This window comes from Saccostrea cucullata, unplaced genomic scaffold (assembly GCF_032062105.1).
Source record: "Saccostrea cucullata isolate Sc308-1 unplaced genomic scaffold, CSIRO_AGI_Scuc_v1 ctg787, whole genome shotgun sequence".
Taxonomy (NCBI): domain Eukaryota; kingdom Metazoa; phylum Mollusca; class Bivalvia; order Ostreida; family Ostreidae; genus Saccostrea; species Saccostrea cuccullata.
In genome coordinates this window covers 194,934-263,477 of record NW_026933448.1, presented here as the reverse complement: position 1 = coordinate 263,477, position 68,544 = coordinate 194,934, and the positions used below count along the sequence as shown (strand labels likewise).

The 68,544-nt window shown below is 33.0% G+C and overlaps 2 protein-coding genes across 2 annotated transcripts; both read left to right on the top strand.

The window, feature by feature from the left end:
• Positions 1-8,023: 8,023 nt before the first annotated feature.
• Positions 8,024-39,810, top strand: LOC134238351 (neuronal acetylcholine receptor subunit alpha-7-like). The gene is made up of 12 exons (XM_062720478.1): positions 8,024-8,152; positions 13,025-13,271; positions 14,068-14,117; positions 27,125-27,212; positions 29,969-30,114; positions 34,212-34,256; positions 34,659-34,768; positions 34,982-35,238; positions 36,489-36,683; positions 38,007-38,093; positions 38,492-38,601; positions 39,268-39,810. The coding sequence occupies exons 3-12, from the start codon at positions 14,085-14,087 to the stop codon at positions 39,697-39,699; spliced, it is 1,503 nt and encodes a 500-aa protein (XP_062576462.1). The 5' UTR covers positions 8,024-8,152; positions 13,025-13,271; positions 14,068-14,084; the 3' UTR covers positions 39,700-39,810.
• Positions 39,811-51,502: 11,692 nt separating this feature from the next.
• LOC134238376 (acetylcholine receptor subunit beta-like 1) lies at positions 51,503-62,295 on the top strand. The gene is made up of 5 exons (XM_062720510.1): positions 51,503-52,045; positions 58,162-58,304; positions 59,677-59,786; positions 60,142-61,120; positions 61,576-62,295. Exons 1-5 carry the CDS (start codon positions 51,967-51,969, stop codon positions 61,744-61,746), a joined length of 1,482 nt encoding a protein of 493 aa, XP_062576494.1. The 5' UTR covers positions 51,503-51,966; the 3' UTR covers positions 61,747-62,295.
• Positions 62,296-68,544: the final 6,249 nt, after the last annotated feature.

The window sequence follows — 68,544 nt, the reverse complement described above, 5'->3', positions numbered from 1 at the left end:
TCTTGTTTCAATCTATATTTTTGCAGCCAACATATACCAAAGATATTGATAAATTTTATTAGGAGCTCTTAAATACTGAAACTGATGAACAATTCGGTTCATGTGAACCTGAAGCACATTTGCAGCTCTGTTCTGCAGCATGTTAAATAATAAAGAGGGCGTGTGTGTATAGAGCATTTATTACAAATGCCAAATGAGATTACAGATTTTACAATATCAGAATGCAGCAGAAGGTGGGGCCCAAAAACATCCCACACCTTATACAAAAGAAAACTAGTACATATATTTTCTACAAAATTAACAATAAGTACCTTAAACAAAAGAAACTAGTACATCTGTTTTCTACAATAACAAAAGTCATGCAATAACAATAGGCACCTTATATAAAAGAAACTAGTACATGTATTTTCTACAATAATTATGGAGGATTGAAGGGGTGGTGGTGGGTAAAATTTGTAAACCACATTTTGGAGCCGAAATGATATTCTGATAAGGATAAGGCTAATAGCCGTTACTAGAGGACGCTTAAGTATAAAACCCGGAAAACCCTTCGGGACCCATGAATTCAAACAAATTGGTAATTAATAAAAATATGCAATTTATTACGTATTTAGATCACATAAATTCCTTTATATACATTAATACACTTATGAGCTCTTAAATACTGAAACTGATGAACAATTCGGTTCATGTGAACCTGAAGCACATTTGCAGCTCTGTTCTGCAGCATGTTAAATAATAAAGAGGGCGTGTGTGTATAGAGCATTTATTACAAATGCCAAATGAGATTACAGATTTTACAATATCAGAATGCAGCAGAAGGTGGGGCCCAAAAACATCCCACAAGAGGGACAATGAACGTACAGAGAAGGGTCACTCGCCCCACCCAAAAATGTGCTTCAATTACTTAATATATACAGCTTGATAACGATGTAAATACTAACAAAACTATTCACAACATAGATCAATGGAATTCTAAGGATGGATAATAAAAATATTAACTAAAATAAAATAAATACATAATCGAAACTCATTAACGTACCAACCTGGAATAGAATTATTGCATATCTTGACAAAAACATGTAAATAATTCAAAGAGATATAAACTATTTATACAATCCTCGATATGATACCCAACAACGAATATATTCAGTGCCGCCTAAGACAGTCACCGAATACTTCGTGTACATGTATGTAAGTTTATAAAGTGAAGACAGATAAATTCATACACAACTCGAAAGTCATTAACGTACGTACCAAGAATAGAATTATTGCATATCTTGACAAAAGCATTTAAATAATTCAAAATGATATGAAATATTAATACAATCCTCGATATGATACTCAACAACGAATATATATTCAGTGCCGCCTCAGACAGTCACCGAATACTTCATGTACGTGTATGCAAGTGTATATTAGCATAAAGTGAAGGCAGATAAATTCATACACAACTCGAGAAAGTCATTAACGTACGTACCAGGAATAGAATAGTTGCATATCTTGACAAAAGCATTTAAATAATTCAAAATAATATAAAATATTAATACAATTCTCGATATGATACTCAACAACGAATGTATTCAGTGCCGCCTCAGACAGTCACCGAATACTTTGTGTACCTGTATGTAAGTGTAGTATAAAGTGAAGGTAGATAAACTATGCAATGTTAAGCTTTCTCATGCATTATTATGATATTTAAAGCATGAAATTGACGCTTTTATGAGGTTATAGTATTAACAATTAAATTTTAAAAAAAAAGATGCAGAAAAATAGAGGATACCGCCTCAGACAGAATCCTCTATCTAGGTATTTAATACATTCAAATAATACAGAATAAGGGATACTTTCTCAACCATTTATCCTTTACAATCGGATTTTCTACCACCCTAAATGAAAACATATATGTACTAATAGGCGGGAAAATAGAAACCTTAATGTTCTCTAAAATGACACCAGTTGCAACCATCCCATATCTCATTTTGTGAGTCTTAAAAACACTAAAAAATGTGCCAGGGTGTTGCTGTAGCAAAAAGGGGGTCCTTTGCAGCTAATTTCACCTACTGCAATTGGGTTGGGATTTTATTTCTAGATAGACTTTTATTTTACCTAAATTGTATTGAAAGTTGATTCATTGTAAGACTCCTTTAAACTCCCTTGTTGTCGTGCCTGAAAAGGTATATTTCCTCAAAGCAGCAAATATGGGTTTGAGTCTGAATGAACCGCGATTTCCCTTCCTCTCAGCAAAGATAAATTACAAAAAGGAACATAACCCTGTAGCAACATGTCCGTTACTAAGAATTGGCTATCTATGGTATTGTCACTATTTTTTTTTTAATTTCGAATATTAAAAGTAATAGGCTGCACGCATCAACTGACATTGCAAACTTTTTTGCTCCACTTAACATTTTACTGATTAACAAACGATTCAAGAAATCGGGGGTGTTTCGCATTTAAAAATAGTATATCCATGCTGCCAAGTGATATAGAGCTAGCTGATTTTCCTAAACTGAAAAGGTACAGGTAAGACATAAGACATATAAACCTGTCCCAAGGAGACCACTTTAATACACTTGGTCTATTGATCACCCTGAATGAAACCCTTAAAACAATTTAGAGCATGCCCGTACACTTACTTTGCAATAAGAGCTAAAGCGGAATCTAAAAAGAAATACGGGCTGTGTTTGGAGAGTTGAAAAATATAGATTTGTAATCTTAAATATCCACATGCACTCTTTACCCAAAATATTGTAAAGAACCAACAATAATCTTCTTTAAAAAAATGAATTTTCTGGTGTTTGTTAAGTTTACAATATGCAATAAACAGCTGTACTATCAGATTGGAATATGACAAATGAATTCTTTAAATAAGTCCCATAATTCAACAGCCAAAACAATTGGGAATAATTCATGAGGGTAATATTGCCTTCTTTTTTTCTTTTTTTTTTTTTTTTTTTGCAAGATCCATATATTTTTCTATATTATTTTTTTTTTTTTATTATTATTTTTTTTTTTTTTTAACAAACAATAACCATTACCCAAGAATCAGCTGTGGAGATGCATGTGTTTTGATGTAACCTTTATACATGGTATATGTTCAAATAACCACCGTATTAAGATACAAACTGTTTGTTTAAATTTCTTTGCAAATGTAGCTTTATTTTTCTCCAATTTCTCAGGTAGCAACATATTGGATTTTCCATTACCACTTGTCAAATTCAATTTAAGAAATACTAGCTTTGTAGATGCCCATGAAGTCTTTTTATCCAACACAAGTAATTCAGAGAAAATGTCCATTGACTTTACCAATCCATTATAAGACCAAAGAAAGATCTTCAAAAGTTAGCAAAAGAACTGGACAACCCAAGTGAAAACATTATCATATAATACGAGACTTTCCCAGTGAAAGCCCAGTAGTTCATGATCCTCTTTGTGACTGGGTATACACACCAAGCTGAGATACTCAGATGGTATAAAAGATCTTGCACCCTGATGTTGTAAATCAAATCCATGCTTAATTCTGAAACCGAATGTCATTAATAATGACATAATTGCTTAGGAATAAATATTTAAGGACATTTGGGATAATAGGGGTTAAAAAAAAACAAAAAAAAAAAACAAAACAAAACATAACTACATTACTTAAGGAATAATGTCAATTATCTGGGCTTTGCAAATTGTTCTCACACTCTAAACAAATGCATTGGAATTTGCAGTTTTCAAGCTTGCATAGCCCTTCCCTATTATATGGCTAGCAAATTTCTATGGAGATTTGCTTCTCTCTTTTTTTTGAAAGCCTTAGTCTAAACCTTGATCAGAAGGGGGAGATGGAAAGACCTGTAGTTTCCTCTCTATATCCCTGTGTTTAAATGCCTGAAGCACAAAGTACACACTAACCATTTCCGAAGACATACCCTTAAACTTGTCTATATATCCTAATTTGTTTATCAACAGTTTGTCAAGGTTTACTTCTAGATGATGCCAAATCATGACTTGTCTCTGCATGATTTACACAAAACTGTGTTTCATTTGGGAATTTTCTAGTATAGACAGAAATCAAATGCATAGATTGCTGTTTTCCACTGAAATATAGTATTGATTGTTTGATCTGTATTTCTGGGTGCTACTGAAATGTTAGAGTTAAAATCAATGTGTACCCATTATTTTGGTGGTAGGCACAAGACTGACAAAAGGTGGTGCTCCAAGGTCAATATATTGCTCTTCCTAAGTCTTTTGTTAAAGCATTTATGGAATCAGTGCTAAAATAAAAATTGATCCCCGAAGAAGAAATATTAAATGGTACCAGTTTTAGTCCCAGGTTTTTGTTTGTTTGTTTGTTTGTTTGTTTGTTTGTTTGTTTTTTTTTTTTTTTTTTTTTTTTTTTTTTTTTTTTTTAATAAACCGTGCCACTTTCTTTGTGGTAAATCATAAACAAGTCCACCGTAATGAAATTTACAATTGAAAATGCAATGTTGGTTAATGATTAGAAGCTTTAACCAAAATATATGCTACAAGCTCTCGATTCATTCAATATAGTTATTATCATTGTGTATATATATATATATAGGTCTGCAAATTATTGTACTCGTACACAAGCAATATATCTGCCTAACTTGACAGGGCTAAGCTAGCTATGTATATCAAACCATACAGGATATGTCAAATGAATTGCCTAAACATACATGACAAAACTAGGCTATCCCAACCTATAAGATATAGTTATAAGCATATCCCATAAGGGATATGTCAAACAAATTGTCTAACTACCACAAGACAAACCTGGTTATCCAAATAAGGCAAACATACACCTGAGGATATGTAGAACATAAGCATGTCCAACCAAGCAGGACATGTCAAGCAGAGTGTCAAACCATACAGGACAAATCTGGTTATCTTACAATACACGATAAAGATATTTGTAAGCAGATTTATAATCATACTACATATGTCAAATAAAGTGTTCAACCATACTGAACAACTTCTTTATCCAACCATTCATGATCAATAAATATTAAATAAATATTAACATAACCAACCCTACAGGATATGTCAAATAATTGTCCAACCATACAGGATTAATCCTTGATATATAATTATATATACATACATTCTCTATACAAGCATATCCAAACATACAGGATATGTCAAATAAATTATCCAACCATACAGGATAAACTCAGTTACCAAAGCATAAAGGATATAAAAATTCTGTATCTAAACCTATTCATCCATATAGGTTATGCCAAATAAATTGTCCAACCATGTAAAACAAAACTTGGTTACCCAATCACACGATTAACATATAAATACCCTTATATGAGCATATTCAACCATATAGGATATCTCAAATTAACTGTCCAACTATACAGGACAAACAGGTTACCAAACTGTACCAGATATGTATATGTATATATATTTACCATATACAAGCATGTCCAACCATATAGGATATGGCAAATAATTGTCCAACCATACAGGACAAATTGGTAACCAAACCATACAGGATATATATTGAAGTACAAGCATATCCAACCATATAGGATAGCTAAAAATAATTGTCCAACCATATAGGACATCTTGGTTACCAAACCATACAGGATATATATATACTGTATACACACATATCCAACCATACAGGATATGTCAAATTAATTACAACCATACAGGATATAAATATACTGCGTCCAACCATATAGGACAATATGGTAACCAAACCATTCAATATATATACACTGTATACAAGCATATTCAACCATATAGGATAGCTAAAATTAATTGTCCAACCATATAGGACAAGTTGGTTACCAAACCATACAGGATATATATTGCTGTACAAGCATATCCAACCATATAGGATAGCTAAAAATAATGTGTCCAACCATATAGGACATCTTGGTTACCAAACCATACAGGATATATATATACTGTATACACGCATATCCAACAATACAGGATATGTCAAATTAATTACAACCATACAGGATATAAATATACTGCGTCCAACCATATAGGACAATATGGTAACCAAGCCATTCAATATATATACACTGTATACAAGCATATCCAACCATATAGGATAGCTAAAATTAATTGTCCAACCATATAGGACAAATTGGTTACAAAACCATACAGAAATATTTATACATATACATACTGTGCACAAGCATATCCAACCATATAGGATATATATAGCAAAAATTGTTCAACTATATATGGACTACCTTGGTAACCAAACCATACAGGATATATATACACTGTATACAAGCATATAAAACCATAGAGGATTTCCAGAATTAATTAACCAACCTTTTTTTTTTTTTTTTATTATTATTATTATTATGAGCGTGATGTGGCTAATAAATCACTATTGGCATTTCCAAGTTCCAAAAAAAAACCCAAGCAAAGCATAAATATACAATATGAATACCTTAATATGCTTTATCTGTGTAATTATGCAACCAACCCAATGGCAAATAATGAAATCAAAATAAGCGACTGACTGTAATAGCTACATGATGAACAACAAAGGCAATTTACTCTAGCTACATGCATTTGCAGTGCTAAATTCTTATCGTATACTGACAATCCACAGGCCTTAGTTCTTTAATGAAACCAAAAACATTATATGCACTTGTAACCTACCCAAACTTGACTATATTACACTAAATTGCTATAAATATAAGTATTGAAGTTATACAATCTGCTTACAAGCTTTAAGGTGCTGAAACAACCAACATCCTGTTACTATAATAGTTTGTGTAACCATGTGCTCATTTTTGGTGCACACCATTTTAACAGTTTACTTTATTCTCATTTTCTGATGACCAAAGTCTTTAGTAATGAAAGAAAAAAAAAAAAAAAAAAAAAAAAAAAATATTACATCCTAACCATGATAACCAAATTCTCTGCCTGATTTAGCGTTAAAAAGCCTGTTAATACCAACAACACCTTAACATTGCAGGATTCATGTTCTATTAAGAACCTGTCAGGTTTACTTGGTAGTTTACTATGAAGAATTTGGTATGTTGACATTACACTGAGCACCAAATGACCCCGAATTTTTCTCAGCGAGTAAAACATTCTCAACCCAGTCGTATAACTTAATATCTAGACTACACAAATCATTAGAACCTTATTGTATATACATACTAAATCGGGTTTAATTTTATCAACTTCTGCGAGCCTACGCTACCATATCAATGTAATGCAACCCGAATATCCTCTATACAGAACCTTCTCGCTGAGATATTCAGATAGAAATTGATATTTCACTGTTCTACACAAATCTGCAAACGAACAATAAATCAATATCTTTGAATCAAAACCCTACTCTGCATGAGTGACACAATATAAATACTCACACCTAAGTAAAATTTGTAAACCACATTTTGGAGCCGATATGATATTCTGATAAGGATAAGGCTAATAGCCGTTACTAGAGGACGCTTAAGTATAAAACCCGGAAAACCCTTCGGGACCCATGAATTCAAACAAATTGGTAATTAATAAAAATATGCAATTTATTACGTATTTAGATCACATAAATTCCTTTATATACATAAATACACTTAGGGTACTGTTTTTGTTCGATTTTCATCCAACTACAAGTTTTCAAAATATCCTCAACTATCGTCTCCATCAATTAAACGCATGCCTTTTTTTTTTTTACATATATCAAAACGGTTTGATGATCAAGACTCGTTTCCACTGCTTACTTTAATTATTTCCCGGGAGACAATTGATGGTTGCATCAGTGTTTTCTTGTATTTTATTTATTTCAATTTGCAGAAGTACGTAGTTGAATGATGTGAAAAGTGATAGGATTTAAACTCTAAATCTTCTCAATAGTCATGAATAAAGATTCATAGAATGCCAAATTGTCAAAAAAAGTTTCCCGAGATTTCAAATTTAAACTTCAGCATTTACGTACTAGTATATAAATGGTTCGTGTGAAAGAGGTGTCCACTAGAATTTATAAGGTTGGAGCACCAAACGGCACTTCCAATCCTTATCTGAATTAATCTGATCGAAATTATGTAAGTGTTGTGCAGAAGTTTTACTAAAATGTCCGAGACAGTTAAATTGAAATAAACATATAGCATGATTTCAGTGCTGGCTTGTGTATATGTATCAGGAATTGCCGCAGGATTTGGTAAGTTTATATGTATTTCTTTTCCGGTTAATACACAGAAGGATTGAGTGTAATTACGGTGTCAATGTACAAATGTACATTAGATAAAGACAACCTGGCCTAAATCTAAGAAGGTGAAGATAAAGAACAATTACATGTACGTACTTTATAAATCCCGTAAACAATATAAATGGTGTGAACATAAACACGAAACACGGGACAATATCAAGGGTGTTAGCGGGTATCTCGGAGGGGCTAACATACTATTCCTGCATCAAGTGTCCAAACCCTCTGTTTTGAACAGGGGCCCGTTTCACAAAACTATCTTATGACTAAGATCTGTCTTAAGACCGAAAATTATCGTAAGATTGCACCATAGCCGTTTCACAAAACTGTCATATCTTATGATAATCGTAAGATCTATCATAATCTTAAGACAACTAGATACATGTCTTAAGTCTAAAGTGAAACTTGTGACAATATGTATTTTGGCTAAAAACCGAAGGATATTTAAAGAAAACGGTTTTTAGAGATAGAACATTCCTTTAGACTATATCCGGCCAGTCAGAACAATGACACTCCCACCCCCACCCCACCCCCACCCCCCAAAAAATTGCGAAAAAATATACGATTGAGAAACTAAAATGTACCTACATTATGTATTTCCACTTTATTCATTTCAAGACATTTTCTTTGGTTGTGCTCCCTCCCAACTGATTTGCACACCCCAAAAACCCCAAATGCTTCTTTGGACCATGTGCATTTTTATGGATTTGATAAGTCCTTGGATTTTACTTTAATTTTTCTTGTTACAATGTGGCATACAATATATACATGCTTTTTATATGTTTCTAACTGTAGTGATTTAATTTTAAAATAAACATTTTATTCAGTCGTACAAAATTAGATGAGGTATCCTTATTAATCCAAAGGAATGTGTATGACAATTCAATATGTTGTAATATTTCATGCTGTATGTACTTGCTTTCTTTATGCTTTTTCTTAATAATATTGAAACCCTAAAATTTTGAATAGAATTTTTTCTTTTGTTTCTCTTCTTCATCTGTTAGCATTGTTATTTTGTTGCAGTAGTTGAAGCGTGTCAAAGACACAAAAAAAAAAGTTACGACTAAGACTGAAATTTTACCACACTTTCTTTTTTTAATTTGATAAAAATAATTTTCTAAATAATTAAATCAAATTTATTCATAAAATAATTTTGTAATGTAATAGAAAAATAAGATTTTCGCAGCTTACATGTAAATAATGTTGTAGAATGGGGGAGAAGTTTTGCTCTTAGTTGAAAGATTTTTTGCGAAAAGGGCTAATGCATCGAATAAATTTTATGAACGAACTTTGAACAAAATTTGGTTTTTCAAATGGATTAATTGAAAAAATCTTTCATTATTTGCAAAGCTTCAGATACAGTAGTAGTTTTAATTAAAAGTGATCACATGCATTTTGTCAAAAACTTCTATTTCCCGAGCAAAAAGAAATTTCAGCAAATTTTCTTAATTTTTTTGTGATGAAATTAACTCAAATTTAATTTTGATGACCCCCCCCCTTCCCAACACACACACACAAAGTACATTATCTTTAGTTGATGCAATAAATTTTGTTGTTTTTTTTTTCGAGTGTTTATCAGCAAAACAAAAGTATATGAGACACACATTATTTCAATATTTCAAAGAAAATTTTAGAAAGACCTCGTGAAAACTTTGTTTAAATCCCTTTGATATTGAAGTATGGAATATGCATGTCTTAAGACTTGTCTTAAGATTTCTTATACTTAAGATAGTTTTGTGAAACAGCAGTGACAAATCTTATGATTGTCATAACTCAGATCTTAAGATGATCATAAGATCTATCTTAGGACAAATCTTACGATAGTTTTGTGAAACGCGGCCCAGGTTTACAAAGAAACAAAAAATTGCAATCAATGTTATCAAACAATGGAATAACAAATGGTTTGTTCTTATTTCGCCTTAACTCTTTTTGTAACTTTCAACTCGATATGGAATTATATCGACAAGGTATTATCAATTAAGTATGGTTACTTTCATTCATATGTGGATTCGATATATCTCACTTAAAGACATTGTTGTGTCTGCCACAATTGTTTTATATTCGAATGTTTTACTGACTATAGACGACAAAGTTCAGCTAAGAACAAAATTGTATGACAAATCGAGTTGGCAAGCGGGCGTAGTCAGATCAAACTAGATATTAATATTTTTTAGATCAGTAGAAAATCGATTAATAAAAGAAATGAATACAAATATAAAATATGCTTCAAGTTTTCCTGTTTTACGCCAGTGTGTCTCTTGACAATTAAAACTAACTGCAGTTAGCTTTAGCTTTCCATTCAAGCTTCTAGAAAAAAAAGAACACTTCTCCTAGATGATCAATATATAGGAATCAGGGAGAGCGTTACCGGTGAATTGGCGATGCTGACCCCCTCGTTGCCATCTTATCCCATCTCTTGAATTTCGTGGTATTTATGATTTATACTGTACGAAGTCGACAGACTAGTATTTTTTTCGACAAATTATTCCTAAGCAAGCACTGTTTATTATCTTCACGTGTTTCATATACTGCATGTATTATAGGTTCAGTCATGGAAATTATTGACGAGCATTTCTTCTGTTTCGTTTTTCATTTTATTGAGCTTTTAATTGAAATAGTTTCGTTGTTTTATGCAGATTGGTTAATCACTGCGATGAAATTAATTAAATGAAATTAATGCATGCAGAGATACGCAAATTGGACTAAGAATCTTTGACTTCAAAGCAATTCTATTATTATTACATTAATTGCCTATCACAATCACTCTCAGACATGCGTAACTTGCTCACTCAGTTGATAGACTTAAAAATCAGTAAAACAGGAATGCGATTACTTTTTCAACCTAAAATTGATAATTACAATAGTGTAATAAGACCCTACTCTTTCAAACAAAATAAAGTCGTTTTCAAGAGGTTGTTTCCATCATTTGAAATAAGCTAATGATGATTGTGAAGCCAAGTTTCAACATGATACTAAATATCAATTATAAATATTTACCAAATAATATTTAGTTTCTTGTGGTCAGTGTTTCAGAAACAATGGCCCCTAGTATATAGTATCTTTGTGATAAGTAGCACTCTAGCGGAAATTTACATGTTTATCAAATTCAATGTCTGCCTAATTTTCTTACACCAGTCACGCTAAGAATAGTATCATATGATAATATTTGTCTTTTTTATAATATCAAATTATCGGGCGAATATAATGACGACAAAACTCATTTGATTTGGTAATTTTCTGTTTATGCAGCCAGCAATAAATTGTTCAACTCAACTATAATTAATTAATAATTAATGTTTTAATGAATTTCTTAAATTAAACGTAATTGCTTGACTGCCTCAATGTAAGACTGATAAATTAATGATGCTAGGAGAAGGAAAACGCGAGGGAAAATCAAGATATCTTCTTTGCATAACTAACCAAAACAAAATGATCAGACGAAGTTGCATTCATTTTAGGTAAAAAAAAAACCAAGTATTTATCTCTGTATTTCTTACTTTTTTGGTAGTGTCAGTTACTTTAATGAAATCGGTAGAATATATTCTACGGCTTCCCACTTTGTTTATGTTTATACTTGTTTCCCAAGACTTTGTTTCAGAGAAATGTCATTAATCTATTCCCTAAAACGTGTGAAAGGTTACTGTTTGTAGCGTTTTATTTTGTGTGCCTGTCTGTATTTTGTCTCTGGGTCAAACTTATGAAATTCTTACTTCCACTGATTTTTAATACTTTTTCAGTTATCAGAAAACGATTGTAACTTGGATCCGGGGGGTACTTGTCCAACAATATTTAAATATTGCCAAATGTAGTATCTCCTTGAGTTGGGGAATCCATCTTACGTGAATTTTTGAATTTTTCTATAAATGAGAATGAAATCATCTCATCAAGATTACGGTGTTCAAAGACAGGAATAACACAAATAGAGTAAAATCAAATGTCTGTATGAAATCTGCATGATTCAAGTACAGTATTCAGTTGCCAAAGTCAAGTTATGAGACAGTTACTTCTTGAAATGCAATTTTCGTGAAGCAGTTGCTTACAGTATTTTCTTTTTGATAAATAAAACATGAAAGAAGTAGAATAAATGGAGATAACGAACAGCATAAAATCCCGTGAAAAAATACTAAATAGGAGCAGAGAAAACGGACCTCCGAAACATTAGAAGTGGGAACAGGTGCCATGGAGGAGTGGACATCCTCTGCCGACCTGCCATACACGCCGCATATTCCCTGTCATGATCGGGATATAACAGAAAATCCGTCGATAGTTCAGTGTATAAATTATGGACTAACTATTAGTATGAAAAACGTCAGTCAGCATTTGACTCAATGATATATTATATTTGCTGACAAGGTAATTGTATCGACCATAAAACTTACGAAATGATGACTTTAAACGAGGCTGCTGATATTTTTGTTTCGTCAACCAGTTTGTGAACAATTTACCTCGCTTTAGAAATTGTACGAACGTAGAGCATGATCTTGCGTATCAAATCAACTGAGAGATGTAAACTCCGTATGCAAGTGATGAAGATATGTTGCTGCACGAATTAAAGTCATCACGTATATCATAGAGCTTGGTTGTTATATTACCATAATCGTCTTTTACAAATGAAATATCCAAATATAACAGTTGTGTCAGACTTTGTGGTATCTTTTCTCTCAAGCTCATCGGGGTATATCGTATCGACACAAAAATGAAAATGACCTTTGTTGATTGACAATACGTCAGTATTTCTTAGTTTAAAATGTATCATGTGGATCTGGCTTAAGTGGGGTCATTTTAAAGAAAGTCAATTATTATAACATGAATTGTTGTTTGTTTCAGTTAGAAATTCACCAAGCATCATAGACGTTCAAAAGACATCACAAGTTACTAATGGAAATACACAAAGCACAAGTCATGTCGAGAATTCAACGTCACCACCACTGCTATCTAGTACAATAGAGAATGACGTCACAACTTTTAAATCACACCGTCAGCCTTGTACCCCGGAAGAAATTCAGCGTCAGGCATGTCTAAACAATGGGACCTGCTTTGTGTTGTTGATAGAGGGGCGTTCTACACATTGTCTGTAAGCAGAAACTATAAAACAAACTTCTCTGATTTGATACTTGTGACCGATTTTTTGTTATCAGAATCGCTTGGTTTGATTAAGTGGTGTATTTTTCCTTTTAAATTAGAAATTATTATTTGCAAAGAATATGCTTCAATCTAAATATATTCATCTATAACTAAACTGTTAAAGCATCATTTTTTTGTTGTCGTTTAGTGCCAAATATGAAAAAAATACCCTGCCCAAACTGGTTTCAAAAGCTGAAAGAATACAATGTTTATACAGAAAATACAAAAGTACTAAAATTTTACTTTTATATTAGTATATTTACCTCCACTGAATAATTTCTCCTTTATTTCTTAAGGAAACCCAATGCCATTAATCAGTGCATGAACAACACTAGGCATATCACCTGTAATGATTTCTTGATCAGTGGTTGTTCCATCAATGAAATGTACAAAGACGGACGTATCATTAATACAATAATTAATCTTTTTAATTCTTCTTTAAATGATTATTTAAAAAGATATAAATATAAACAATAAAATTATTTCTTTGGTTGTTAGTGCGGGAAAGAATGTCACAGGTATTGCAGAAAAAAAATTACATAACCCGATCATGTGGTTTATGTATCTTTTTCTGCAACAGCTGCAACATTCACTCCCGTACTAGCAACCAAAGAAAGCATTTTAATTGTTTAAATATATAATTAGTACATAAGTATATACAGAATAGTTTTCTGGACATTATCTGAAAAACAAATGAGACTTTTATGGGAAAATCATCTGATATTTTACTAAAATGATTGTTTCAGATGCCGAACGCATTATTATGGATCCAGATGTTATTTTTATTATCCGTTTTGTAAGTAGATGTATGTTTTTAGATACTGTTAAACATATTATGAGATAGAAGCAGTTATAATGATATTGAACGAATTTATCCATAAACTTAGTGAACAATAGTTTGTTTGTGAATTGACCGTTTATGATCTTACACACGATCATAACAATGTTACCGTATCATTTACTCAAAGCGTTCAAAAATTTTATAAAGTATCGAATATATCCTTTTCAAAGTTTGTAAAGTACTAAAAAGGGGAAAAAATAAACAAACCATGAGTATTATGCATATGGGATGCTTGTAAATCTACAATTAAAACAAAGTCTTTTTGTTAACTTTACAGATATAGACTGACAAAATTAAACTTTAACTGAACCTTTCTAATATGATACCAGATATAGAGTATTTAACTAAATTAAAATCTTTCTTTCTGATATGTTTACATTCTGTAAACAATATGCATTAAACTAAAACCGATTTTTTCTAAAATCTTTTCATATTGTTGACAATGCATATTATATACTAACACAAAATGTTTTTCTGACTTCATTACAGATGTAGACATATCTGGGGTTGGATGACTGTGCCAATACTTTAATTTATGATTAGTATGTCGTTTTTATGATATAAAAAGTTTTAAATAGTTCTTATCTTTGACGTTTTAGTATTTACATCGCTTCTTGTTTCTATTTTTCTCGGCAATATTTCAACATTATAAAAATGTGAGGAATAACTGTCCAATTTGCTTGATTATTATCAAGAAGCCAAAATCTCCGACATTTTTGTCTTAATTTAAGGACCTCCAAAACATTGGAGAACATTATTAGTGATCAGGTGCCACAGAAGAGTGAGCATCCCCTGCCGCACGGTGACACCGAGTGTGTGCTCCTTGTCATGACTGGGAACTTATTTCAACAAATTCTATTAATCAAAGCACTCCTCCATGGCACCTGATCCCGCCTCTGATGTTTTGGAGGTCTGCTTTTTCTCTACTCCTTTTCTGTATTGTTTTATAGACTGAATATTGAACACTGTTCATTATCTCAATATATTTTATCTTTATTTATTCCATAAGTATTAACGACAATCTACATATTGAAACTGATAATAATTATTTGTATTTTTAAAAGATATAACTAAATTAGAAAATGATAAATACTTTCTTTTTATAGACATATTTTACTGAAAGAATAAAAAAAAGGCCATTCTGCCAAGTCATTGAGCACCAAGGGTAGGACTAAGCCTTTTAAAATGGCTTTTTATTGAAAGTTTAAATAAAATTATGTAAAAACCATTTACAATTTGCGATTTTTTAGAAAATGATTGAAAAAATTTTTTACAAGAATTTTCCTAAAAATCTCTATGTAAAAATGATGACATTTTGGCCAGAAGCCCTACCCCCTTGATAAAAATTGAATCTAACTTCACCTTTATGGCATTCTTCCATATATATATGATGAATTTGGCTTTGTCATTCTTAGAAGAAGATCTTTTGTCCTTAAGAAGCCTTTTATATATATTTTATTAAAACAATTTCTGCATTTATTTTAATGCCCTACCTAAAGTTGAAAGGGCGAACAAACTTGAATCTACACTACATTGAATGCTTCCATATAAATATGAGAATTAATGGCTTTGTCATTCTTGAGAAGAAGATTTTTAAAGAATTTTCCTATATATTTCTATGTAGCATGCTGGCCATTTTGGCCCCGCCCTACGGGGACATGAAATGAACAAACTTTTTCACACTGCGCGTGAGCATGCTTCCATATAAATATGATGAATTATGGCTTTGTCGCTTCTTGACGAAGAAGATTTTTAAAGAATTTTCCTATATATTTCTATGTGTGTAGCTTTTGGCCTGCCCTACCCCCGGGAGTCATGATTTGAACAAACTTGAATCTACACTACCTGAGCATGCTTCCATATATATATATGATTTATGGCTTTGTCATTCTTGAGAAGAAGATTTTTAAAGAATTTTCCTATATATTTCTATGTAAAATTTTGGTCGGCCATTTTGGCAAAGCCCTACCCCCAGTGGAGTCATGGAACAAACTTGAATCTACACTACCTGAGCATGCTTCCATATATATATGATGAATTATGGCTTTGTCATTCTTTTGAAAAGAAGATTTTTAAAGAATTTTCACTATATATTTCTATGTAAAATTTTGACATTTCATACAGATTTTGAAAGCAACATTTTGGCATCAAGGTTAACTGATACTGCCTAATTTAAAATGTTTCTACCCCCGGGGGTTTTCATGATTTGTCAACAAACTTGAATCTACACTACCTTTTAGCATTTTTTTCCATATAAATATGATGAATTTTATGGCTTTGTCATTCTTGATAAATATTTTTAAAGAATTATCCTATATATTTTCCTTTTAAAACTTGTGTTTCATTTTGGCCCCGCCCTACCCCTGGGGTCTGATTACAAACTTGTATGTCTACCTACCTGAGCATGTTTCCATATAAATATGATGAATTATGGCTATGTCATTCTTGAGAAGAAGATTTTTAAAGAATTTTCCTATATATTTCAATGTAAAACTTTTTTTTTTTGGCCCCGCCCCACCCCATTGTGTATGAACAAACTTAATCTATACTACCTGAGGAAAAGCAAGTTTCATCTTTCCTGGCACAGTGGTTCTTCAGAAGATTTTTAAAATATAACTAAATTTTCATTAATTCCCATTATCTCCCCTTGAATAAGGGCGTGGCCCTTCATTTGAACAAACTTGAATCCCCTTCACCCAAGGATACTTTGTGGCAAGTTTGGTTGAAATTGGCCCAGCGGTTCTGGAGAAGAAGTCAAAATGTGATTTTCAGACAGACAGACAGACACAGACATCACAATAACTTAACGCCACAAAATGTGATCAAAAAGCTCAATTTGGTTAGCTTTCCTGCACTTTTGATAGAATCATTCTGAAGTCATTCAGAACATATGAACTTTCGCTAAGCGTTTTACAATGATGAGGTATACGGACAATTCCTTAGTAAAATTATTTAAAAACTATTTACAATTTTTACGATATGTGCCAGACAAAATATGAAAAAATAATAACTTACAAGCTTTCAAGGTCACTGAAGAACCAACATAGAATTCAAGAAATGATGACATAAATTTAGATGACAGAAGCTTACCTTCTTATAAAAATTGATCGGATAAGGGGCTTCACCTTTATGGCATTCAATCATACAACTGATGCTTTTAGAGATCCGTGTTTGGGGTTAGGGTAAGATCTTTTGTCCTTAATGACAGCCTTTTATATTTATGTTTCATTAAAACAATTTCTGCATTAAATATTTTAATGACCTAAAGTTGAAAGGGCGAAGAAAAATAGTTTCAATTAAGGACTTTACATTGAATGCGATTCTTTTAAAAGAGTGTTAATTGCGATTAATTCTGAGTCAAGATATCCGTATGATGAAAGGGAATCAGTAAAAAAAAAGTATGTAGCATGCTGCAATATTGATTCGTTCGAAGATGAAATGCAACAGCGAGTTTTTCACACTGCGCGTGAGCCTGTTTGATTGTCCACTCGATAAAGTAAACAGTCTCGCAGTATCTCCCGCGCTTCCTTGACGTGAAGATGACAAAACCCCAGTGTCGTCGTGATTAGCTTTTAGCCTCAACCATCGTGAGAGCAGCAGCTGTCAAGCTACTCCGGGGACTTAATAGACGGATTAGTAAGTTTTGTTATCACCAGTGGACACTGGACAGACTACATAGCAGACTCTCATAGTCGTATAATACAAAGTCCAGCCAGTGGACCACTGGACAAACTACTGATAGGCAGACAGTACCTGCAACTGGATCCGTGCTCAAACCGATGATGATGGAATTAAAGATGGCTTGTGGCAGATTTCTTTTGCTAAAAGCAGATTAATGTGGGAAGTTTAAAGCCAAACATAAAATATCATTGCACTACAAATGAAACCTTAAATCTAAAACAAATATCTGACATTTCATACAGATTTTGAAAGCAACGAAAGTATCGAGTTACATCAAGGTTAATTGATACTATGGGTGGATAAATAACTGATATAAAATGTTTCTACGAAGGACTACGGAACAACTTTTCTGCCTTGTCAACTTCCGTTATAGTGTTTGTATTTTATGAGGTAAGACTTTTTTTTCACAACCATTTTATTGTTGATATTTAAGCTCAATACCGTTAGATATTGTAATGTGAACAATTATCCTTATTATGTTACATTCCTTTTAATTCATTTAATTTAGTTTCACTTACCAATACCTCTTTCACCTGGACTATTACAATTGTATGTCTACCTGATTTGAAGTGTACTCTCGCTTAACTAATGAACAGTATTTCTCTATGACACGTTTTGTATTACTGAAGAGCATGTGTTTTGCTTCACCTCTATACAACGTTTTGTGATAATAACGTTTTTGAACATAACCTCATTGTGTATGATTCAATTACAGCTCTTTACTGGTTTGTACAAAGCAAGCAACATTCACCAGGGTTAATAACTTTTTATTGCGGATGAAAAATCATTTTCCTTTTTCTATCGTTGCTCTGGGCCCGTATTTCTACCTTATGATGGAGGGCTCTGATTTCTATAAAAAAGCAAGGAGGAGAAAGCTCTTGTTAACGGCGACAAACAGCTCCATTTGTCATGATAAAATCATTTCTCATTGCCTTCTTCCTGTCATAGCAGCATCCAAACATCACAATAACTTAACTCCACCAGAAATGAATCAATCGTCTCTAATTTGGTTATTATGCTTTCCTGCACTTTTGATAGAATTACACGTAAATCAATTCGAACACGCAGTTCCTTATTTTCCTGGATATCGTGGATAATATTTACAGATTTGATCGTTTTTCCTTTATGGGATAGTTTTCTTTCTTGGAGAAAGATCAGGAAAAGACTAAGAATCAAAAATGCGAGCATATGGATTTACTCCCAGTCACAATCTCACTTAAAGTAGTAATTCTTGAGGCCGTAACATTATGGTAGTAAACACTCTCCGTATTCCTTGTATAAAAATAGGAGGAACAAAGTAGATATGAACAACAGATTGCCAGGGGATGCTCCCTCCTCCATGGCATCTGATCCCACCTCTGATGTTTTGGAGGTTCGTGCTTGCTCTGCTCCTATTTTATAGACCTTGAGCTTAAATACTGTTTGTTATCTTCAGATATTTCATCCACCATCCCGGTCTTCATTTAACATTAAAGTAGTTATCGGGAACATATAAAGGTTTTCATTTTGTCTTTTTTTTATCCCAACATATTAAATGATTCACAACCAAGTGCTCCACAATATGCATCAGAGAGGCACACTCTTGTTTCTTTGATTTTAACCTTTAAGGTTCATTGACCGTTCAAAAGAGGAATAACTTTCATTTGGCCAAATGACTATCATAACAAATTTGCAAAAGTTATCTAGAAGAAAGACGGCTTATAAACCTTAAAGTGTTTCCAAACAATGTTCATTGAAAAAGTTACATTTAATGTTTGATAAGAAGGATCAATTAGACAATATAGATGACATTGCAGACAGCTGACTACGTTATAACAAATCACATTCTTCTATGGCAACATTTGCAAAATAATATCATATATATAAGATACACCTCATTTTTATTTTATTCCATGGTTATGATTACTGTCCACCCTATTTTCTATTTCATACTTTTTTACAGCAAAGATAAAGAATTCAAAATTTCTTTAAAAGCAGACACCGCTTTGTACTTTATTAATTTATTACTCCATCCTGTTTTTCATGAAATTTAAATGCGTATTATGTTCATGAAATCAATTAGAAGGTTAAAAAATCCTGAAATTTAATGCGGAATCGTACTCCTTAGTGGTCACCTGAACTGTCCAATACAGTAATTTACACAGGATTGTAATAGTTTCTTGTCCCAGGGCCTTTTGTAGTTGTTGAAATTTGTAGTCATTGTATCTGTATTGTTTTGCTTTGTTCGTGATATTTAAGTGTATTTGGTTACAGATTGCTCTCAAGAAATTCTAATTACTGTCTGTGGATTTGACTGTAATCCCCTGCTAATTATCTCCATCATTCATCATATGGTTCTCATATCACCAAAAGTCACGTCAGGACTTCAACAGATGCTCTGGAACAAAATCAGGCCAACATAATTAATAGCTTTAATTTGTTCACTTCGATCAAAGCAATACTTATGCGGTACAACGTCGTTTGCTATACGATCAAGGAATTCTTGATTATTTTTTGTTGTTATTCATCAAAAAAATATAAATTAAAAACACAAGTGTGAATTTCAATCTTTCGTTATTGAAATTGTCTTTTAGAGGATAAGTCAATGGCATGAATGTTCAAGTCTTCTTTTTTTACATCTAGCTCAACGGGTTTTTTTATTCGACGGAATCCAAAATAGAAATGGTCTTCTCATGTAAATTAAAAGAAATTAAAAGATTAGAGCACCCTATAAATTGGACCTTAAGCTACGATTTCCTTAAACTTTATTTTTCATCAAAAGTAATGACGTAGCCAGAGGGACATAGCAGTGGCCTTATAAAAGCATGGAATTTACGATATAATGAATTTAAAAGAGATTGTTGAAATTCCTGTTTAATCTTCTCTACCAGTGTCCTACCTCGACTTAAACATGGATTGTACTCGTCCTGAATAGCGAAGTTTTAAGAAATTTAAACATGATGCATGATGGTGGAATATTGCTAAAAAAATAAGGAATGTTGTCGATAGAGAAACTGAAGTCATATTCGTTTAAAACAGCTCATTTTAATTAAAACACACCGTCTACAGTAAGCAAACCATTCAAATAATAAACAAATTTTGTCTTCGAAGACTTCTGTTCCCTTTAATTTTTCTTTAATATTCATGAATTGCTTCTCTAACTCAAATTAAGGCTTTCATAAATAAAGATAGAGAAACAATAAATATGATTCAGTTGACACTTCAGATGCATATGTAACGAGTAGTTTTTGATAGAATGGCCTTAGGTGATAAGTTGAGAGATAAAACAACCAAGATTTTCCCCCCGAAAGGCGGTCATACAGTCATCTCACAAGTATTGAATGAAATTTACCGAGGGTCCAGCGGCAACGTGTTGATTCAGGACCCCTCTCATGGCGAGGATGACCAATAGCAAAAAGTAAAGAGTTTTAAATTCCATTTTATTGAAGATGCAATTGTCAACAATATATTAAAAAAAATCCAGTTTTTGATCTGAGTAATGGTTATATACCTTAAAGAAAAGTTGCAAGTTTTAATGTTATTGACGTTTGAAAATTTGATAGCTTTAAATTTTATAAAAGTTCTCTGGAGTTTTTGAGAATCTGCATCTGATTTACACAAGTTCTTGAATATAATATTGCACAATATATCTGTATTTTTTTTTTTTTTTGCTTTGTTTTTGCTTTACAGTACTAAAGAACTATATGCGGTATATTGCATATATTTGCCCCCACAAAAATCAGATTTTGAAAAGTTCCTGAAATGTGCTGAATTCAATAAATTGTATGTGAAATATAAATTAACAGAAAACATTATAGTGTCAAAGCAGTGTATTCACATTTTTTTGTTTTTATGACGTCACAAACTAGTCCGATTTTATATCCTTTTTCAGAAAGAGGACAAATTGGACAAAATTTCAACAATTTTAGCTTTAAAATTTATAGAGCGCAAGTTTGTTCAGGAACAGTATTGACATATTTCATTGATATTATCATTCTACACATTATATCAAAATATTTATCCTGAACACACATGCGCTCGGTGACTTTTACTCAAAATATGACGAAATATGTACATTTTTCTGTAAAATTCATAAAAAACTGAAAATTACGTCATGTTTGTGACGTCATTACGTACATATGGCGTCATTACTTGTGAAAATATTCAGTGCTTTGAAGTCGGCATATACTCCCCTGTTTAAGAACTTAATTAAATATATCTCCATGAAAGTTTGATTTGGGGGGCAGATATTGGTTATTACCGAATAAAGTTCTTTCAATTTTTTGTCAGGAGTCAAGACAGTGACATGGTAGAGCATTTGATAGACCCTTCAATGTATATTTGTCTGTAAGAATTTTGATAAAGTTCAAAAATCCAGCATACGTAGGGAAGACCGAATGGAAAAAGTTTTAGACCTGAAATGTGAATTTGAAGAATTTCGCTCTCAGAAAGTAAACTGTGGGTGTATATATATATATATATATATATATATATATATATATATATATATATATATATATATATATATATATAAGGATAATGCTCACAGCTTTTCTAGCTGTTTCTTCATCATGCGAGAAGCTTTCTAATAAATCATCTAGTTTGTGATATATCGTTATAACAAGAAATATAGCCAAATAAAACTTTAGAGGAATCACTTGCTTCACTTAATCTTGCTCTTTTTTTGTTGTGTTTATTTTGCTTTGAGCATTTTAATGGAGATCCCAGTGTGAGATCTACTCACCATGCCTTCACTAACTCAAACAAAAATGTGATACGCATTAGTATATTTTTACATGATTTAAATTATAAGTTCAATTCCTCTACAAGCATATGGTACTATGATCACTACATAACACTTTAACACAAATTTCTCACGTATGCTGGAACAGAATTATCACTTTATATTTTAATGTATATTTCACGGAGCTCTATTTACACCAACTTGCTACATGGCTGTCGACCTTGACCTTTTATTCTCGGTAGTGACTTGAAACAAAGTAAAGAATCTGAGTGTGAAACAATAATCAACCCAATGCTGATTCACCAATAGTTTTGGTGTTCAAAAGTAGTCAACTGTCAAATCTTTTTTTCAGTTCTATTGATCAATAATTCAACATTTATATCTCAAAATTTTAGTTTTTAACTGAAGTTCAACATAAAATCAATGAAAAAAAGTCTATTAACGGTAAACTGATTATTTCAGGCAAAGCCGTCAATAATATTCAGAAAAGCATTTTACTCCTAGTGACCATTCATTTGACTACTAGCTGACTGCTAGTCGACAACTAGCTAACGATGAAATAGACATTTCATGTGGGTTAAGCTCAGATTTATACCACTAAAAACCAAAATGACTCGTTATCTTTGTGAAGACATTAAAGTTAGAACTATTTTGTTTTTTGTTTTTTTTTTTAATATAAATTCATATCTTTGAATAAACCATACGAAACATGATTAGTATAAACAGTTTTCCGAAAGAGATAATAAATCCAACATTGAATGAGTTTGTTTGAGAACTTCTCGATTAGATTCATGATTATTGGTGAGTTCCTTTTGACCCATTCCTACGTTGTGTGGTACCCATCTCTAGTTATGGATGACCATCCATCAATGGGGGGAGGGGAACAAGGTTACAATTTATCTCTCTCCGTCATGATCAAGAAAAACTGGTTCTTCCTCTGGAATTAAATTGCTGTTTGGTTTTAGATCAATGTTCTGCCTGCACTAGAAAGTTATTATGTTAAGTTTGGTGCAAGACAGACTTTCTACACGTGGTCAATTTGGGTGAAATTGTGAGAAAATAACAAAATGTCCCCAGAAATTGTATTAGTCATCATCGATAAAGTCTGTTTATATGGATGCCTGCTGGGGATCAGTAAACCATCTTGTGTAATTACGTTTGCTTAACATGACCTTCTTCGTCTCAGTCGAGCTTCAAGTGTACTCCGATATCAAGAAAACAGGCAATCTAATTAACAACAAAGATATTCAAACGTTTTTAGTCGCAGCTGTAAGGTTTTTTAGTGGAAGGTTGCCTAGAAACATCCTGAAATATAGAAATGAAACAAAGAAGCACTAGCTAAGTCCTACACATATATATAGCGTCATCATAAACTGGGAATTTGATTTGTCGTTTTTTCTTCAGTTTTCAATGTTCTTTATACCAAATGAATTCTTAAAAAATGAAAATATAATCATAATGTAATATTTTTGCTTTACATGAAAATGTTATTGTCATGAATAAAACAGAGAAAAGAATTTTGTTTATCTGATAATTCCTAACCATGGTAACTGATTAGTGCCATAATCTTGGATCCCAATTAGTGTCCTTAATTATGGCACTTATCTGATGCCCTAAATTTATTAAGTGTCTTGACATCTAACGATGGTGCAGCGGTCCTAATACTTGAAGCCTAATTCCCTAACAGGTGCCCTAACGATGGAGCCTAATGCCCTAAGACGGTGCCGTAATAATGGAGCCTAACGCCCTAACAAGGTGTCCTAAATGATGTCAGGTGTCAGACAGGGTATATAAGAAGAGAAATAGCGAGCAGATATACATGGATTGTAAACTGCATTTGAATATTACTAATATGCTTGTTAAAACAAACTTTTGCGTTGTTCTTTCATAAGATCAATTAAGATCTAGAGTTCCTAACTCAAGTACAGCATCCACAATATTTTTTGGCGCAGGGACTTTGTGAGTTATCACTCATTTGGGACAGATTCTAAGAGATATAGCCCGGCTAAAACCCGAAAACGTCGCAATAACATTAAAGATCATTTGAAAAGAAAGTGATAACCAAATTTCCCAGCATTGGAATCTTTGACAAAAATGTTAAAAGCGTCATTATAAAACAAAGAGAGTAAATTAAAACTCAGATATTATTATTTTGTTTATTTTCGATTTTGTTGCCAGAATTGCCAATGTGCATCTGTCTTTTACAAGTACGAAAATTGATATCAGTTAATTATTTTATATGGAAAAAAGGCATTAGAATACCTTTTGTTGTAGACCTAGACAAATGGACTTAATTCACAAGTTATAATAAAGAAAGAATATTCATACAAAATTGATGATATTAGATAGGGATGTATATAACCTATTACTGTTTTATTACAAAGAAAGCCACGATGTTGAATCAATACTTCCTATGAAAACATCAATCACAATACTTATTAATGAATCAAATAGTGAAATTCTTTTCAGAACACTCAAAATATCTGTTAAAAACACTTGAACATCAACGCTTTCACGTTCATTCTCAAGGCAAATATTTCAAATGGTTTTTTTCTTAATGGAGATGTGGAATATTGGAGTAATTAGGACTATTGTTAATGAGTTGGCTAATTCATTTGTTGTGTCTTGTGAAGCCAGATGTCACTTATCTCTCGTATTATAATCATTTTGTTTATCGCACCGTCAAAGCAGAAAGGTTTCATTTTCAAGTCTTTTGCAGTTCGAACACATCCTAGAGAAAAAAATAATAAAAATCGAATTAGGCTGATTTCGAGACAAAGTGGATGATAAAATATCAATCCGATAAATAAATAGTTTTCTGTAATTAACCAGCTCATTCCTGTACCTCTAATACACGGCATTGAGATATTGGCTATTGACAGGGGCTTGTTTATTACAGAGGAATACAAGTGAGACAAGGCCATCCGACACACACATTTATTTATATTCTTTTCTTTATATCGCTTATTACATTGTGTTTTAAAAACACGTTTTAGTGAATGTGTTATAATGTGGAAGTCTAAAGTAGAAATAGAAAAGCCTAACAATACCAGTACACTGTAAAAACTGCGTTTAGAAAATAAACACATCCATTACGTGTTTAGACCTAAACATGTTTAAGATTGTGTTTAACGGCTAAACACTTATATCTAAGCATGTATTATATCTAAACGTGTTTAGATTTAAGACGTGTTTAGATTTAAGTGTTTAGAAATTGAACACGTTCTGGAACAAACAGAGTTATCTTCCAGGAAATGACGCGTAATATTTTTGAACGTTAATAGAGCGGTTATCGAAACAAAGAAAATTCCAGTGTAAGCAAAAGAAGATGGATTAAAGGAAGCGAATCATAACCAAAGAGATAACCAGGAAGGGATTGTGAAATGCAGTTGAAAGGCAACAATACTACAAGAAAAGGTCTGTTTACTTTAGTATTTTACATAAATTGACTAGAATGAGAAACGTTGCAATTACACAAATGTATAGATCAAGATTTTCTTCTTTTATTTTTGGATTCCTGAAAGCTAGAAAGGAGTTTAAATTATAGAATGTCATTGAAAATATCTATATCCATATCTGTATCATATATACATAATTGTTAAATGGATTTCAATAAAGGTTGCATAATAGTAGTTAGTTTAGCTATCAGTGAGCAAGGGGCATATTTTTGTATAATTTCATTTCTTTATTACAGGATATGGTCCAGACTGAAACAAAAATACACGTCTCAGAGTAGCTGGTGTCATTTCCAAGTCCACGCAATTGTCGGTACATCTTCAGGATTTCTTGCATTTAAGAGGAAACTGAATTTTGTGAAGTATACTGTTCGGTATATTTTTAAACAACTCTAAAACATTCGTATGATGGGAACGGATTCCTTCCTGGCAGTTATGGACGAAAACATATGATCGTGTGTTTCTAGTGAAAGACTTGCAGGAAAATAATAAGCTTGATTAATTTTTGTTACAGACATGAGGAATAAGTGCATGCTTGCTGAGCTGATTAATATTGACAAGAGCCAAAATAAAATTTTAGTTTTTAATCTGTATGTATTTTGAATTTAAAATTCTTCAAAATAAATCTATGTTTGAAAGTTCAATAATGTTATAGTATTTCTGGAAAACTTATTTAATAATGTTTTTCTTCCAAAAATATGTTTTCCTGTGATAGTTTATAATTTAAACTATTCTGTTGGATCTAATGTTGTGGAACTAAACATGTTTAGCAACTTAACACTTAAATATTGATGTGTTTAGAAATGAGACTTTAGGGCTAAACGAAAAAAAGTGAAACAAAAAATGTGTTTAGGGGTTAAACATGTTTAGCAACTAAACACATGAAGTCTAACGTGTTTAGAAATGAGACACGTTTAGAGCTAAACGTGTAAAAAAAGTGATACAAAAAATGTGTTTAGATTTGTGTTTAGATTCTAAACACTGTTTTTACAGTGTAGCTTGTAGCTTAAAGCTTTCAGACGTAGCAATCCGTTGTCTTCAGGATAAATACGGATGCTGTGAAGGGTTTTACATGTCTATTTCAAAATTTGTTTCTTCTGCAGGTGAACCCAGGTGCTGCAATGGCTGCGGTTATTCTTCTTGATGACTTTCTGTTAATCATCTGTATTTTCTTGAGTCTTCTAGTGAAAGGTAAGAATATAGTTCTACAGAAATAACTAAAGCATAAAAGGAACGAAGAAGTGGACAAAATCTCATAAATCAAGTAAACAAAAGAAATCTTGAAAACAGTAAACTCCAGAAACATCAGACGAGTATGGAATCCGGATAGGGCCATGCAGTTTACTATCGCACCATCGAGCATCGACTTATAGGTCGATGGCGCGATAATGCGATGGCGCGATAACGATGAAGCGATGGTGCGATGACGATAGAGCTATGGTGCGATAGCGCGATGACGATGATGCGATGGTGCGATAGCGCGATGACGATGGTGCGATAGAACGATAGAGTAAAAGTGAATATCGCTTCATCGTCATCGTACCATCGCGCCATCGTTATCGCACCATCGCGTCATAGCACCATCGCTTCATCGTGCTATCGCACTATCGTCATCGCATTATCGTGTCATCGCTTCATCGTCATCGCACTATCGCACCATCACTTCATCGTTATCGCACCATCGCTTCATCGTCATCGCATTATCGTGTCATCGCATTATCAACCCAAACCTCGATGGTGCGATGATGCGATAGTGAACTGCATGGCCCTATCCGGATTCCATAGACGAGAGCTCAAATGTCTAGAAAGCATCCACTGATGACCGGTAACCCGGGATATGCAAAAAGCTAACTATATTTTGTTAAAGTCCTTGTAAAATCTTTCATTTTTCAGTAGCGGACATGAGTTTAAAAACTGTTAAATAGTCTGCTTTTGACAAACGAATCAGGAGGAAGAAATTAAAAACTACATGCAAGTAAGGGTTGATAATTGCTACACAAATAAGCAAATATCTTATGTTATCCCGTTCAAACATTTCATTATTAGTTGACCATTCTCTTCAATTGTTGGTAAAACATTTTATTATGAAAGCGACGTGAGGGGTTACAAGTTGAAAGCCATAGCAAAAGTCATCTTCTTTTAATAAAGAATTTTTTTAATAAGTCTGCTTTATACCAATATAACAGCTGGTCTATGCAAAATACAGGCTCCACTGAAATTCCTAAGATTTTTTGAAGGCCAAAGAGCACACAGAGATATTGTCAATTAGAAACTACTACAATATTTTTAAAAAATAGTTCTTAGAATTTATATATATGTTGAATCAGAATGACTTTTTGATCGACTGCAGTTGTATGGGTGCCAAAATTAAAAAAAAATTCAGCAGACATATATCCCACTTTCCTGCAGTAACGTATTTAAACAAAATACCATTTCCTATTTCTAAAGCAAATCACGCTTATTCCATTTTCCCACAATCGAGCATTTTACACGCACTTTCATAAGTACAATTTAATCTTAATTCAATGCAATTCCCATTTATTTATAAAAGTTAAAATTTCTTGAAATGAGAAAAGTTATAACCTTTTAAAATATTACGTCATAATTTTTAACGCTTAAATTTAGAGAAACTTGTACTGCGATAAAATGTGCTTGCTGAGAATACGTAACATCATATTTCAATGACGTGAACATTAAGTTTGTGTTGCTTCACAGTTCAGTAAGTTATTAAGAGATATACATGAAATATATGGAGATAACGAACAGTATTCAAGCTCAAAAGTCTATAAAACAATACAAAACAGGAGCAACGCAAACATGGACCTCCAAAACATCAGAGGTGGGAACAGGTGCCATGGAGGAGTGAGCATCCTCTGCTGACCGTTTACCCATTCTCTGTGCTCGTCATGATCGGTAAATAACGGGAAATTCCGTCTTCAATTCAATGTGTAAATAATGGCCGAACAATAAGTATGAAAAATATCAGTAAGTACTTGACTCAATGATTAACTGTATTTGCTGACAAGGTCATTGTATCGACCACAGAACTTACGAAACGAAGATTTTAAACGAGATTGCTGATATTATTGTTTTATCAACTTGTTTGTCAATAATTTACTTCGTATAAGTAAATGTAAATACGTAGAGCAAAAGAGCATGCTCTTAAGTATCGAATGAACTGAGAGATAAAAACCCCGTATGCTAGTACTGAAGGTATACTGTGGCATAAGAAAGAGAAGTGGACGATTGAAAAGTTAAAGTCATTATGTATATCAATGAGCTTGGTTGTTAGATTTCCATTAACGTCTTTTTCAAGTAAATTAACCAAATATGAAACAGACGTGTCAGCTTCTATGGTATCTTTTATCACGAACTCAACGGCCTGTGTCGTATCGACGTAAGAATCGAAGTAACCATCGTTAATTCTAGCCATTATGGGTGTCATGGGCTTGCTTGCTGAACAGTTTTACTTAGACTCCATCATAATTAAGAAAACAATGATATAAGTATTTTATAATAAATAGCATTACAATAAACTATTATCTACTTTATTGCTTATAGGTTGTTTTCAATTTTAAAATAAAAGCTATCATTTCATAGAGTTGTTTTTGGCTGACTTGTGACAAACGAATTGTTAGGCCTTTGTTTTTTAGTAAAACAGACTATGGAACGCTTCGTCTACAAGATTTGTACATAGAGCTAATGACTGGTTTGACCGATCAACAGGGGATGCTCACTTCTCCTAGGAATTCGATCCAACCATTGTTACCGCGGTCCGTGTTTTAGTTCTCGTCTCAGTTTTGTAATATTTATGAATTATTTAAAGTCTACGTTAGTTTTTATCTTCACTATTTTCATTTACTAGCTCTTTCTGTGCTTTTATACTTTTTTTCCTTAAGCTTTAAACGTTTTTAAAACACTAAAAATGTACACTGTACCTTATTTAGAAACAATACAAGGACAAAACGAGCGCCACCTGCTTCACTTTCTCTTCATGGAGAACCAGTACGATCCTCTGGAAAGACCAGTCGCCAATGAGACAAAGCCAATCATTGTAAAGTTTGGAATTACACTGCAACAAATAATAGACATTGTAAGTTGTTTTCTGTTTGTACAAATTATGAATCATTTTTCATATAACATAGGAAAGAATACTCCGTTAATTGATGGTTGAGCTTTCAAGACAAATCACAGAAATCACAAGGTCATGATTAGTTGTAGAATGGAGTAATTTTATTAACGTACAAAATACATCGTTATTGATAGAAAATAGAAACTGATAATAGCTTTGTAATTATCAGAAGAAAAAAATATGAAGATACCAAACAGAATTAATATCAAAAATCTATTCTAACGAAACACACAAGGAGTAAAGAACTCTAAAACATAAGAGATGGGATCAGGTGCCATGGAGGGGTAAGCGTCAGATCACACAAAGTCAAATTAGTTGTACACAATATCATCATAGAAGGAAGGATTTGCTTATTAGTTGATAGTAAAGATTAACTTTGATAATTTTAAATTCGTCCGACTTATATAGCCAAGTACGATTAAATAATCATTATAAAACGTAACATTATGATAATTTGACAGAGCCAAAATGATGAATATAAAAATAACAAGACTGTATGTAATAACCCCATTTCCAGTGTTTAAGTCGTGTTTGATTAGACCGTCATTACAAAGCAGAATTTTATTCCCAGCACCTATAATACTTACAATTTCTATTTTTATAAGATCTAATTAACTGACACAACTGAACAGCACACAGTTTTAAGCTTTTTTCCCTTTTATACATATTATTACACACGACTATATATAGGCAAAATAAAATACATAGCCTTCTCTAATTGGTTTCTGATCTGAAAATCCTGCATCTGGAATTTCTCTTAACAATGATTTATTTTGTTTTGCCTTTCCCTAACGGAATCGATATAAATAAATAAGTTTTCAGGGAAGAAAGTAGTCTTTTAAATCATTTTGGACGAGAACGATTTGTATTTATAAACCTAGCGAGAAAAAAAACAGTAGTTTTTAATCAAAGCGTCTTCAAAGGGAACAAATTAAGTTTAGGTTTAGGCTGAAAAATAGGGAAAATAGAGAAAGTGTTTTGTATTTTTCGATAGATAAATATTCTCGATATACAAGTGTATTTTTCTTCCTTAGCCAAAGTTATGCTTTATTTTAAATTGTGAAAATTAAACTTATTTTTCAAAAGGAAAATAAGAGTATATTGTTTTTAACACTTGCGTCAAAGATTGTTCAAACCAGACAATGTAAACGATGTGGTGAGCTGTACGGCTATATCAGTTACAAAGAAATACCAAAGAATGATTAGAATGGAAACATACCACAGAATACAACAAAAAGCTCAGCAATGAGATCTCAACTTATTGTTCTATTGAGATTTTAGGTCTTCCAGTAATGAATATTTATGGAATATTTACTTACCAAAACATCAAAAACGATGTGGTGAGCTGTACGGCTATATCAGTTACAAAGAAATACCAAAGAATGATTAGAATGGAAACATACCACAGAATACAACAAAAAGCTCAGCAATGAGATCTCAACTTATTGTTCTATTGAGATTTTAGGTCTTCCAGTAATGAATATTTATGGAATATTTACTTACCAAAACATCAAAATCCATTCGTAGGCGTAGAGGGCAAATATATTTTCTTCTTTAGAAAGTGCTTAAATAGAATTGACCAATATTTCTATCTCACTCAAGCCTGTGGTTCTAAGTGTTCTTTTCTGGTCTGGGGTTGACTTTTGTCCGTCTGTTCCTCTGCCACTGAGCAAAATTTCTGACAATTTGATACACTCTTATACCCTATATGCGATTTTTTTTATCAGATTTTATTGAATGTACAAAGAAAAAAACATCATTGTCATCAGATCAGGCCTGGGGGCCATAAAACTGAGACAAGCTCACTTTTGATCTCAGTCTCACATTTCCGCTATATATTCCTTTGGTAAAAGTGAGACTGAGATTAAAAGTGAGCTCGTCTAAGTTTTATAGCCCCCAGACCTGATCCTAAATAGAAGACACTAGTTTATCATATAACACACAAAAGGGATAGAATTTGCAAAAAATATAATTTTATTGTTAAAATTAATAATATTTAAAAATACAACAACATGCATTCATTTTTAACACGACCTGGTTACATAATGGCGACTAAATGTCTTATAACGATGGTCAAAACTTGTTGTTCAAACTACTAAACATTGAATAAATAGAAATTCTACAGTGGATGTATATTTAATCCTGGAGACAAATATTCATTGATTGTGTGAAATATGTATCTTGTCTCCTCGCGTAAATTGAAATATTGAATCCTACTCACTCTTGTATGAGTGAACACATTCATCAAAGAATATTAACGGATATCCTTTCAGCATAAGAAATCTAGTGATAAATATAAGTTTCAGAGGGGATGAAGGAATGCTTTATTTGAAGAAATATTACTTGTTTAAATTATCTCAATTTCTATACAATATCCCAAGTTCTTGATCGAAATGCATCACGTGATATTATCCATAGACAAATCTTTTACACGGAAATCCTGACAATTAATCAGGGACAAGTGAGGAGAACGGAATTCCCTGACAGTGGCCAGATAATGGAGTCAATTATGTAAATGTGATCTGTCAGAAGTTTTGTTCCGTACTTTTCCTCCGGTAGTTGACACTTTCTTAAATTCAGAAAACATGACGTGTAACTAAGTGATAGATTAAGGGACCTTACATCAGAGCAGTAATTCATCCTTAAACAAAACCACAAATACAGAAAATTCTCTTTGGATATATGTATATCCATTATACAAATGTCTACATCAAAATAAGAAGACTATTGCTCCAAACATATCTTATACATAATTTTCTCTAAATATTAAGCAAACATTTTTAAAAACAATCCTGCTTTTTGTAAGTTTCGACTAATACTGCATATTTCCTGAAAAGGAATCTTATGAAAAAAAATATGTATATTAACATTCGGCGCATTTATCTTTTATTCCTCGTAACTTTACTTTAAGGTCAAGATCTAGTAAATAACTTGAGACTAATTTTTAGTGCTAGATCCATTATGACGTCATAATCAATTTCAACTTTCTTTTTCCCGTACTTTACGGCTTTAGCAGAATTATGTAGAAAATAGGTTATTTTCATGACATTCAATTTGAAATCACATGAAAAGTAAACCGGATACCTATATTAAATTTTATATTGATTTAAAGAAGAGGCCATGAACATACTAATTACCGTTTTCTGAGAGACTGTAGGCAATCTGGATACATTTCCTTTGTTGAATATGAAAAAAAGTCCCAAATTCATGGCTGATTTTCTTAATTGTTCATTGAAAATGACAGTTTAAAATACAGTTTTTCATCTTGTTTACCTATAAATTATGCCCCGAAACACCTTATTTGACCAAGCTAAAGTTGTAAAGCATCAATAAAGGAATTTATTTCTCAGGTTTGATAAATCTGTAGGCACCTTTCATTTACTAGATCTTGACCTTAACACTTTACAACGTACTGAATTGTGACGCAATATACACTTAACGCCGACGTCATAGAAATACGACGTTACCGTTCCCTGCAAGCACTTTATAGCACCGCACAAGTTTCTCTAAAGTTTAGCGTAAATAATTATGACGTAATATTTTAATAAGATTATTACTTTTCTTATTTTATGAGATTTTAGCAGGTATAAAACAGAAGTGAATTAACATAAATTAAATTGAAGATTAAATTTACTTTTCAAATTGCGCGTGAAAATGTGAAAATGCGTAATTGCATTGAAAAGGTATATGCGTGATTTTGCTTTAGAAATAGGAAACGGTGTATGCGTTAAAATGCGTGTCTGCGGGGAAGGGGGTTTATGTTAATGAATCTTAAGAAAAAAATGATAGTCATAATTGAAATGTAATATCCTCAGCATGCGTTGCAATGTAAAAAAAATTGTATCTTAACTCGATAATTTTTCGATAAATGGATAGTCATGTATTTTAGTGAGATTTATCTCTCTTATTCGACTTTTCAATTTTAAAAAAGCTTACTGTATATTTTGAAACAAATTTTAAAAAAATCAAAATAAACAATTCCCTGTTATACAAAGAAATGTTGGTTCTGTTTTTTGTAATATAATTTTTTTTATTATTATTTTAAAATTTTATTGTAGGATGAAAAGAATCAGATTCTGTACTCCAACATTTGGTTACAAATGGTGAGTTTTAACAACGAACTTACAATGAAACTCCATATGAGATATATGTAGATAACGAACAGTATTAAAACCTAAAAGTCCATTAAACTATATAAGTTTTGGAGCAGATAAAACACGGGTCTCTAAAAGATCAGAGGTGGGAGCAGGTGCCATCGAAGATTTAGAATATAATAATGGGGAAAAAATACACATCAAATATATAGATGTGTACTTTAACATCAGGGTTATATTGTTTTGAATTCTTTATTTCTTGAAAATGTTTATAAAAGGAAGAATTTCAAAGTATTGAAATATCTACTCAGCAGTTAATTTGATTAGAAAAATTATCGGAAATAAGAACTTAATATTTTTTATGTCTCTATTATGTAGTCTTACTTCACATTGAATTTTTTTCTGTCCAAGAAATGGCATGATGTTAACTTGGTCTGGGAGCCGCGGGAATTTGGTGGAATACAGGAACTCAGAATTCCGGCCAAAAAAGTATGGAAGCCAGATGTGCTGCTTTATAACAGGTGTTTATAGGATGTTCTGGCAAAATATCTGAAATTCTTACAGAAACTGTAATTTTCAAATTGTTGGTCTTGGTATGCCTTTAGCACTATCATCAATAAATATTGCTACGTAATAGTTAATTCATAACTGCATCTAATACATAACTTTGCCAATTGTTATACACACTTGGAATTACAATATTTAGAACTACATTAAATTATTGGTACTTGTAGCGCGGACGATGATTTTGACGGAACTTACCACTCAAACATCATAGTAAATAACAGAGGGGAAGTCAAATGGATTCCTCCAGGAATGTTCAAGAGCACCTGTCAGATCGACATCGCTTGGTTTCCATTTGATGAGCAGAAATGCGACCTCAAATTTGGTTCCTGGACATATGATGGCCGTTTTCTCGACCTCATTTTTGACGGATCTTCAAATGGCGATGCTTCTGACTTCATAAGGAATGGAGAGTGGGATCTATTAGGTTGTATTTTTGCTGTCAGTGTTTGTCTTCTAATCCATTGCAATTTTTTTATGGCGTTATCGTTACATTTTAATGACGCTTAAAGGAAGGAATCTTGATTTGGAATGGTAAAGATGAAAATAATGAACTTAATATAACCTTGATATATTTTAGAAAGTGTATCGGGATGAGAGATCTTTTTCTCTTTATGAATGTAACACGTGCACCACGCTAAAAGACCTGTTTTAGATATTTTATCCAGTAATCCAGAAGGGATAAAAGAATTATATATTTCATGATCAGTAGGTACTGTTCTGTGTTAGCAAAGCACGTGACAACGATGTGGCCTTCAACTCGACATTTGGATATGTCGACGACGTATTGCCAATTAACATATTAACGATATATCCTGGTGAGCTTGAGATAAAGGATACCACAGAGTCTGACACACGTGTTTCACATTTGGGTATTCTACTTGAAAAAGATGATAATGGTAATCTAATAACCAAGCTCTATGATAATCGTCATGACTTTAACTTTTCTATCGTCAACTTCCTTTACTTTATATGCAACAATGTACCTTCATCACCTGCATACAGAGTTTATGCATATCAGTTGATTCGATACGCAGGCATGTTCTATGTATGAACAATTTCTAAAACGAGGTAAATTATTGACAAACAAGTAGTTGAAACAAGAATATCAGCATTCTCGTTTAAAGTAATAATTTCGGAAGTTCTTTGGTCAATACAATGATCTTGTCAGCAAATACAATTTGGGGGGGGGGGGGGGGGGGGGCTAAGTGTAAGAAATATTTTAGACCTTCAAAAATACCTGACAAGCAAAAAAAGGGAATATGTCTACTGTCCAAACACCAAAATCCTATTTCAAACTTCTTTCATTACCTTTTTTTTCCAAACACCACCACTTTCCCTATTTTTTTTTTTTACCCATACATGTACTAGTATACTACAACGTGTCCATGGAAAAGGGGGGGGGGGGGCTAAACCCACACCGCAATGTTTAAAGCCTATTCTAAGTCTACGTTTGGAAAAAGGGTTAGGAATCTATTCTACGTTACCCTGCGTCCGGATTACATTGTGTCTATGTTTGGAAAAAGGGTTAGGAATCTATTCTACGTTACCCTGCGTCCGGATTACATTGTGAATATAACCATTACGTGTTACAAGTGTACCTTTGTGAGGAATCTGTTATAAATTACAACATATGTGTCCGAACTCTATTTCAAATTTAACCTTTACCCGTTACAGGTGTTCCGGGGGTGAGGAACCAGAAGTCATACGAGTGTTGTCCTGAGATTTATATCGATATTACCTACACGATCCATGTTCAGCGCCGGACGCTGTATTATGGCTTTAATATCATCATACCCTGTGTCCTCATCTCCTCCATGTCTCTCCTCCTGTTTATGTTACCACCCGACTCCGGCGAAAAAATATCTCTAGGTGAGGATCAGTACCACATAAATTGTGACGTCACAGGAAATACGAAAATACGGCTTATCTGTTGTCAGATTTATTCAGTTTTATTAGAGTAAAATTTTGCACTCGAAATTTCGTTGTTCATAGACTAGAAAGCTGTCAGGTTTATTAGTATCTTGTTTATCTTGCAATTCTTGATTGCATACCTGAACAATGTTTTTAATGCTTTGTAAATTGTTTGATCGAAAAGATATTCTACTTACTTAATGTCGATCTATGATTTCAAGGTAAACAAAGAATTAAATGTGGTGAGTCGCTTTCTTAGAACTGTAGTAGCACTGGACCAAATTAAAAAAATAAATAATAGCAAAATAAATCAATATCAAAACTTCTGGTTCTTTCTGAAATATTTTTGGTTCAGGATGTAGAATCTCTCTCTTTTACTCTTCTATGTGTGCTAGCTAAGCTATTTAAAGCTATTGATTTTTATGAAGCATGTGCTTTCATCAGCTTCTGAGCAGATCACATTTTGCATATTTCTGATCAAGCTAATCTTCTCTATACATCATCAATTCTTCACAGAAGCATGGCTTGGGGTTACTCACGGAATATTTCCCAAATGAAGCGACCAAGGCTCCCTTTCTTCTGAAGTTTGATATCTGTTTATATTTTCTGGCTTGTAATTTAATTTTCTAAGTCGAGTTTTTATCCAAAACTCAATTAAATGGCCAAGAAATAGATCTGCCAAATTCAAAAGTTACTCAAGAGAAATTTATCAAATTAGAACACATATTTCAAACCGTATAATTAACAGACAGTTCATTGCTCTTCGAATTGCACATGATGTATCTATTCGAAGGTGCAGTTATACAGATCACTGATAAAGAAACGCATATATAACAATCCAAGGACCAAAAAATTATTTCTGAAATTAAATAAAAATATACAAAAAGTTATTTGCACTTTCGAAAATCAACTTTTATATCAGGTATTGCATGAAAATGCATGTATTTACGGTTGTTAAAAAATACAGGAAGGCATTCTCTTTTGCATAATTTATAAACTAATTTATCAAGAAGTGAGACAACTTTTCTCATATTTATTAGCCATTTTAAATTCTCCACATTTTTATTAATATTCATTTATAAATTGCTTCAAAGATAATTGATTTCTTTACATAAAAAAGGACACAAGTTTCGATTATCTGTGATGCATAATTCAAAATATAACGAGTTTTATTAAACTTATTGATTTCACCAAATGGAATAAACATGTCGGCAAAAAGACTTGACCAGTGTTACTTTGAAATGTATATTCTTGAACACTAATTACATTAATTAATTACAGGAGTGACGATTCTGTTGTCTCTTATGGTATTCCTGTTACTGGTAGCAGAGACGATGCCACCCACTTCTGACGCTGTTCCTTTGATTGGTAGGTAATGTCACGTGAGCATGCACATCGCAAACCACGTGATTTATGTATTTTGGCTTTACATTGCACCCAGTGTTTCAGAAGTTCATGTCGTAATTAATTAGTGCTGTAGTTTATGATCAGTGCCAGTTCGATCCTCGTTAACATTATTTTTTTCTTATTTACAATGTGGAGGGGTTAATTTATTTTTAATTTAATATAATCATCATCTAAAGGCTTGAAGAAATTGTACTAACGATATCTTACAGGCATTTACCTAAGTCTTGTACTTATTATCTTACGGTAAAATTTTACCTGAGTCTTGTGTTTTTATCTTACAGGTATTTATTTTACCTGTTTCGTGTAATTGTATCTTACAGGTATTAATTTTACATGAATCGTGTGATTTTATCATACAGGTATATACTTCTGCTGTATCATGATCATGTGTTCCATGTCCATGATGTTCACAGTTATCGTTCTTAATTTTCATTATCGGGGACCAGAAACTCACAGTATCCCTTCTTGGGTAAGAAGTATGCATTTTTATTTTGGAAAAGCATTAAGGCTTATTAGTAGCTATATATTCTGTATGGGAAAACAGATGTGTAATTATTCAAAAACTTGGGGGAAAATACTGTTGTACTTCAGCTTGACGCTTAAATTTATACTTTCATGTGTCGACTCCAAATATTCCAAATGAAGTAGTAATAAAAGACATTAGAATGCTTTTGACATGTGATACATATGTTGATGTTAAACTGACGATAAACGTTAATAACAGAACTAAACTACATGTAATGACAAATAGATGATTTCAACTTTTCTATCGTGATCTTCCACAATTTATGGAGTAATATTAAACCATCACTTGCATATGGTATATATATGTCTAACAACCTGAATGGGTAATTTTCTACCCATTTTTGGTTAAAGTCAGAATTAAGCAAAATCTATGATTGTCATAATACAACCGAGCACTGAGTTGTATTTTGACTCCCATGTTTTAAAGTCCCCTTGTTATAATAATAAATTAATAAATAAATTATAGTTAACGTCATATTGGCAGTATTTCAGCCAGTATGTTATCTCTACCTTTCACTTTTATCTTGAAAATAAATTTGTAAACTTTGTGTTTGTGTCAAATTTCTTGATTTTAAAAGAATACTGGTCTTCAAAGTCTTTTAAAACTTAGGTAAACGAATGGATCAACGGACGACTTGCCTGGCTACTATTCATGAAACGTCCAGGACAGCAAAAACACAAACACACCAACGATACGATAGAGAGGACGCGTCTCCATGACATCGTGGTCCAAGAACGACAATCCAGGTGTCTGCTATCGGGACTAGAATTTGAAGATGAAATCCGAATGGAAAACGGAGCTGTCCCCAAACCCGGAGATTCACCATTCCTAAGCACAAAATCAGACCTTTTATCGATTTTAAGAGAACTGAGAAAAATTACAACGAGGTGTAAGAGAGAGGAGGAAGAGGTGATAGTGCGGGGGGAATGGCGGTTCGCTGCCATGGTGATTGACCGCCTCTGTCTCTGGATTTGTGTGACCTTTACTGTTATATCTACTTTAGCTGTTCTGTTTTCCGCCCCGAATTTAGTGACAACGTAAAGATAGTCTACTACATTAAGGAGAACAATATGAAAATTTTTTAACACACTCATTTTTACTTTGTATTTTCACATTGTATTTGAAACTTCCATTGTGAATAAATGGTAATAAAAGCAAATGCTTACAGCATTTACACTGGACGGTTCCTTGCGGCAGATCTGTACTCTGGTTGAAAAAATTTAGACCGATAAACCAGAGAGCTACAGATCCAAGCATTGTAAAAATCTAAGATTTACGCCGCCGTTTTAATGTCTTCCCCTGCTTCAATTATGATTAACCTTAAGTAACAATTAACAGCGGGAAATGATTCAACTACATGAAAATATGAATATAGGAATTCAATCTTTGATTTCTCTGAATGACACAATTACAGAGTATTTTTTACTTTAATGTTGGTGTTCGCCAAGGTGAAAATATGTCTCCTTCTTTTTCCGTATAGATTAATGACCTTGAAGAGTTTCTCTCTGACAGAAATATTATTGCTTTGCAAAGCATAACTGACGCTATTGAAGAAGTGTTATATGTTTATCTCAAATTTTTTATTTTGTTATATGAATATGATACTGTTATTATGTCTGAAACAGCTGAAGATCTACAAAAAGCTTTGAATTGTTTTTATTTGTATTGCTCGCGTGGAAGCTTTATGTAACCAAGACAAAAATTTCCATTTAAGAGTAGCACGCCTGGGTCTGTGGAATATGGGGAGACTAGGCGATTCCCATTATATATGTTCTTGCAAGAATGATCTCTTTTGAATTCAAAAACTAGGGGCAACCTTTCCCTATGGATGCAATGACAATGCCGATAGTGTTGGAAATCTTTCCAGTCCACAGTTTCACAATGCAAATGTGATAGGACTTTTAACCATACACAGAGACGTAAGCGTAGTCATGGGCATCGGTCTTACAATAAACCTGTAATATACGATGTCGCTTTTGATTCATTACTGTCGTATGTAAATAAGAGTTAGGTTTACATTGTGCCTTTGATACTGTTAAAAGTCTTCTTGAAAAGGCCAAGGAAATTTTTATTCCTAGACACCAGAATATAGACTTGGATCTGTGATTGTGGAGATCATAGGCTTTTTAAACCCGCGCATTTTACTGAAGAAAATGCAGCTTAAACAATAAAACTTTTCCTTAAACTTCAATATACCAATAAAAGAGTTGACGCGGTTAATATAAGTAATATTCTTAATCACAAAAGGGCCCGTTCTTGTATTCCACCATATTTCAAGTTAAGACTACACCTTGTATTTCCTACAAATATACATCTACACTGTACCATTGCTTCTAAACTTTTCAATCTCAAAAAAACTCTACCTGACCTGGATAACGAGTATCTGAAACATAATCATAAAACCAAACCTAATCATAAAACCAAACATAATCCATCGTGTTCATGTTCTTTGCCCTATTACGGAAGCCCATTTAGGACCTATCAAAAATATTTTTGAATTCGTTATAACGATTTTTAGAATTCGTTATAACGAATTTAATTTGTTAAAACAAATTTTTAGAATTCGTTATAACGAATTTAATTTGTTTTAACAGCCTTTTAGAATTCGTTATAACGAATTTAATTTGTTATTACAGCCTTTTAAAATACGTTATAACGAATTAAATTTGTTATTACAGATTCATTGAATTCGTTATAACGAATTTAATTTGTTATTACAGATTTATTGAATTCGTTATAACGAATTTAATCATTCTGTTATTACAGATTTGTTGAATTCGTTATAACTAATTCAACGAATTTAGTTATAACGAATTCAACAAATCTGTAATAACAGATTAAATTCGTTATAATGAATTCAACAAATCTGTAATAACAGATTAAATTCGTAATAACGAATTCAATGAATCTGTTATAACAAATTAAATTCGTTATTACGAATTTAATAAATCTGTTAAAACAAATTAAATTCGTTATAACGAATTCAATAAATCTGTTATAACAAATTTAATTCGTTATAACGAATTCTAAAAAATCGTTATAACGAATTCAAAAATATTTTTTGATAGGTCCTAAATGGGCTTCCGTACCCTATAACTATAGTCCTTATGTACACGTTATTACAGGTGACGTAAATATAGTTAATAATGAGTACCTTAGATCACTTATTTAAAAAGGTCCTAAATATAGAGAACCCCGATCCTTCAACTGGCGTCGGAATTTCATAAATATTATGGAAGAGTACACCAGACGATGGGTCAAATATGAAAAAAGACGTTGACACCTTGTCAGAATGGATTAAATGTATCAGGTCCATCTTAAAATTGCGTATTAAAAGATTGAGAGGCAATATGAAAAACCATCTATCTTTCTGTATTCAAAAATCCAGAAGTAAAAAAAAAGAAATAAATAGATTACAAGATCTGTACGTACTGGTCCCTGCTGTCAAAGCAGGTAACAACATTCTCTTCGTTTGTAAGGCTCATTATATAAATTATTTTAGTAGAACTTGAATTTAATTTTATAAGTGGTAATCCACCTTATACTCATAGTTCCCTTTCTAAGGAAGAAATTCTTCAAAGTCATATGTCAGTTTTGAATATCCCGAAGAACCAAAATTTGTACTACCGTATACAGCTATATATATTGGATATATTGGATTCCGAAACTTCATAAGAATCATTGCAAACACAGATACATTGCGGGTTCCAGTAAATGTTTAACCAATCCTCTTTCTTTATTCCTCACTAAGATATTGACAGTAGTGAAGAAAAAACTTCTTGAGTACCGCGCAGCAATATATTCAAGAAGTGGTGTGAATCAGATATGGATACTCAAAAATTCCAAAGAACTCTTGGACAATTTGAAATCACAAGATTTTACCAAAATCAACAGCTTAAAAACTTACGACTTTTCAACTTCATGCACAACCATACCCAACGACAAATTAAAGTCCATGTTTTTAATTTCATTGACAGCTGCTTTTTCAAGGAAAATGGGACTCGTAAATTTAATTACACTGTCATTGGTCATTTGCAAAATAATTTTGTTAAAACAAATTCTGTTGCACACACAAGTACTTTAATTTATCGTGCAGTCTCGTATAAAGTCATCATTTAATAAGTTCTCGATACATTGACCTTGTCAGCAAATACAATTTATCATTGGGTCAAATCCTGACTGACGTTTTTCATACTAATTGTTAGTTCATTATTTACACACTGAATTGGCGACGGATTTTCCTGTTATTTCCCGATCATGCATTACAAGGAGCACATGGTAGGTGTGACTGGTTGGCAGGGAATACTCACACCTCCATGGCACCTGATTCCACCTCTGATGTTTTGATGGTCCGTGCTAGCTCTGCTCCTATTCCCTATTGTTTTATGGATTTTGATCTTGAATACTGTTTGTTATCTCCAAATGTTTCATTTGTATATTAAAATTTAGAAGAAATGGCACTGTCTGTCCTCAACATTTCCACATTATATTCTATACTTTGTACATATGTATATGCCTCTCATTTATGCTACTGTATCATATATTAATTATTTTTCACAGCTATGACGACTTACTTATTTACAGTACCTCATGTGTCACTGATGTTGGTGGGAGTGAAATAAATGAATTTAAACTTGATTACAATTTAACTTCTTCCATTCTTTAAACTTTATTTGCCTTTAAGATTTTGCAAAAGGTTGATATGTTTAAATTTTATTTTTACGATAGCTCCCAAACTATGCGAGGATTAAAGACAAAAGTTTTTACATTTTATAAATATATAACTTATTAACATATAGAAAGTATCAGCCGACAGCTTCTACTATAACTTGTAATGCTGACTTTCTGAAAGTTTTTGTTTTACCCTTTGGCTAGCCCAAGCCATGGGCTAGTCAGGTCATTCAATTAATTGAGGTCTTCAAAGCGTTTACAAAAAGACTCCTTAAAATTACATATATTTAAGATAAACCCTTTAATAGTCAGTTGATGGAGAATATAAGGGCACAGGTAATTTAAATTATAGAGAGGGTATTTATAGGCAGTTTGCCTGTTGTCCAATCTATTAAGTGTTCTGAATAAATATTGTTTAAAACACAGTTTAGGTGATTAGGTAAGTAGCCAATTGGCATCTACTGGTATACCCTTTTTTCTCGCCAATTCATGATCGGGTGCAAAAGGGCTTTGATTGTTTGTCTGTTGTTTAACGTCCCTCTCCAGAATTTTTCATTCATATGGAGACGCCACCAATCGATGGTGTAGCATTGCAAATTATATTCTTATACTCGAAACAGAAAGAGGGGAAAACATATCGAAAATTGAATTGTGCGTTTAGTTAAAAGATATGTACATCACAATATTTTTATCTTATCATTTTAAGCTCTACTATTCAGAACCCAGAAGAACTTTTACGATAGAAAGACATCCGTCTGTCAAGCTGTCCGTGCGTCTGTAATCAATTCTTGAAAGCACTCCTCGACCTATCATTGTGGTCTGATTTAGTATAAATTGACACACAAGATCCATATATTCTGTATATATGAATGATGCTGCAATGATTATCAAAAAATAAATTTCTGTATAAGTTTCTCCGCCACTTCACCTACATTTTGCCCTGAGTCAGTAGAATTTGGCACACAAGTAAACAACACAAAGAAACAATGGCTTTTAAATGTTACAAAGTTGTGCAAGCACCATCTTTGTAAGCTAGATCAATTAACAAAGGAAATGAATTTATATTGGAATACTAGTATTGTTTTAAATCAACGTTAAAAATATGGTTTAAAAAAGGATCACAATAGCAACAAAAATTTGTAAAGAAGATATTAATGATGATATAAAAGACACATATAACATGTTGTTAAGATGCGCAGCATATCATAAAAAGCAAGATTCCCTTTTTTGATTTACATTTATTACCTTTAAGAATCTTGATTATGGTTCATGTATTTTTGAATTTGTATTTATTTATTTATGGTATTTATCACAGAAACTACACAAGACCTAGTGTACAAGAACTATAGTGTAAGTAACTGATTATGAGATCATGCAGATTGAAATAAACTTATTTACAAAGTCCTGTACATACATACTAACTTCCACTTATCATATGTAAAGATATACATATACCTGCCCCCCTGTGTTTTTTTTTTTTTTTTGGCCAGTTAGAGCGAATAGCATATAGTGCGTACATTGGTAAAGAGACACAACTGTTGCTATGACAGCCATGACGTCATACGGATTCGGTGGTTACGCTATTGTTCTTTGAAAGATAAAAATAGACATAATCTAGTAGCATCACTAAAACAATAGCATGACTGAAACCCAAAATAGATTGTATCTACATGTGCTCCCTCTATTTTTACATTTCCCCGTGTTTTAGGGCTTACAATGAGGGATACGAAGTTTTCCTCCAAACTGAATGTTTCAATCAATATGGTCTTCTTTATATCCGAATAATCAGGGACTGTATATTTTGTCAGATTGACCGTTGCATTCTGATTTTGTGATGTGTATTTTCTTGATGTATTTTTGTGATGTGTGTCCCTCGTTTTGTTATAACGACGTTTGCCGCGCTATCAGAGGACCGCTGATGATCGATAGTCCTGTGTAGAGGGATACAGACAAACCCAGAGAAATACAGAGAAATCATGGCCTCCTCACGGCTACTGTCGTCCGTCTGAAGGCTAAATACACCATTAGAGGTTCCTGTCATGTTTCTTCTGCTTCTGATTTTGTTTGGCTCGGCAATGGGTGAGTTTACTTACTTATCTAGATATATGTATACAAATATCCCTGTTATTCTGTACCCCTTTCCATCAATAAGAGAATATCTTTAATGTATAAAAATTTGCAAATCAATGGAAAGCATTTTGTAAAAATGTTAATTATAAAAGTCATTTTGAGATATTCTTGAAAGATATTTATACACCTTGTTTTGTTCGTTCATGATTTTTTAAATATTCGACTTTGACTGAAGCTGCTGGTGGTAATGTTATAGGAGTTATCTCCCTTGTAACGTAGTCCGTGAGGTTATTGATGTGATTTACTGTGTGAATAGTGTCACCTCTGACGCCATTGATTCCCGGGTTCATGTGAGGTCATTGTTGGCAGACTTCACTGATTGACATTCTTCCGTACTTTCTCTACTGTCCCTTTATTAAATAACATCTTGACAATAATTTCCATGAGACGCAAACAATGCATATCTAGGGTGAACAAACGTTGAAACATTCAAGTCAAATCTGTGGCAAATATTTACTGTATTCAAAAATGGGCACCATGAATAGATTTAGAGTTTTTTTTTTGCTCTACCGTTAAATGAACAGAACTTCAGAAGAGCTTGTAAATATGCGATAGTAAGGTGTCCGTCATTCGTCTGTCTCTTTAGAAGAATTGATTTCAATATAAATTGGTGCACACGTAGACTACACTAAGATACATAAACTAGTGCATGGATTCTTTATTTGAACAGTTGTCATAGTTACTAAAAATAGAACTTTAACTTACTACTTCTCCTGCAGATTTAGTCTGATTTCAATATAACATGACAAACTTTGTTGAAACAAGTAGACTACACTAAGATTCATAGTTTGATGCATTGGTTTTTGATGAACGGTGTTGCCATGGTTACAAAATATAGAAATTTCTGTGAAATTCCTTTTAATGGCTATTCCTCCTACGGTCTGGTTTCAATATAATTTGAATCACAAAAAGACTACACTAAAGATACATAATTTTGTTTTGAGTTTGTAATTTTGATGAGCAGTGCTTCCATTTTAACAAAAAATAGATATTTCTGTGAAATACTCTAAAAATGCTACTCATCCAACAGTTTTGTTTGCTTTTTATATAAACTGGCACACACAAAGACTACCTGAAGCTACATAGCTAGAGCTTTTTTATGCAAAGTTTCAGATTCATTTTTCTCTTCCTTTATGATACTTACAAACCACTAAAGCCACAGTCTCATCGAAGACTTCTGGTTATATTATTTTTTACAAAATACATTTCTACTGTCATAGATTTTTTCCTAAAATATTGAAACAGAATGAACATAATATATTTTAAGGTCATCTGTAAACTCAGGTGACCTATTGCTATCCGTTTTTGTCCGTCGTCTTGCGCCTTGGGTTAACATTTGAACATTTTCAGCTTCTTCTCTGCAACCGCTCAACCAGTTTCAACCAATTTTGGCACAAAGCATCTGTTGGTGAAGGGGAACAAAAATTGTGAATTTCATGGTCCCTACCCCCCTGGTGCCTGAGGGGTGAGGCCAAAACCACTAATATTAATGCAATCTTTAAAAATCTACTATACTTCTGGACATCAATAATTTAACCATTATATTATGGAGTGTGCGTACAGCCTTACAATGAATTTAAAACATTACAAAGTTCTGCAAGCACCATCTTTGTTAGCTAGATCCATTAACCAATGACATATATCTATACTTGAAAATAGAATTTAAAGGTCTATTTAAGTTTTAACGCTTTAACAGTTTGTTTTAAACAGGATCAGAATTCATACAAGGATTTTTATACCCAACGCAACAAGTTGCGTGAGGTATAATGTTTTTGACACGTCAGACAGTCAGTCAGACAGTCAGAGTGTCAGTCAGTCAGTCCGTCAGTCCTGTTTTTTTTTTTTGTTTTTTTTTTTTTTTTTTTTTTTTTGTTGTTTTTTTTTTGGTCAGCGCAACTCCTCATAAACCGCTGCAACACAATTGTCAAACTTTGCAGATATTTAGGACATAATGTGTAGAGGTGCATATTACCAGGAAATTTCGATTCCTTTATTTTTCCGGGAATTTCAGCACTTCGACTTTTGGGGGAGCGTGGGGTATTTGAGCTTGCTCACTTTTTCTTTCATTTTTAAAAGAAAAAATTAATTATGATATTCAAAGACACATATCATATTTTGTTGAGATCGAAAGATTTCCTTTCTCATTAAATTTACTTAAGCATCTTGATTGTGGTTTCACTGATTTATTTAAGGAATCACTTAAGGAATCACTGTCTAGTTAGTGTAGTATGCCAGGGCATCAAAGATAGTGGGAAACATGGGATAATTTGCATAACGGGCGAAGCCCGTTATGCATAAATTATCCCATGTTTCCCACTATCGGGCGAAGCCCGTTATGCATAAATTATCCCATGTTTCCCACTATCGTTGATGTCCCTGGCATACTATACTAACAAGACAGTGAGTCCTTATATTTCCATTTCATTGTGAAATAAAATTGTAGAATTAGACATTAAAAATGTAGACTAATAGATTTAAATTACACTAGGACTTCTAGGCCAATTTCAACAGTCCACGCACACTGATGTCAAACACAAAGGCAGCCGCATGAGATTTTCATGCATATTTGGCCTCCTGAGTGTCAGAAACAGAGACACATGCGCACGAGATTTGCATGCGTATTAGGCCTCCTTAGCTCCTGACCTATCGAATTGCCTAATTTACATTCCGGTAGAATTAACAAGATATCAACTCCGCTAACTTACAAAGATATATCGATAAGAAAAAAAAAGATGTGTTTGTGAAACACTGCGCCCTGCTGTAACAAAGTTCGAAAAAAGCTATTATTAGCATATAGGTCACAGTCAAGGTCTCAACGTCATTGACCGTGGTGTCATTTGAAAGAACTTGATTAGTGGAGTATGCATACCAAATATGAAGTCTCTATCTCTTATGCTTGAAAAGGTATGCGAAGGTACGAAAAAACTATTTTTAGCATACAGATTACAGTCAAGGTCACAGTCATTGACCTTTGTGCCTTTTGAAAGAACTTAATTAGTGGAATTTGCAAACCAAATATGAAATCTCTATCTTTCATGGTTCAAAATTTATGGCGAAGATTAAATTTTGCAGACCAAAAAGCTATTTTTTAGCATAAAGGGCACAGTCAAGGTCACAAGGTCATTGATGTCATTTGAAAGAACTTAAAAAGTGGAGTATGCATACCAAATATGAAGTGTCTATCTTTCGTGGTTCAAAAGTTATGGTGAAGGTTAAAGTTTGCAGAAAAACAGACAAACGGTATATGCCCCGGATTTATCGATCCCGGCGCATAAAAATTAGAAATGGAAAAAATATATATTTGTATCTATTTATATTTATAATATTCATCACAATCAATGCTGTACTTTGATTCACTGATCAATGAACCCGACCGGAGAAGCTTTTATGGAATCGCTGTAAACGCGGACGCTTCTATAGTACGATGTACAGTTGGAATCTTTATTGTGATAAAATCGTCAGCTAAAACGAGGACAAGATTCGTTAAACATCTCGGGAACAATTTCATGAAGCCACTGAAAAAAAATATGGAATGAGTTATCTCTCTTCGAATATTAAATCGATTAACATTTTTATGCATCGATGTTTTATGTCTAGAGAGAAGCAATTAAACCGATTTTGCATTTTAATTGTATACATGTGTTGTTTTATAGATTTGATATTATAATATTATTACATGATTTATTTTTGATCTGAAGAGAACGAAAATTATTTCTGCAATACTTTCATTTTATTGCTCCGAAAAAAATATGAGTACTACAGAGCTGTGCTAAACGTGTACCATCAGATCTATTTTCCAATGATAGATTTCTTCCGTATAAATTCAGAACAGATGTTAAGTCTCAGCTGTTATGGGTTATATGTATCAAAACAGCCCGATTTTTTAAAATGACAAAACTAAAGGCTAATCGGAAATAAAATTTTACAATTTTGATGTGAAAGTATACTATCTGTCAAAGAAGGCAGATAAAACATGAATATTTACACACATAAAAAATTTCTTAATTTAATTTCGGTCTGAAAGACATGTATATGGTCCTCTTATTGTAGTCCTTTTTTAAAGATCAGCAACTATTAATAGGACAGCAACTTGTCGCCACATGTTTCATTAGATATGAAACGCGCATACATGTATAATATTTTTCCATTTGATTACATATAACTTTATAATAAATAACTGTCATATGATATTTAATAATCAATATTACGATTTCATTTTTTAACTTTTATATACAATATGTTAAAATATTTTTGCAGATGTAACATGATATTTTTTATGAATAGGAATATGATACTGGGACGGTCTTTTTAGCAACATTCAAATCTAGGAAAGTGCTGCAAATCTATTTGAAATACATGAGGAGTCATTTGATAGTTGACCAAATTATATTATATACATACCTCAGTATTAACTTAGCTACTTGTCTCTATTATAATTAGATATCGTTTAACGAATTTTTAGTTGAAACCGTTTCTTTAAGAAAATTGTACAGGATTAATTTTGTCTTATGATTTAATGGAATAAACATGTCCCATTACAGTTAAAACAAGTATAAAAGTATTTTAAAAACATGACGTGCAAATCGTTAACGGATCGGATATGTTCGCATTAAAACATAAGTTTTTGAAAAATATTATTTGTACGTCTCCTAATGGCGAAGTGAATGTCTGTTGTTTTAAGGATGTTGTTGGTATCGTCAATAGATAAGAAAGTCATTATTTACTTCGCTGGGTAACAACAAAAATCATCGGCGATCATCGGCTTAATCTCAGTAATCATAATTCTAAGAAAAACACTGAGGGGATCCAAAGGAAAGCCAATCTTCGGGGATTATCTTCATTAGATCATTGATGTCGTAATCTTTAAACCAAGGAATATTTTCATTGTCAAAGTTTGGAAAATGTTTTCTCAAATTATCCTTAATTTTTCAATCTTGTATATTGGGTTAAGAACTTTTTGTGGTTTATCTTATTTTTTAGACACATAATGGATTAAATCAAACAATTATAAACTTGATATTTTAACTACCGAATACATGGAGATCTTTTCCGATAGTAAGGAAATCTTTTCCAATGTTTCCAAAGTTTGGTTGAAAGCTTACAAAATTTAATATGATGATTGATAAACTTAAAGAGCTTATAGAAGCCAAATGAGGAAATGTGGATTTGAAGATCAAATTTAGAAAATAATGACACATTTGAATTTTTACCAGACTGTACCACAAAATGGGGTTTGATAAGGATATTTATTATGTGCAGTGCAGATGTTTTTTTTTCTTTGAAATTCTTCTTAGTGTAAATTGAGTAATTTTAAGTTTCAAGACCATAGGAAAGCTCAGGTTATAAAATTTTGACACATTTGAATGGCTTTTAATAATAAATGTCAGCTGATGAAGTTTGGCATAAACATCATGAACAACTTCTTTTAAAGCTTTTTCGTTTGTTTGTTTGTTTGTTTGGTTTTCTCCAACCGAGCTACAAATTAAAACGCAAAGCAATGCAAGACAAAACGAGGGAAGTACACATATTCCCTTGAAGGTGGATTATAAAAATCCATTTTTCATACGTATTCAATTCTCAAACATTTTTTAAAAAATAATTTATGACAAAACGTAAGTATTTTTTCCGTTGTCTATATTTAACAATGCATGGGACAAAAGGTATATTTTACCTCAATCCGATATTTCAATGACAGAAACCCTGTTATTTTATCAGTGTAGCAGAATACGACAACGTGATTTTACGAGATTGAATAACAAAAATCTTGAACACAAGTTGAAGCAAGGTTTGTGAACTAAGAGGCAAGCGGGATTGTTTTGATTACATCGGAATAATTCATTTAAATTCAGGACAATTAGGATTTCTTGCTGAGCAGATAATCGAACCAAGGAAACAGAAATGTGTGGCGACTGAAGGGACAAATCGATCACGATTTAAACGAATCTTAAACAAATCTTAATTGAATGTCTACGGGCACTTGTTTCTAGTTCGCTGCCCTCTGTAAGCGAGGAAGGATAAACACTCGCCTGGGTGAATTCACAATCAAACACAATTAATGAGCAATTTGTTGAGAAAAAGAGAAAAAGCAAACACTATAGTTGCTCTTTAAATATCTGGGCTGTGTAAGAAACCTAAGGAATGTAAAATATGAGATTGTCATTAGTGTGAGAAAACTCCACACCTGATCAATGTTACAGTATCCAGGCAGCATCAGGCGCGCGGACGCCGTGTAAACAACTAATGCCGGGATTACAGACAGCACGCGCGAAATTGTCGCTTCATCACCAGCACGTGTAGATGAACGGTACAACATATGTTGAAGACCCTGGAAAAGTTACAGAGTTTGAAGGAAGTACTATACGCATGCGTAATTCACAATGATGGCGACTTGCATGTAACGGAAAAGTGATAACACATAAAAAGTTTTTTGGAAGAAGTATTAATAGGTGATAAGTGCTGCATGTGTACGGAGGCTGGTATTGGTGCGGGTGTAGAACATGCGGTATTATGACGTGGAAATGGCTGTTTAGTGTCGTGTTGCTGCTGTTGATAGTTCCTGATGTCTCTGAGGGAACCCTAGCGAGAGGTAAGCCACGGCTATCCTATAATACAGGTGGAAACGCAATATGATGCTACGCCGTCTTACAGACTGCAGCTCCTTGTCTCTAGTACTTTGGTTCATGTTTATAACAGGGGCCGGCTAAGTTATACTGTTGTTTTTTTAGGCTATCATCTGCATTGTCTCTTTAATTATATATATATAGCTTGTTCCCTCTGTTTTCTTTCATTTCTAACTTTAATTAATCAGACATATGAATTTGAAACATAAGTACTCTTACTTTTGGACAAAAATTGGGATACAATCTTCGACTATTTTGAATTATCTATGAGGCCAACAAGTCACTGTTTGGATGACCCAAAATCTGCAGCGTGTACCCTGTGACCCATTTCCATGACATTGTACCGGAAACTGCAGCCTGTCGGTTACGATAATCTCTGGATCACCAATCGCAGAGAAGGAAAGGAATGTCTTTATCGGAGAATTCCCCGCTCATTGCATGCTTGATCTTCATTTATTTTGTATATAATGGTGACTATAAATCAAATGCTCCAAGTAAAACAACCAAAAAGCTTGAAGCTAACGTTTATAAAAGCATGCATATTTAATATTTTAAGATTCTGCCTCTTAAGTCGATGTCGACATTACCGAAAGTTAATACACATGTCGAGTCAGGGGATATACATTCAGTATAACCGAGAGTTAATTAAATCTCACTAATTGATCTGACAGTTAAATCTGAAACAAGTCCTCTGTCAAGTTGTGAATCTATTTGCCTTCAGATCCATTTCATCTAGGACAGAAAACACGGTCAGATTTCAGATTCATAAAATAACGGTAACAGATCGAGATAAACAATAGATTCGGTAAATCTGGTAACAGACTGGCTGGCCGCCATCTGAACAAACGGTCTACGGGGGATAGGAGATCAATGTCCTTAATTATTAAACACAAAGATTCAAAGTCGTGTCCACAACTGATCAGAACTCAAGTCCAGCCAACGAAAGAGATGCTGCAAGTTCCTTTATCTGTTTTGACAATGAAAATGCAATATTTCATTTTTAAAACAGGCATGCATACATGTTAAGAACAATAATTGGTGCAAGTATTCTCTTCTGCAAATCTACTAAAACAGAACTATTGTTTTATGATAAATGCCTTGACCCTAAGAGATGGGTGATTAAATATTTAGATTTACCTAGCGCCAAACAAAATGTACCAAATAGCTTTAAATTGCCAAATTCTAATCAAAAATTAGGTGATGGTCTCCGATTTCGAATTAAAATGAAATAATTTCAATATGAATTAAAAGTTTCTTGAATTAATTGTAGAGCAATTAATGTGTGTAGCAAAATTGCTAAACATGACAGCAACTCCTAACGGTTTAAAACTTTATGCAAAAAGGCATATTATAAATATACTTAGCTCTACATTTTGACAACTTAAGACGCATAAAACAACCGAATTAAAAAAGAACAACTATAATATTATGGCAGTTTCATAAGAAAGACAACATTTCTAAAAATTGTATTTAATTATGTTTTGGTTTCCTTTGGTTTATTGAGATAGAAAAATCTTGTAAAGTAAAAAGTTGTTAATTCATGCGTTAATTGTATTACCTTCATATTGTTTCCTTTGGTTTTCACAGTATTTTAAGCTTTAAAATCTATAAAGTTAACATTTTTAAAAAAATCTATTTTTCTCTGTAATAGAAATTAGATATTAGTTATCAAATGTTCTAAGTAGATTATTTCCCGGGATGTTGTGAAATTACAACTCGGCTTCATGTGCGATATATTCTGATGTTCTGCAAATTTTTGTGTGCTTTCTTTTAAATATAGACATATGATTAGAAAAATATACGTTGCATTTAACTGATGTATAACAAGACTCAGCCTTTCTTAATTACTGATTCCTAAGGAATGAAAAAATAGTTTTAATTACCTTTCTTACTAATACATCAAATTTAAAATAAACACTTGGTATTTGTAGAAAAAGATTTGGTCAAGACACTACAACACAGAAAATTTTGTACTCGATAAGTTTCCCGATCATATTTAGGGGATATGTTTGGTTATAAATTACATATCGCGTAATTCTTACTTTTGCCACTTCTTACTTTTCACATTATTAATCACATATCATTTAAACAATAAAATGCTTTCTTTGTTTGTTGTTACTGGAATATGTTGCAGAAAAAATACATAACCCGCGTAATTATGTATTTTTTCTGCGACAGCTGCTTCCGTTAATTCCAGTAATAACTAACAAAGAAAGCATTTTATTGTTTATATTTATATCTGTTTAAATAATCAATTAAAGTAGGATTAAAAAGATTAATTATTGTATTAATGATGCGAACGTCTTTATACGTTTCATTGATGGAACAGCCACCGATTAAGAAATCTGTACAGGCGACCTGTCTACTGTAGTTTATGCAGTGATGAACGCAATGGGGTTTCTTAAGAAATAAAGAAGAAAATATTCAGTGGATGTAAATATCTTTGCATAACGTGTATGAAAGTGTGTTTTAAATTTTCCTTTCTGATGCTTGAGCGATTGTAAGAGAAATGATGGATTCCCTTCAATAATTAACAAGTTATTTAATAATAAAGGCACCTAGAGAATATGGCTGCACTCTGAAAGAATTCTATGTAGATATATTTGTACAGCATTTTAGAATACAATGCTTAACAAAGTAGGAACCTCATATAAAAGCCTTTCTATCGATCAGAAGGTCCTGGGTATATGTCATTAAGGTATAGAGTCTCAATAAGAACCAGACTAGATACATCACCGTACGGCCTTGTCAGTGATTGTGTCATGTTTACCGGTCACGCCGTGGTCCTAGGAAGCCTCGTTTTAGGTTTAGGGATCACCGGATCTCCAACAGATCCAGGTGAGTAATTTTAGTTGGGGGGGGGGGGCAGGCAATGTAACGAGGAGTGGGACAGGTATTGTAATGAAGGGTGGGACAGTAAATTATATACCTATTGGGACAGTATATTAAATGAATAGTGGATCAGTAATGTAATAAAAGAGGACAGGTAATATAATAAAAAGTTAGACAATAATGTAATAAAGATTGGGACAGCAGTGTAATGAAGTGGGACAGGAATAAATTAAATGTAAAGACAGTAATTAATAGATTTGAGGACAGTAAATGTAATAAATATTTGGACAGTAAATGTAATAAATATGAGGACAGTAAATGTAATAAATATGAGGACAGTAAATTTAATAAATATTTGGACAGTAAATGTAATAAATATGAGGACAGTAAATGTAATAAATATGAGGTTAGTAAATGTAATAAATATGAGGTTAGTAAATGTAATAAATGTAAGGACAGTAAATGTAATAAATATGAAGACAGTAAATGTAATAAATATGAAGACAGCTATTGTAGTTTATAGTGTGACAATAAATGTATTAAGTATGAGTGCAGTAACTATAATGAATATGGTTCAGCAAATGTAATAAATATGAGGACAGTATATGTAATAAATATGGGGACAGTAAATGTAATAAATATGAAAATAGTAAATGGTTTACATACGAGAACAGTAAATGTAAGAAATATGTGGACAGTAAATGTCATGAAGATGGGGACAGAAATTGTAATAAATATGTGACAGTATATGCAATGAACATTGGGGGCTATAAATAAAAAAAAAATATAAAGACAGTAAATGTAATGAAAAGATTGACAGTAAATGTAATGAAAAGGCTGACAGTAATGTAATAAAGAGCTGTGCAGAATTTAAAAAGTTGTGTAATAAATAATGATAAAGTAAATGTAAAAATGTACGTGGTCAGTAAATGTCCTTTATCGTATGACAATAAATGTAATGGATTGTTTAAGAGTAATGTTTGAAGTCAAGGAATTGTAATTAATATTGAGACAGTTAATTTAATAAATAGCGGAACAGTAAATAAAATTGTGTATACCCTGGTGTTGATGTATCGTAGATAATATCGAAAATGGCGTATGCCTATTTACGAGTTGTGTTCAGCTTTAATGTCAATGATAGAGGGAAATTTATTTATTTGATAGAGGAGTAGTTGAAAAAGAAATTGTGGAATGAGTTAATGTAAATAGTGTTTAAAGGAATGAAGAAAATTTTGGTTGAATTATATGATAATGTTTGTTGGTTCATACATCAAGACAGTTATGTTCACTTAACATGCGTTTCCTCCTCTGATTTTGCCCCGAGTTCTAGCTGGTAGGTCCTTACAAACCATTGATTTAATGTGTTTGTTTGTAGAAATCATTCAAACCATGAATGTCTTAAAGAAATATCTGACAGATACACTTAAATAAAACAAACACATGGATATCTTAACCATCAATATGTTCGCTTTCATTTCGGGCGTGAGTCTCGCGAGTTCTCGTAACCAGCACGTGGTCGCATTAAAGAACACCACGTGCAAGAACAAGTGCTGAAATAAAACTTCTATTTATCGTCCAAGATCTAAGGGATTCTTTCTTTTGTTCATATTATGGTGTTTTTATGTGGTTTAATTTGTTGAGACTTTAGAACTAGCAGTCGTTACTCTTTGTAGTTTTTATATTTACTGCTCTTAATAGATAATAATGTGTTATACACTATAAAGGCGCTATGTTTGTTTGTTTGTTTGTTTTGCAACTTCTCTGTGGGAAAGGGGATACCTATAAGTTTCAGTCTTTGTTAGTAAAAAAACAAATATAATTTTGCTTTCTCCAAGTTTGTATGGATTTGATATCTAAATCTTTGATAAGAAATTTAGAATACTTGTATTTAATCCCATTTCAGGACACATGCTAGTGATGTACTTAATTATTTTACCCAAGCTGACACTGTTTAAACACGAAAAATTGGTTTCATTGATTGATAAATATATACTGTATTTTTGGAATCCTACAGGCAAAGCATCTCTAAAATATTTAGACATATCCTTCTCTTTCTTTAATTCAAAGTTCTTTTTTTTCCATCACCTTTATAATATATGCAATTTTAAACAGATCACTTTTCAGGACAGTTTGAATCAACAGATAAATTTATGTTGCTATATTTATTTTGTTAATTCTATCATTGACTAAGTTGTCATCTATTGAATTCCCATGGGTACCAATTGCGCTTATTAGCAGACCTATTTTTGTATTCATACGAAGCAGAATTTGTGCAAAATCTTATGCGTGAAAAGAAGAAAACACTTGCTGTGGCCTTCAACTGAACATTTAGATATATCAACGACGTATTGTCAATTAACAATGGTTATTTCCATTCCTATGTCGATAGGATATATCCTGGTTAACTTGAAATAAAAGATACCACAGAGTCTTACACATCTGTTCATACTTTGATATTTTACTTGAAAAAGACGTTATTGGTAATCTAACAACCAAGCTCTATGAAAAACGTGATGACTTTAACTCCCCTTGCTTATGCAGCAATATACCTTCATCACCTGCATACGGCGTTTATATATGTCAGTTGATTCGATACACAATGGCAATTTCTAAAAAGAGGTAAATTATTGACAAACAAGTTGATGAAACGAGAATATCAGCAGTCTGGCTTAAAGTCATCATCTCGTAAGTTATTTGGTCGATACATTGACCTTGTCAGCAAAGGCAATTTATCATTCAGTCAAATGCTGACTGACTTATAGTTAGTCCATTATTTATACCTGATCTGACGACAGATTTTTTCCGTTATTTCCCGATCATGACAAGGAGCACACGGCGGGTGTGAACGGTCAGCAGGGGATGCTCACTCCTCCATGGCACCTGATCCCACCTCCGATGTTTGCTCTGCTCCTATTTTGTATTATTTTATGGACTTTGGTATTGAATACTGTTCGTTATCTCCATATCCTTCATTCCTTTTTGCCAATATCCATTTTCTTCCGCGATACTAGTATTCACTAAAATTATTCTATAGACTTCATAAGTATCCACTTCAAATGACTTAGGTTTGGAAGATTTTATGTATCAATTAAATCAGGAACGCCGTTTAATGTAATTTTAACGAGATCCGTTTGTTTTAGCCATGTATAGTTGTGGTTCTTTTTATTTGACCTCTGCCTCGCCCACAGTAAGCGGATGCCATGATGATAACGTTAGATGAAAGTATATATCTCTATTTTTATGTGCACAGGTCTGGGTAGTGATGACGAAGTCAAGCTGATCCAGTACCTGTTTGTGGACAAAAACTACAATCCACTGATCCGGCCCGTCAGGAACATCAATGAGTCCATAGAGGTCCAGTTCAACCTGGCACTCAGTCAGCTGATCAGTGTGGTAAGTCATAACAGCTGTTCAGTGTGGTAAGTCATAACAGTCAGCTGATTAGTGTGGTAAGTCATAACAGTGAGCTGTTCAGTGTGGTAAGTCATAACAGCTGTTCAGTGTGGTAAGTCATAACAGTCAGCTGATCAGTTTGGTAAGTCATAACAGTCAGCTGTTCAGTGTGGTAAGTCATAGCAGCTGATCAGTGTGGTAAGTCATAACAGTCAGCTGATCAGTGTGGTAAGTCATATCAGCTGATCATTGTGGTAAGTCAGTCAGCTGATCATTGTGGTAAGTCAGTCAGCTGATCAGTGTGGTAAGTCATAACAGTCAGCTTAATTCAGCGTGTACACCAGTCAGCTTGATCAGTATGGTAAGTTATAACATTACAAGTCATTCATTCAGTCAGCTAAACTCAGCGTGTTATGTTACACCAGTCAGCTCATTAGTGTAGTAAGTCATAATAATCAGCTGATCAGTGTAGTATTACATTATGTATGTAAGCATTTCATGAAGGTTCTATCAAGTCCTATTTTAACTTTACTTAATCTTATATTGGTTACAGCTTCTTCTGGTAGGGGTGGGACGATAACTAACAATGGTTTATTTTTCAATGTAGTAAAGTGACATCTTAACTTTTATAAACTTATCTACCAAGTGTTCACAAACAAAATTCTTTGTTTATCAGGTTTATATATCCAGAGTTTTAACCTCTATACACAGAAAGCATGTAGAGCATTTGTTATTATTAATTGTTATAATTCATTTTTTTGTAATCTCCTTTGCTACAGACTTAGGAATAAATAATAATGTAAATGTGATGTTTTTAAAAATTTTAGTTGGTATTCTGGAACTACACAACTATTTGTAAACAACTTCTTAAAAGTAATTTGATAATAATAATATGTATGTATTATTTTTTTTTTGTATTTTAGAATGAAGAATTGATAAACTTTAAGTATTAATTTCAAAGCACACATGATTTGATATAGAATAATTTGTTGATTTAATGTTAAAAAATGAAATAAAATACTTAATAATTCTTTTGAATAGTTTTATAATTTATCATGTTGATTTAATGACCTTGAAATAAAATACATATATTGATAATTTATAATATCTACAGATTTTAAACCTTCAGGGAATAGATGGGCAGGAACAACGTCTTCACAATTATTAAAGGATAAGGTAGCCAAGATAAACATTGTGGTACTAAGGCATGTTTTTCATATATATTTTGCTTACTTGTTTTTTTTTTTTTCTGAGTTAAATATTCATCTGATTCTGTAAATTAGAACAGGATAGCCAATGAATGTGATCATTAAATTAAACAATTATTTGATTCACCAGTTAATTTACATGTACATTTTTATATTACTTACAGTACTGGTACGACTATCAGCTGAAGTGGAATCCGGACAAATATGGCGGAATTAAAACAATTCGCATTAACCATTCTAAGGCTTGGAGACCGGACATTGTTTTGTTCAATAAGTGAGTGTTAACTCTGTCTTTGTCTAACTTCCTGTTTGAATAGATATTGTGGAACTTCTGGCTTTGAACCTTAATATTTAAAAATACATCATCAGTGTAACTCCAACACTTCATATTCAAATACAATGTATATCTTCTTTATCTAGCTCTTTCTGTTAGATTTTATGTTTTCTTCGATTTTTTATGATTTTATGATTTGTAAACGCCTTATTATATGTGTATTTTGTGTGACTCCTCTGAAAAACAATTTTTTTTATGCCGAACAAAGAACAAAATCCCCAAAAGTACACAAACGAAAAAGTAAAAGCGCGGTAATGTTGAAGTATCATCTGCAGCGCGTTTTTTATTTTACTAGCGCTGACGGGAAATACCAGGTGAGCTACGAGTCTAATGTGGTGATGAATTATGATGGTCTGATCTATTGGATTCCACCTGCCATTTACCGCTCATCCTGTGATATCGACGTCAAGTACTTCCCGTTTGATCAACAAGAATGCGAAATGAAGTTCGGATCTTGGACGTTTCTGAAAAACCAACTCTTCTTCACATACTACCTGAACAGGAGGACTCTGGATTTTTCTGACTATTTACGCAGTGGGACCTGGGACATCATCGACAGTCCGGCCTGGATTCAAGAGCAGAAAGATCCCGTGTCTGGAGAAATCCGAGATTTGTACGTTGTGAAATTTGTTGTCAGAAGAAAGACCTTGTTTTATATTGTAAACCTAATCGTACCTTGTGTGTTGATTTCCTTTTCAAGCGTCTGTACATTCGCGCTTCCTAGTGACGGCGGGGAAAAGATTACAATGTGTATATCCATTCTTCTGGCTCTTGTTGTGTTTCTGCTGCTGATTTCCAAGATTTTGCCGCCTGCTCTGACGGTTCCTCTGATTGCTAAGTACCTTCTCTTTAACTTTATCATGACCATCATAGCAATCGGCTGTACCGTGTTTGTGCTGAACAAGAACCACAGGACGCCTCGGACTCACTCTATGCCCAGATGGATTCGACTTGTCTTTCTTTACTACCTCCCTAAATTCCTTTTCATGAAGAGACCAGGACACGAGACCCGATGGAAAGGTCGACAACTAAAGGACATAATGAAAGAGTCGAGAACAGGTACCCCTGATGATTCTCTATACAGGACGCCCGAAATTGGAAGAAAATATCCAGGTATAAATGATTCACAATTTGCGGAAGCAGACAACCATATCATTCCAGAAAACAACGAGACGATGTCATCTATTGACGTGTTCGGTGAAGATTTCAAGAGAGCCTCAGAGGCATTGAAGTTTATCCGACAGCACACACTGAAACATGACCATTACGACACAGTAAGTAAAAGGATACCATACTATTTTCTTCATTGCTTATCTTTTAGGTTTGTAGCACACTAGAACTATAAAATAGAAATTTATCTAAAAGTATGAAATAGTTTTACGATGTAAATGTATAAAAAAAAAAAAAGAAAACTGTTGAAAACTTTATGAAGTCCTAGGGTTTGTTTGGTTGATTAGTAGGTACACGTCTTTTTAAGAAATTTTCTTTCCCATTGATACGCCACTAAATAACAAAGGATAGATTCAAATTAAGATCTATTAAAACTGACGGCTTTTGTCTAATCCAATGTACATGTACTTGTCTCCACGTCCTGCACTGGGATTCGAACCAGTGACTGAATCATAGAATCTTTTTTCTACGTGCATCTAGTATAAAATTTCAAACCACTGCCCCTCGCGCGCGACCTTTGTGTTTGTCACTTTATTTAAGTCGTTTTTTGTTGTTGTAGATCATTGACGACTGGAAATTTGTGGCCAGTGTGATTGATCGTCTGCTGCTGGTCATCTTTCTCTTGGTTACTGTTGGGGGCACCATGGGCATCTTCCTCCAGGCCCCCAACATCTTCTCTGTCGTCGACCAGGACGCCATCATAGACAAACTCATGTCTTCCCTTAATTAACTTCTTCCTGTCGATCAAATAATCGAACACTCTCAAAGTTGATAAGATCAGTCCTACTTATACTCTCACAGATATTGTGGACGAATTAAGGACATTTCTTTTATTTTTAGAATGACCTTTATTCTATGCATTGTTTAGGTATCTTTATGGATGTATGTTGCATATTTTATGATCTTACACTTCTGATGATGTAAAGATATCCTTGTAGTTTATGCACAGTGTAAATATGTCTTCCAGATAAACATTATAACCTGTATAAAGCCCTGAATATTTTTAGATTTTATGTAAGGGTATATATAGTGCTATTATAAGCAGAATATTGTGATGTCTTCCCAATGAAGTGCATGTTTTCCAGAGGTTCCTTATATATTAAAATGGTGCGTTTTAGCCAAATCCTAGAACATATTTTCTTGTTATTTTCAGGGGTTTCTTATGTCCAATTGTGAATTTTTCCAACTTTTATTTTTTTAATCTATATATTTTAGAGAAGTAATCATAGTAACTCTAATTTTTTGTGATTGTTTATTGAATAAATATTTTCAAAAATTGCCAGATCTTGTTTAATTTACACTTTACCTCTAAAATAGCTTCATTGCTCTTGATATAACTTTTTATACCTTTGATCTTTTAGCGCTGATGGTAAATATGAGGTAACTTATGAATCAAATGTAGTGTTAATGCAGCCGGAGGGTCCAGAGGGGTCCGCCAACATCTACCAGGTCCCCCCAGCCATATACAAAAGTTCCTGTGACATCAACGTGGAGTACTTCCCTTTCGATGAACAGGAGTGTGAAATGAAATTCGGTTCTTGGACGTTTGAGGCGGACCAGCTTAACTTTACTTATTATAAATTCTACGGACTGGACATGACAGATTATTTAAAGAGTGGAACATGGGATATTGTCGACTGTCCAGCACGGATTGTAATCTGTACAGATCCAGAAACAAAGAGGCGTATCAGCATGTATATCGCCAAATTTATCATCCGTCGGAAAACGTTATTCTATACGGTGAACTTGATAATTCCGTGTATGCTAATTTCTTTCGTTAGTATATGTGTGTTTATGCTGCCAGCAGATGCCGGTGAGAAAATAACACTGATTATTTCTATTCTGTTGGCTCTGGTGGTGTTTTTGCTCCTGATTTCTAAACTATTACCGCCATCAAAGACCATCCCGCTGATAGCTAAGTATCTCCTGTTTACTTTTATCATGAATATTATTGCTATTGGCTCTACAGTCTTCATTATAAACCGGAACTACCGAACTCCTCGAACACACCGAATGCCAGAGTGGGTTCGAATTGTCTTCTTAAAATACTTGCCCAAATTTCTCTTTATGACGCGTCCAAATCACGACAGACGATGGAAAAGTCCCTTAAGGGTGCATTCAGTGGAGAGTCTGGAAAATGATGTGAAAAGACACGTTGATCACGAAATGTGCAACAAACATTCAAGGAACTGCCAATTGCACAATATATCAGAAGCAACAGACTTAGAATACACCCCAATGAGTCCCGAGTTGATAGAAGCCACGGAAGCAATTGGATTTATCACTGAGCACCTTAAGTGGGAGGATAGATACGGTTCGGTGCGTTTTCAATGTTGTTTTCCTGTCTGAATGACAATTTATATTACAATTTAGTTTGAATACCTAAAATATCATAATAATACTGAAGTCAAGGTTTTTATATGAAAAGTGAGAATCCACAGTGCGTCAACAGTATTTTTTACAATGACACCGTGTTACTGTCATAGAATATTGTTAAGGTTTTCAATGATTATATTTTATTTTTAGGTCACAGATGACTGGAAATACATGGCCAGTGTCGTTGATCGAATGCTCCTCTACATTTTCCTCATTGTAACTGTGTGTGGTACAATAGGAATACTGATGCAAGCACCTTATATTTTAGAAAATATTGATCAGGACGAATTATTAAGCAAGATTATGGATAAATACAAAGTGAACAAGGCAGGCAATATCGCCCCACCCTTGATATATCAAAATGCGCCTTGCTGATATAGGCTTATAATAAATACAGTCTTTGTTCCAATTTCTGTTTATGTTATATTCATTAAATAAAATAATCATTTGAGCTGTTTTGTTCAGTGTTTTGCTATCTTCCGAGTTTCTTTTGTTAGTAGAATATATGAGATTGATCGACACATTTTCCATTCAAACTCGAGTACATGTGTATTTCATACCAAGAAGAATGGTCAAATCAAATGGTTCATTCAACAGGGGCATGCTTTGCAACTGCTATAGAGTATTTTAGTGCCTTGTGGGTAACAGTGGCATGTTCTGCATGGTAAGGCAATGCAAAGTCGCTAATGGTGGCGTTTTCTTTTTCTGAAATATAGACTATAATGTAGAGCTGTGTTTTTACTGTTCGTTTACTGCATGCTCTCTTGTTTTGTTGCATGACGCCAATATTAAAGACGCGCCTCTAATATTTTATCTTTCTTTTTGCAGATATTATAACGTTTTAATTTTTCTAGGTGCAGGTTGCATCGTGGTGGCTTTATGAATATAAAGAATAATCGTAGTGTCATTCATTATAAATTGTCTCTGACTTAGTTACTAGTACTTAGTCTGCTAGAACAAAAATCACTCGTTATGTTAATGACGTATTCACTTGTTATGTTGTCACGTAATCACTTGTAATGTTTTTATTTCCCCTCAGTGCGGATGGGAAGTACGAAGTGTCGTACGAATCAAACATCCTCCTGTCTTACGACAGTCTGGTGTACTGGATCCCGCCAGCCATTTACAAAAGCTCCTGTACAATTGATGTCCAGTTCTTTCCTTTTGATCAACAAATTTGTGAGATGAAATTTGGCTCGTGGACTTTCACAGACAAACAGCTTAACTTTACTTTTTACAATAACATGAACAGTTTAGATTTCACGGATTATCTTAAGAGTGGCTCTTGGGACATAATCGCTGGTCCTGGGCGGATAACTACAGAAATAGATCCGGGTTCAAATCTGAACAAAGCAATGGTTATATTCGAATTTCACCTCCGCAGGAAAACTCTATTCTATACAGTTAACCTTATTATTCCATGTATTTTAATATCGTTCGTCAGTGTTTGTGTGTTTTTGCTTCCAGCTGACGCATGTGAGAAAATAACGCTTTGCATTTCTATTTTGCTGGCGTTGGTTGTGTTTTTGTTGCTTATTTCCAAAATTTTACCGCCGTCCCTGCAGATTCCTTTGATTGCGCATTACTTACTCTTTACTTTCATCATGAACATTCTTGCAATTTGCCTGACAGTGTTTGTGATCAACAAGAACTTCCGGACGCCAAGGACGCACCAAATGCCAAACTGGATTCGAGTGGTTTTTCTGAATTACCTGCCCCGTTTGCTGCTGATGACCCGACCCAATCACATGCAGAGGTGGCAGAAACCTTTGAAGCAGGAACAACATGAAGGGATTGTAATCAATCAAAATAACATATCCAAATCAAACAACTTTTCCGCGTACCCACCTAATTTCCAGGAATTAACCGAGATGCACCATCCAGAATGCCGTCGTCACAACAACAGGAACATTCCAGAAAGTTCCCCTCTACTAGGTCTCACACGTCAAAGTGTCAATCATCTGGTGGACAGTGCGTCACAAAATAAACCTTTCCAGATGACCCCTGAACTAAGGGAAGCAACCGAAGCTCTAAAATTCATCACCGAACACTTAAAGGCAGAGGATGAATATGATACGGTGAGTTTTGTCGTAGTCTTCATATTACAAGAAGTTAAAAGTACGCTAATAAGACATAAAAATGAGACAGGTCACGCCATTTCCAAACATTTTTTTCATTTAATTTCAATCTCAATATTTTCTATTTGTTTTAACTAGTACATTAATGTTCTAGGTGTTGGATGACTGGAAGTTCGTGGCCAGTGTGTTGGATCGTCTTCTTCTCATTGTGTTTTTGACTGTTACTATATTTGGAAGCATTGGTATCCTGATGCAGGCACCATATATTTTGCAATATGTTGACCAGGATGAAATTATCAGGAAACTAATGGGAAAATACATGAAGTGACAAGTATTTTATATTAGATGACGTTGTGTGTTTTACTTGTGGTGATGGAGCGTCAATAGATCTAAAAAGAGTGTTGAATTTTTTCAATTGATTAGTTAGAGACATATCCGATGAATTTTTCTGTGTATTATACATTTACTTGACTATTTTATGTCATGCATTGTGATTTTGATGTATTAATTTTATACATTCTTTTGTAATTTTTATATTTAATGTTGCTTTGTTCGTTTTTTGTTTTTTTGTTTTTTTGTTGTTTTTTTTTTTTTTTGACAAAAAGAAATAAATAAATTGCTTTTTTATTTACTCACATGTCTACCGGGTATTCTAGTGCTATTGATATTTATTGTTCTGTAGAATTTGTTAAAACCATTGTATATGTTTGCACTCAAGGCTGCATAAATAAACACATGTATGTGTATGCATTTTAATAAAAATCTAGTTTATGGGCAGATGTTTTGCCTATTAGAATTTGAAAAACTATTTTTTCCCTAGCTTGTGAGTAATTTTTATCGCCCTGATCAATGTTTATGCAGCTTTGAGGTTTGTGTGGGTATTGGATGCTGCTTTAGAGCCTTTGTGGTACTGTTGCATGTTAAATCACTGCTTACTGCTTAGGGTAGCTGGGTACTAACAAAAACAAAATGTATCTTGATAAATAACAAAGTTAACTTGATAAAGAACAATGTTATTTGTCCAGAAAGTTAATTTTTAGTAAATACCATCAAATTCCATATTAATTCATCTAAGCACATCAGATAGGACCACAATGTACAAAATAAATCCTATAACAAAATAAGTATTGCTTTAAAATCAAACATACTGAATCCTGGCCATCATAAAATACTGTGGAATCATTAGATTTCATCGGCGCCATTTTGTGGATTGCTTTTAAAAATTTACAGTTCGGAGAGGGGCGCAATTAAGTTTCTTTGCTTATGCCCTCAAAAGGACATTTTACCTTTAAACCCCAATTTGTTAATTCGTGGAGGGTGTAAATTCCTGGAGTAGAGTTACCCACTAATTCCATAAAAATTGAGCCACCAAGAAATCTAAAAGTTCCATCACAACTGATTCAAAACTAATATAGAATATAGGTTCTCCTGAAACTGAAAACTGTTGAAAGCAATAAAACAATTTCACTACAAAACTAGAAGTCTTTGATGAGACTGTAGCTCTACCAGTTGTATTTTTTCCTTTGTTAACAGACAGACGGACAGACGACGTTAACATATACAAGATGATATTTACATTTCCAATGTCTTTGTGGTAAAATAGTTTACATTTGTTTCTACATAAATGAACTGGTTCATGGATAGCAAAAAGCCTACCCTTTCGCTTTCCAAATTTGTTTTTTACCACAAAATTACGCTATTACGCCACTTGTATTAATTTTACGCTGATATTTTTGTTTCCAATTTCATTTGTCCGAAATTCAACATTATAAATGCAGAAATGAATGTTCTTTATTTCTATCAAAGACATAAATGTACTGTATACCTGTAGTTACATGTAAACTGATATGGTGCAAGATTCATCAAAAATCACGTGAAGGCACTACTTACCTAACTATTAAACACATATTGCAAAACACACAGCCATTTCTATTTTCAATTAAGTTTATTTTAACATTTCTTAGAAGAAGATAGAGAAAAAGGAGTGTTTAAAAAGATAAAAAAAAAAAACAATGTTTAAATGTACGATTTGTTTTAACATTCAAACGCAAGCCTCCAATTAAGTTGATCTGATACAAATTGACCAAATGCTTCATAAAAAATGTACGGTTGAATTGAGTTTGATATAGGATACTTGTATTTTACTACACTTTTTTAAAAAATTGTGAAAAGTTTATGCCAGCTTTGTTTAGTATTGTACAATTTCGGCTGTTTTGAAAGAAATTAAAGTATTATAGTAATTATAGTAAGACATAAAATAGAAAAACATGATTGATTACGCATTTACCTCTGAAATTCCACCAAAAAATGTACCGAAATTACACCCTTGCAATGAAAAGGTAATGTGTTTTGTCGAAAAAAAATCACGTGAGGGCGACAAAAAGACACAGCTTAACTTTTATATAGTGGATTTGCGGAGTCAAGAGCATGTTAATATAAGAAGTAAATGTCTGATTTTTTTTTATTTCAGGACGATGATCAATTGATTGACTTGCGTGATAATTTGCAAAATTTTTATGAAAAATCACGCAAGCCATTCTGATTGATACACACAAAAAATATAGTCATTTGAAGTTGACATCAAAAAGATGCTTGAATTTCTGAGTGACAATATCTATATCGTTTTTGGAGACCAGGTCTTCCAACAATTAATCTATATTGGAATTATTTGGGTACTAATTGCGCCCCGTTATTAGCAGACCTAATTTTGTATTCATATGAAGCAGAATTTGTACAAAATCTTATGTGAGAAAAGAAGAAAACACTTGTTGTGGCCTTTAACTCGACATTGTGATATACATATATATGTACTATCAATTAACAATGGTAATTTCCATTCTTATGTCGAAACGATGTATCCTAGTGAGCTTGAGATAAAAGATACCACAGAGTCTGACGCATCTGTTTCATATCTGGATATTTTACTTGAAAAAGACGTTAATGGTCATCTTACAACCAAGCTCTATATGATAAACGTGATGATTTTAACTTTTTTATCGTCAACTTCCCTTACTTATGCAGCATTATATCTTCATCACCTGCATAAGGAGTTTATATATCTCAGTTGATTCGAT

Coding starts and splice junctions, on each gene's coding strand:
- LOC134238351 (XM_062720478.1), top strand. CDS start 14,085: ATGGATCCAGATGTTATTTTTATTATCCGTTTT. Junction 30,115..34,211: donor TGCAACAAATAATAGACATT/GTAAGTTGTTTT, acceptor ATTTTATTGTAG/GATGAAAAGAATCAGATTCT. Junction 36,684..38,006: donor CGGCGAAAAAATATCTCTAG/GTGAGGATCAGT, acceptor AATTAATTACAG/GAGTGACGATTCTGTTGTCT.
- LOC134238376 (XM_062720510.1), top strand. CDS start 51,967: ATGACGTGGAAATGGCTGTTTAGTGTCGTGTTGCTGCTGTTGATAGTT. Junction 58,305..59,676: donor TCAGTCAGCTGATCAGTGTG/GTAAGTCATAAC, acceptor TATTACTTACAG/TACTGGTACGACTATCAGCT. Junction 59,787..60,141: donor GACATTGTTTTGTTCAATAA/GTGAGTGTTAAC, acceptor TTATTTTACTAG/CGCTGACGGGAAATACCAGG.